This window comes from Pleurodeles waltl, chromosome 5 (assembly GCF_031143425.1).
Source record: "Pleurodeles waltl isolate 20211129_DDA chromosome 5, aPleWal1.hap1.20221129, whole genome shotgun sequence".
In the NCBI taxonomy this organism is placed as follows: Eukaryota; Metazoa; Chordata; class Amphibia; order Caudata; family Salamandridae; genus Pleurodeles; species Pleurodeles waltl.
In genome coordinates, this window is record NC_090444.1 from 1105559257 (window position 1) to 1105631345 (window position 72089).

At 49.4% G+C, this 72089-nt stretch overlaps 1 long non-coding RNA gene across 2 annotated transcripts; it reads left to right on the forward strand.

Annotated features, from left to right (window-relative positions):
- Positions 1–6544: 6544 nt before the first annotated feature.
- LOC138297357 (uncharacterized) lies at positions 6545–47078 on the forward strand. 2 transcript variants are annotated; one of them, XR_011204049.1, is made up of 3 exons: positions 6545–6641; positions 30707–30759; positions 46912–47078. It is a non-coding gene; the product is annotated as an uncharacterized lncRNA (long non-coding RNA). The 2 variants fall into 2 exon arrangements; XR_011204048.1 differs by lacking the exon at positions 30707–30759 and having other exon boundaries at positions 6552–6641.
- The last annotated feature ends 25011 nt before the right edge of the window (positions 47079–72089 follow it).

A 72089-nucleotide genomic window follows, 5' to 3' on the forward strand; every position in this document is an offset into this window, starting at 1 on the left:
GCAACAGAAATTGATATAACACCTAAGTAACCCTTCACTCTCTAGGTAAGGGTTGAAAATAGTCCAAGGCTTAAATCTTGAGGGAGTTGTGTGGGGCAAGTTTAGCTATAGTTGAGAGCAGCTACCACACTTACAAAAAGATATTTATATCCAGCCGCAGTAGTGTGTTAAAACATTATAATGTTATGTCAGATTTTTTAAATAGTTTTATAGTATTTTTCAAATACATTTATCATATAAACAGTAGCCAAAAAAAATTGATAATTGAAAACACACACACAATACAAAACACAATATACCTATGCAATATACGAATAGCTCAAATAAGTATTAACCTCGCATTGTGAAAAGACATGTGGCTTGATTTGAGTATCTGGAAGCAATTTTACAATTCATGTTAGGCACCGTGTCATAATGACAGGGTCTACACACATTATATAGGCCTTGATTCCGAGTTTGTCGAAATGCAAGTAAACCAGATAATTAACAATCCATGAAGTACGTGATTTATTGGATGTGATAAATGCTACCTAGTACTAGTGTCCGGAGGATAACATGCAGATTGTGGTGCTTACTGCACCAAAATCGATGGTCCAGTAAATACCGTACACTTTTTCCCTGGGTCATTCCCGTAGGTTTGACCCATAAAGTTGGGTGAGTGATTCCCTCATCAGAGAGGAGTCTGGTACGCCTGTATGCAGAGTATAACATCAACCTTCTAGGTCTGACAGGAAGCCATTTGTTTTCCACCTCGAAAGGCAAATATAAAGAAGAGCAGGGAGAACAGGTTGGGGCTGGGTTGTCGTTTATGGTCATACCATGCGTGCAATAAAGTACAGGTTTGCGGTTATTCATGGATAACACTATAACAAGCTGCGACTGAAAGTTTGACTCACTGACTGGTCATGATATTAGCAGTTATATTTATTTTTAAAAAAATAAACACAAAATGGGCACCATTGGCACGGGGCTTAAAATCTTACAACTTGAACCTGTACTCTAGATGGTTTCTCTGAATGCCCTTGAGTCAGAGAAAGGGAGGTTAAGGGGTTTTCCTCTCCAAGAGTTCTCCAAAGAGATATTAAAACACACGATTAGCAATTTGGGGGGTCCCTGGGGTTTAGGATTGCCTCAAGTTTTTCTCAGAAAGAAAAATAGAGAAAAAACTTAAGTTTCACATAAAAATGGCAATATAGCACCATTCTGTTTTACACTGTAGTATTCAACTGTTTTCACTTAACTTTTTTCGTTAACAGGTATTTCAAGTTTCGAACTCCAAAACATTTATCACAGCAGTTTACAATAACCACAAATCCAGAGATTGTACAATTTTTCAGCAATAGTTTGTCCCCGCATTAGAGTTCGCACTCTGCTTTAAAAATGTAATTCAGAAGGTGGAGATCCGCACTGCCTTTCAAAGTCCCTCGTGACAGAGGTGGAATAAATTAATCTCTGGCACTATCAAATTTGACACGGTAACAACGACTGCAGGTTTTTTGTTCATACGCCTTCAGGGCCAGCTTTAATAGGTGCGACTAGTGCTGGCTGCACTAGGCGCTGACCCGGGCGGGAGGTCGGGGGTGGGGAGGAGGGGGCCTTCACATCTCAGGGAGTCGCTGTGTTTACCTTAATTTATGATTTAAAAGCACCCGCTGCAGAACTCCTGGTGCGTCCAGCTTTCAGGCAGTACTAACAATGGCAAGATAACTCTTGTGATTAAGATTCCTGCTAGAGAAAGGGATCTGAGTTTTGTCTAGTGGCTGATTTGTCTCCACATTAAAGTAGCGCAGAGGGTTAAAATGCCTGCTGCAAAGAACAGACCTGTATTTTATGTGGATAGCTGCTTGGACTAGTAAAGACAGCCTTTGCCAGCACTTTAAAGCAAATAAAATGTGTGTGAGAGGGGCTATAAAGAGACAAGGGGCACTCTTGCCAAGTGATCCGAAGAGGAGGTCATGGTAGGGGGGAGGGGCTGGAGGCTAAACACTTTTGTCGCACCGGCACCATCAGCGCTAAAGCCGGCTCTGTACACCATTTTGTAAGTCATCTTAGGTAAACAGGGCACACTCAAGAAGAGTCTGCAGTAAAAAACCACAGCTGAATGTATTTATAACCGCTGCCGAGAAGGGAATGTTCCTCAGGTAATGCTTGTTGCAGTGTCTTCATACAGATCAATAAGAAACAATTAAAGGTGAGGACAGTTGTTAGATAAGGAGATGCCGAGAGACATTTTAGCAAATAAAACGAAATGAAACAAAATGAAGTTTGACAGCCATGTGTTTCATCTTCTCCGTTCAGGAACAATGCAATGTGGCAGGGCGGCTAAGAAGCAATAGTTGTTTAGCCCGAGCCAGCTGGTAGTACCAATACAGTCAAGCTGGTGAATTACTTAACCTTTCAAAACATATAATTAAACCGTTCAAAGTGATTGCACGTGGGCGAGAGTTGTGACAGAACACACCAGAAAACACGAGTGTCATCAGTGGCGTTACGAAACGTAAGGGGCTCTTGCATGATATGCTGAACGGGTCCCCAACACTCATGTCAGTAGCGGCTGAGAGGGCCCCTCCAATATGGGTAAGCCTGAGTCTCCCCCGCCATCCCCATTACAGCTGCTGCGGCGGGTGTGGGGTGAGGAGGTGGGGGCGGGGGTGGCAGTAACGCCTCTGGTGTCACAGAGTAACACGCAATGAAAATACTCCTGGGCATATAATATTTTTTTAATATACACAGCCCGTAGTCTGAGTGGTAGCTCCTTTGTGCATATGGGTAAATAATTGCTGACTAAAGGTTTGGATTTTTGGCCTAAATGCAGTTGACTGTCAATGCTCTACAAAAAGGTGACAATCCTAGGATGTGTGTTTTCTTGTCTATGCACAATTTGCCTTACATAATACACAAGTTGCTGCACTTAACATATATTGTACATTTTAACCCAGAAGGCTAACTGCGAACAGGCCTGTCACGTTTTTGCCAGGTGGACGCCAAAAATCACGTGGGACCACCTCTACCGCTGTTCCCCCCGCCCCCCCCCCCAAGAGGTAGTCATGGCCACAGTATCAGTAACTCCGGGTCAGAATTATGTCCAATTTAGAACTGAGCCCTAAGGCATCAACTCACAGTTAAGCTAAGCGCATATTGCTGCATGGAAGCTCTTTACATCTGCATTTGTGACAGCATGCAATAGAATACTCTTTATTTCCTAGCCTCACTTCTGCGCTGCACTTGAGCGGAGAGGATAATGTTCATCATAACAAATATATTTGTTTGTTAAATACTGTCATCCGTTGTTGGCTTTTTCGTCTGTAGTAACTGGCGCCATTGTGGTGGTGTTTGCAATGGATTGTCTTCCATTGGTGTGTTTGTCAAAAACGTATTACTCCAAATGACTGCAAATCACACCGATATTCATAAGGTCTCAGGATCCCTTTCAAAAGTGTGTGGTTGAAAGAAAGATGGATGTATTATGGCTTATGTGCGAGATGTTGGTTGAGGTGCTTAAGGTTTAAAAACATAATCCAAACATGGTGCAGCTTGTAATGTGGGGCCCTAGGCCCTCATGCTCGTAAATGAGGTGACGCAGACACGGTGGTACGGTAGTACTGAACTGGCCTCAGGCACGTGCGCCTGGCCTCTTTAATTGGCAGGGTCACCTGACTGGTGACGCCTGTGTTGGGTGGGTGTGGGTTACATCTGTAAGACCAGCCCTCAGCAGAGTGGCTGGCAGAAAGACTAGAATGAGTCCAGCTGGACTCTACATCCCTCCCAAACTTTATTGAGGAACCAAACAAAAGTCCAACCTGTAAAAGAAACAATAACAAAGCACCACAATCAGTCTCTCGGCCTCGAAAAGGCAGACTGCAGACTTGCAGTGGACATGGTGCAGCTGGGAGCACCCGGACACCTCCGCACGAGTACATAATTTAACCAGGTACAGCTGGGCACGAACACTGTGTGGATGAAGTCCAGATACTTCAGTCGCTTGTCCATGACCTCACAGTTCGCTGGATATTGTCGATCCGGTCCTGCCTGGGCTCATGTGGTCAAAGTCTATTTACAGTTTCTGATGCGGGTGCATCTGGAGCAGTGGGGAGTCCACTGTAAACAGTTCTGGACGGCATTCTGACTCTGGAGATTGTCTACCTCCTAAGACTGCAGATGACGTGACGGCCTGGGGCACCTGGGAGTCCAGCGGCAGAGAAGCGGCAGTCTTCCCTCTCGTGCCAGATCTCCATCAAGCAGGAGTCTCCTCGAGGCCCTTTCACGGGCTTCCACGGAACTGTGTGGACTGTGCTTGCCTATCTCAGGCCCAGCAAAGACGTCTCAGAGGAACAGCCTACAGGACCACATCCTAGTCTCGCATGGAGCCACAAGGGTTGTTGACGCAGGGTCCGATTGCTCGAGCCATCCGGATTCAGGTGCTCTGGCCACGGTGCAAAGTCTTCAGGTGACCAGTCTCTCGATATGAGACCTCCGTGCTTCCGGATGCCTGACGTGGAGCTGTCTCAGATGCATTCTTTCAGCGATATTCCGCTCTCACAGGAATTTGTTGGAGGCCCTTGTCCCTGGATTGCGGCGAGACTGCGTGGGCTGTGCGGGCCAACGTCGGCCACGCCAAAGGAGTCTCTCTGAACTCCCAATAGGGCCACGTCCTAGTCTTGTGCAACCCCAAGGGTGGATGGTCCAAATGATCTGGTCTGCTCTCACCGGCAGGCGTCTGGTTCACAGTGCTCATGGCAAGTGTTCAGATGATAAGTTTCTACGTTGCCAGACATGCCTTGTCAGCATCGGTTCTTGTTGCTGACTGTCTCCACTCAGGTGGTGCTGTGCTCCTCCTTCGATGATTGGGCGATGCACCACATCATGATGATGATGTTTTTTTTCATCCTGTTGCAGATCAAACAGGTGGCGGCGGCTTCGTCAGCGGAAGGACCACTTGATGGACATAGGGGCCACGGCGGGTCTTGTGTGGCCTGTGCAGTCGGCGTCAGGGATGCCATCACAGCCAAGCAGCCGGTGACAGGTGACAGGACGGTCGTACTGGGAAGCGTGGGGGACCACCCGCATCGCTGTCTTCAGTGACGTCTGCTCACCCCGGTGACTGTCTTGTACTGATGGGTACCTCCTCATCTGCTCGCACGAGTCCTTAGTTGTGTCACTCTACTTCCTTCCACTTTCACACCTGCGATGGAGTTGATCTGTGGTGTGACCGGTCTGTCACACTCCTCTCATCATTTCTTGTTGGCATCGTGCCACTCTCTCTTCTCCTTGGTGTGGTGTCGTGCCACAGGTCACATGTTGCGGCACATGGACCTTGCGCTGCACCTCTGCTGGTACATCTTCCTCTTTGTCCTCGACGTGGCGTTGTGCCATGGGTCGCATGCTGCTTCACACGGACCTCTCACTGCACCTTCGCTGGTGCATCTTCCTCTTCGTCCTCAATGTGGCGTTGTGCCACAGGTCGCATGCTGCGTCACATGGACCTATCACTGCACCTCCTCTGGTGCATCTTGCTCGGTCGCAGCCTCTCACAGGCTGAGTCCTGCGGGTAGGACATGATCTGCTCTTCAGGCAGACCTCACCCGGTCTGGTCCGTTCCCGGATCCTCTTGGTGGACCTTTCTCTTCTCCTTCTCTTCACTCGATGGCGCCATTCTTGCGCCTTGAGGCTGCGCTGTTACGGCGCTCACTCCTGCCATCTGCTCTGGCAGGGTCGGTCAGTTCAGATGACCTGCTCACAGATGGGCCAACAGTGGCCATGTTCCGTCGCTGCGCGGCCAGCTGACATGGCCTCTTTTCCCGTGCGTTACGTCACGCTCTCGGGTACTCTCTCCATCTTCACGGACTTTACCCATGTCGTCACATTCTCGGGCGCAGCTCTCTGTGCACGCTGCGCACGTGTCAGTCTCTTTTTTTTTCTGGGCGTCCTGTGGCAACGCCTGGCATGTCCCTTTCTTGTCCTGCGGTGATGTCCATCACTGCTGGGGCATGTGGCGTTCTTTCGGCGGTGGCGGCGGACACCTGCCAGGGGCTGCGCAGACCATGCGCGCTCTCTTCGTACCTCACGTGGCACTTGCATCCATTTCTCACCGTTGCAGCTTGGCTGGGACAGCTGCAATCTTCTCCTTCCCTTTTGCAGCGTCGCTCGTGTCGTTTCCTTCTTCCTCGCCGTTTCCGTCTTCTGCGCCGTTTCTGTCTACGGGCGCACTCTTGGTTTGGAGCAGTCACTTTCTGAAGGTGCTGCTGTAAACTTGCCTTCATCCAAGCTTGTTTTCCCTTTAAAACAGAAATAGGGTGCAATACCAACTCTGGCCACTGGATGCCAGTAGTGCACTTTTTTTTCTAGCTTCAAGACAGTCTTTCCTGTTACCGGTGTTCTGCATTTAGCCGCACCCCGTCCGAATCGGGTCGGCTGTGTTATGTGCGCATGCGCACCGGCGATTTTGACAATTTCGCCGTCTGGAACTGCTCCCCTCAATGGGCAGTTCTGTAGCGCATGCGCGCTTTGAATTTTTAACGAGGATGACGCGCATGTGCGTTTTGCATTTTAACGCTCGGCATTGCCAGGGGCACAACGGATTGCGGTCGGAGCAGCAGTACCGCGTTACAGACTCGTCGGAGCGGCGCTACCCCTTCTTTAAGGTCAGTACTCATGCCGATTATATATTCTATATATATAATCTCAGCTTTCCTCTTTCAGTGACTTTCTTTTGTGTCACTGCTCTTCTACTAGTTACCTGTTCCCGAGCTGCGTCACAGCACCTCATTGGGCCGTTATTTGTGAGCACTAAATAAATGTCAGTTACCGCGATTAGCATTATGAAATGCGAGCCTCTGTTTAGGTGGGGCCAGGCGCGCAGGCATGAATGTTACTATGAATAGGGTGACCACCTGTTGGTTATTTCCACGGACTGCCTGTAATTTGGCCTTGCCGCCCGTTGTCCGCAATGAAAGGGTTAAGGGACGGTATTTGTCCATAATTTTAGCCTTTCACCAAAAGGACAACGGAGGCAGGGCCAAATTACAGGCAGATTAGTTTCCCCAACTGGACTGAAAGGCAGGGGGTCTCTTGTGCTCCGAAGGGAGGGGCAGATAGATAAGACACTGCCTTCTTGCCAGGGGGTCTCCTTCCCTGAAGAAATGCAAACGTGGGCACCTGGTAAATCTGCAAACATAAAGGGGCTTGAAAACCTGCATTGACTTTAACCAAAGGAGTCACTTGAAGTTTTCTAATAGCAAAGATATTTTCTTTCAGAGAGATACTGTAATGGTGTTCCAAGGTGAGCTGCGGAGTGGGTGGTTTTATTAGACTGTTATAAATAATGTTAGTACTAGGTTTAAACTATATATTAATCAAATCTGTATTTGAAAAACACTTTTTTTAAAATTTAACTGGAATGTATTTGCACATTTTGTAGCAGCCTATATTATGATGTAATTGTATTTATATAACGTTTACTACCCCCGACGAGGCATCAGTTGCATGTTTAAAACAAGGACTTACACATTCACAGTTCTTTCAGGGACATCCGACCTCATAGTACTAACAGGCATTGGCAAAGCCAATAGGTCTTGTCTACGCAAGAGTTATTGGTTTTGCCAATGTGTTTTGACCAGAGTGGCTGCTGTTTAGCATGGCTATAAGTTAGTGGCATAGTGGCGTGAAGTTCATTTAGAGTACAGTGCAGTGGGGTACTGTGCAGTTGTTTATAGTGCATTTGCGTAGAGTGCAGTGGCATGGGACAAAGTAGAGTGGAGTAGAGTGGTATACAATAGAGTGGCAGAGTGCAGTAGTGTAGAGTGGTGCAGTGGCATAGAGTGCAGAGTAGACTTGTGTGGCAGAGAGTGCAGTGGTAGTGTTGAGTGGTGCAGTGCAGAGTTGATTATAGTGCTGTAGAGTGCAGTTGCGTAGAGTGGATTGATGTAGAGTGGCATAGAGTGCAGTAGCGTAGAATGCAGTAGTACAGAGTAAATTGCTGTACAGTGGCGGAGAGTGCAATGTTGCAGGGTAGAAGGTAGTGGTGTACAGTGTAGTTTAGAGTGCAGTGGCCTTTGTTAGAGTGGCATACAATAGAGTGGCAGAGAGTGCAGTAATGCAGAGTGGTGCAGTGTCATAGAGTGCAGAGTAGACTCGTTGCAGAGTGCAGTGGCGTAGGGTGGTGCAGAGTATAGTGCCTAGAGTGCAGTGGCATAGGGTGCAGTGATGCAGTGTAGTGGCATAGAGTGCAGTAGTAAAGAATAGTGTGGTGTAGACCTCTGACCTGCTTTAGGTCTAGAGCTCACCCCCCACGTCCGCAGCACCACCCTGCTGTCTCGTGCCCCTGGCCCCCGCCCATGCTGCTGCTAGCGTGTTCGAGGCCCTCCTCCACCCGCAGGCATCCTCCTGCGCCTCATCCCTGGTGTCTAGTGGGCTCTGTTTAAGCTTCACTGGACCCGTGTGCCGCTTTTCGCCGCCCTGTAAGTGTTTTTTCCTTTTGTTTCAGCGCCTTGCCTCCTTGAGCTTCTGCCCCCGATGTGCCCCTTCTGATTGCTGTACCCTGATTGTAATTTTTGCCAGAATTGTATTTTGTGACTGTTTTTGAACTTTTCCTTACTGTTTGTGCCTTGCTTTTTTCCCTGTTTTTTTTGCCCCTTGGGTGCTCCCCCTTGCCGATCCACCCTTGCCGCTGCCTCCCTGCAGCCCCGCCCCCCTCGCGCCCCCATTCGCCGCTCCCTCCCGCCCCCCAGCTGCTCCTCCCTCCCGCCTCCCTTCTTAATGGCTGGCGCAGCACGTCGCGAGTGAGCGACCTCTGACCTGCTTTAGGTCTAGAGCTCGCCCCCCACATCCGCAGCACCACCCTGCTGTCTCGTGCCCCTGACCCTCGCCCACGCTGCTGCTAGCGTGTTCGAGGCCCTCCTCCACCCGCAGGCATCCTCCTGCGCCTCATCCCTGGTGTCTAGTGGGCTCTGTTTAAGCTTCACTTGACCCGTGTGCCGCTTTTCGCCGTCCTGTAAGTGTTTTTTCCTTTTTTTCAGCGCCTTGCCTCCTTGTGCTTCTGCCCCCGTTGTGCCCCTTCTGATTGCTGTACCCCGATTGTAATTTGTGCCAGAATTGTATTTTGTGACTGTTTGAACTTTTCCTTACTGTTTGTGCCTTGCTTTTTTCCCTGGTTTTTTCGCCCCTTGGGCGCTCCCCCTTGCCGATCTACCCTTGCCGCTGCCTCCCTGCGGCCCCGCCCCCATTCGCCGCTCCCTCTTGCCTCCCAGCTGCTCCTCCCTCCCCCCTCCCTTCTTAATGGCTGGCGCTGCGCGTCGCGAGTGAGCGACCTCTGACCTGCTTTAGGTCTAGAGCTCGCCCCCCACGTCCGCAGCACCACCCTGCTGTCTCGTGCCCCTGACCCCCACCCACGCTGCTACTAGCGTGTTCGAGGCCCTCCTCCACCCGCAGGCATCCTCCTGCGTCTCATCCCTGGTGTCTAGTGGGCTCTGTTTAAGCTTCACTTGACCCGTGTGCCGCTTTTCGCCGTCCTGTAAGTGTTTTTTTCTTTTTTCAGCGCCTTGCCTCCTTGCGCTTCTGCCCCCATTGTGCCCCTTCTGATTGCTGTACCCCGATTGTAATTTGTGCCAGAATTGTATTTTGTGACTGTTTTTGAACTTATCCTTACTGTTTGTGCCTTGCTTTTTTCCCTGTTTTTTTCGCCCCTTGCCGATCTACCCTTGCCGCTGCCTCCCGCCCCCACGCTGCTCCTCCCTCCCTCCCCCCTCCCTTCCTAATGGCTGGCGCTGCGCGTCCGCGCCTGGATTGCGCCCAGTGCCCCCCCCGGTCCTCACGCCCCCGCATCCCCAGCCTTCGCTACTCGGCCAGCGAACTCCTCGCCCTCAACCCTGGCCCATCCACAGCCTACTTCCAGGCCACCCCGAAGCACACCAAAGGACCCTTCTCCTGCCGCACCGGCAAGTTCACCTGCAACAGAACAACGGAGCCTACAACAACCAACACCAACCACCTGAACTGCATCCTCCTCAACACACGCTCCGCACGAAAGCACGCCATCCAGCTCTGGGACCTGCTCGACACCACCGCCCCAGACGTAGCCTTCCTAACCGAAACCTGGTGGAACGACTCCTCGGCCCCAGACATCGCCATCGCCATCCCTGACGGTTACAAGAGCACCAGAAGAGACCGCACCAACGGAATCGGTAGAGGGATAGCCATCGCCCACAAATCTACCCTCAAGATCCACACCCACATGGAAGACACCCTCAAGACAGCCAAACACCTTCATTTCCAGATCCACACGGACCCCAACACTACTCTCAGAGGAACCCTCATATACCGTCCTCCAGGACCAAGAGCCCCCTTCAGTGACACCATCTCCGACCTCGCAAGCACCCACGCCCTCGCCTCAACAGACTACATCCTCCTGGGAGACCTCAATTTCCACCTGGAGAACAACAATGACGCCAACACCGCATCTCTGACCACCAACCTCTCCAACCTCGGACTCAGACAACTGGTCAACACACCCACCCACATCGCCGGTCACACCCTTGACCCACTCTTCTCTGCAAGCAACCACATCTCTTTCAGCCACACCTCCGAACTCCACTGGACCGACCACCACTGCGTCCATTTCACCTTCAAGAAAAACACCGAACACCACCGCACCCCACTACCGCCTCACCGCCGCTGGGGAAAAGTCACCATAGAAGAACAACTAACCAGCACCCTCGCCAAAAACCCACCACCCGACCCCACCGACCCGGACTCCGCCGCCATCAACCTCCAACAATGGATCCTCAACTGCGCCAACATCCTAGCACCACTCAAGAGACCCACCGTCAACCAAGAAAAAAAAAAACCAGCCTGGTTCAGACGAACTGATCACCTCCAAACGCAACTGCCAGAAACTCAAGAAAAAATGGATCCTCGAGCGCACACCCGACAGCCTTGCAACCCTCAAGGAAGCCAACCGCGAACACCACCAACTGATCCGACTCGCCAAACGCTCCCACTTCACAGAAAGCCTTAACAACAACGCACACGACTGCAAGGAACTTTTCTGCATCGTGAAGGAGCTCTCCAACCCCAACGTCAACGACGTCCCACCATCCCAGAAACTCTGCGACGATCTCTCCACCTTCTTCTATCAGAAAATCGCAGCCCTCCACAACAGCTTCAACACCTCGCCTCCCCTGACCCCCACCCCCAACAACTCCTCCCACGCCGACCGCCTCACCACCTGGACCCACGTAGATGTCGCCAAAACCCTAAAGACTATGAAGTCCATCCACTCAGGATCTCCCTCTGACCCCTGCCCACATCACGTCTTCAACAAAGCCGACGTCACCATCGCCCCCCAACTCCGCAAGATCATCAACCTTTCCTTCAACACCGCTACCTTCCCGGACAGCTGGAAGCACGCAGAAATCCAACCCCTCCTCAAGAAACCTAAGGCTGACCTCAACGATCTCAAAAACTTCCGCCCGATCTCCCTCCTCCCCTTCCCAGCGAAGGTCATCGAGAAGATCGTCAACGCCCAGCTTCACCCACTACCTCGAAGACAACTGCATCCTAGACACCTCCCAATCCGGCTTCAGACGCAACCACAGCACAGAGACTGCACTCCTCGCCGCCACAGATGACATCAGACAACAAATGGACAACGGCGAACTTCAGCCCTCATCCTCCTAGACCTCTCCGCTGCCTTCGACACGGTATGCCACCGCACCCTACTAAATCGTCTCCACGAAGCCGGTATCCAAGACAAAGCCCTCAACTGGATCTCCTTGTTTCTCTCCGGCAGAACACAGAGTCCGACTCTCACCCTTCCGCTCCGAAGCCACCAACCTCATCTGCGGCGTCCCCCAAGGCTCCTCGCTAAGCCCAACGCTGTTCAATGTCTACATGTCCCCCCTCGCACAACTGGCCTGTCAGCACAACCTCAGCATCCTCTCCTACGCCGACGACACCTAGCTCGTCCTCTCCCTGACCAAAGATCCTCACATCGCCAAAGCCAACCTCCACGAGGGACTGAAATCCATCGCCGAGTGGATGAGCAACAGCCGCCTGAAACTAAACTCCGACAAGACGGAAGTCCTCATCCTCGGTCGCTCTCCCTCGGCCTGGAACGAATCTTGGTGGCCCACCGCCCTGGGCCCCCCACCCACCCCAGCCAGCCACGCACAAAACCTCGGCTTCATCCTCGACTCCGCTCTCACCATGTCCAAACAGGTCAACGCAGTCTCCTCCTCCTGTTTCAACACCCTCCGCATGCTCCGCAGAATCTTCAAGTGTATTCCAACAGAAACAAGAAAGACGGTGACCCAAGACCTCGTCAGTAGCAGACTCTACTACGGCAACGCACTCTACACAGGCATCCCAACTAAAGACATCCAACGACTCAAACGCATCCAGAACGCATTCGCCCGCCTGATCCTCGACATACCCCGCCGATGTCACATCTCCCACCACCTGAAGGACCTCCACTGGCTCCCCGTGGACAAGAGGATCACCTTTAAACTCCTCACCCACGCACACAAGGCACTACACGACACTGGACCCACCTACCTGAACACCAGACTCAACTTCTACGTTCCCTCACGCCAACTCCGCTGTGTCAACCTTGCCCTCGCCATCGTCCCCCGAATCCAGCGCAAGACCTCTGGCGGCAGATCCTTCTCCTACCTCGCCGCCAAGACCTGGAACTCACTCCCGACCTCACTACGCCAGACCCAGGACCTCCTCACCTTCAGGAGACTCCTCAAGACATGGCTCTTCGAACGATAGCAGTCTCCCCCCGCCCCCCCCCCACCCCCACCCCTCCAGCGCCTCGAAACCCTAACGGGTACATAGCACACTTTATAAATCGAATGATTGATTGATTGATAGAGTGCAGTTTTGTAGTGTCAGTGGAGTGGCACAGAGAACAGTGGCATAGAGTACAGTGGTGCAGAGTAAAGGGCAGCGGCATACAGTGCAGTTGTTTAGAGCGCACTGGCGTAGAGTACAGTGGCATGGGACAGAGCAGTGTCATAGAATACAGTGGAATAGAGTGTATTGGTGCAGAATGTATTAGTACAGAGTAGAGTGGTGTAGAGTATGGTGGCGACCAGTGCAGTGTTTCTCAAAGATTCCAAAATTAAATGGCCATTTTTCAGAGGATCTATACAATCTTGTATTGTCTGACATCTGCCCCATTACTGTTTCTTTCATGGCAAGAAGAGTGACCTTCATTTGTATTACAGACATTTGAGATAAGTAGGTGAGGTACTGGTTAGTTGAGGTACATCATCATACTTAGTATAACTCACATATAGTATAGCTTCCCTGTTAATATAGTTGATGTACAGTTAGCAGCTGAACTTAATTGTGTATGGGCAGTCAATTTCTTCTTTCAGTTAATTGGTTAGTCCAGTCTACTTGTATTTTGTACGAGCATCTATCTTTTCTGCTCAGTTTATATTTTTTTCTGCAGGACATATTGTTACAGTGGTTCAAAAATGAGAATCAAATACAATATCTGTATGTATTTTGCGTTTTGCTTATTGTCAAATGTCCTTCTCTTAAGGTTCACCCCCAAATGTTGGCCTTCCTACTCTTTCTCAGACTTTTTCTTGTTGTCGGGCCTCTGAGCACTTTACCACTACTAACCAGTGCTGAAGTGCATGCGCTCTTGCCTTAAAATATGGTGATGTATGCTTAACACAGTTGGCATATTTCATTTACTTATGAGTCCCTAATAAATTGTACTTACCTATGCCCTTGATTTGTAAATTAAAGGCTACTAGTGCGCCCACAGTAATGATTGCGCATCCCAAGTAGTAGGTCAACATAACTTGCTTATCATTCCAGAGTCTGTGTGTGCAGTTCTAAACTTCCATTTTGATCTGTCAAGTTAAATCTTTCCAGGTTCAAACCTTTATTTTTAAAACATATGTAACCCCTTTAGTGGGCCTGGGACAGATCAAAGGGCAGGGGCAAGTTGGACGTGTATTTTTAATTTTAACCTATTGTGGTAATACAAAAACTATTGCACTTGTCTTTCACCACCGCAAGGCCTAACTTTCACTTAAGCTAACATCAGGGTTACCTTGAAGCAGCCTGTCTAATTTCGAATTGAAAAAAAAAAAATTTGGACTTTGGTGTCTATGGACTCGCAATTCAAAATCACAACTTATGGTCAAGTCTAACATTAATTTGTGTGGCTGAAAATGTCACATTAATAAATTTGCCGTTTTATTTTCTTAAATATTTACTGCCTACTGGCATGTCTACCTGTTTGGGTGGGTGACGCATCATCTCTTGTGCATTCCCTCCAGACAGGCACACGCCAAGGGAGCTCAGGTGTGACTGGATCATAAATATCCTGATGGCCCACCCTGGGCAGGATGAAATGGTGCAGCTGGCACATCTAAATGGGCTGGCTATTCTTTCCACACATGGATGCATAATCCCCCTTAGCGAGTCTGCAACTAGTCACTGCACTTCCTGTCCTATTTGCACTTTCTTCAAAGGCCTCCTTTTTTAAGTCTCCCCCATTTCAGAGGCACCACTGGGCATAATAATTGGACCTTTTTTTTTCCCTTTCACTTGCTGCTTTTCTGTCCTTTTTTCGTTTTTTCCCTCTTGTGTTTACCCGGCAATGCTGGTGTCCCAGCATCCCCACCCGCCCCATGCAAAGCGCTTCTCCCACCTCCTTATCGCTGGACCACCGCCTCCATACCTCTCTTCCTTACCGACGGCCGCCACGCTAGTGCGCCACAGGGAAGCATGTTTGTGCATGGAGGCCACACAGCACCAGGGACCCTGGTTCTCACCCCTTCTGCTGGTTTAACGCAAGCACTCTACGTGCCCTCAACCCCATAAGATCATCAGCATGCCACCAAGCTGACCACATGTACAAACATGGATCATTTTCTTGCTGCGCCTGCTCCAGCATACTCCCAAGTACCACCTCATGATTCCTCACTGCTTCTTAACACATGCTCCCTCGTCAAGCATGCACTACAAGTCTGAGACCTCGACTCAACAGCTCTGGACGTCACTATCTCGCTATGAGTTGGATCACCCCTGCAGCTACCACGGACATTGCCACGCCCATTACTCACAACTACAAAATCATACACAAGGACAGAGCCAACCTTCCTGGAGGTGTCTGCCATAATCTACTAGAACAACCTCCGCCTTTCATCATCTAGTCACATTCTGTCAACGCATGAGCATCTACATTTCCACATCCTGACCAACCGAAACACCTTCCTACGTGGCACCCTCATCTACAGGCCACCTGCACCTCAACCCCAGTCTTTACAGGACCTTGTCAACCTCATTGCCTCTCCAAGCACTCACTTCCTCCTGTTACATCCCACTCTGTGATCTCGATTTACAGCTTGATACCCTCAATGACCCCCAATACATCAAACATCCTGTACGACCCCACAATTCTCGGCGTCAAACAACTAGTCATCGGCCCTACCCACAAACCCCTTCACATCCTCTACGCCATTCTCTCAGCAGGGGACAACCTCACCTTCATCCACACCTCCAAACACTGTTGGCTTGACAAAGTGCATCTACTTAACCTACTCAAACACTGCATGCCACCACATTCCCTAACCCCCTGGCAAACATTGGGGTATAGTCACGGAAGCACAGATCACCAAACGCTGTCAACCACTCCAATGAATCCGCAGGCAAACTAAAGCGCTGACTCTGAATGTGCAGCCAATGTAGCCCCCCTAAGGAAATTGGCATGGAATCTACATAGCAAAACTCCCAAGTGGTTTACGCAAGACCTACATCAATCCAAGCGCGCCTGCAGACGATTGTAATGCAAATGGAGCCTCCGCAAATCCACCAAACCGCACCGCCTGCAAAAATACTGACACAACGTACCACCAGAACATACGAGCCACCCAAAAAGCTGCATTTCAAGCATGCCTCAACACCAGCACTCGCAATATCAAAGAGCTCTTCATCCTTGTCAAAGAGTTCACGAACCGCAGGGCAGAAACCTCATCCATCCCTCCCTCCCAAGACCTCCGCAACGATCTTCCCCACCTTCTTTCACTGTAAGATCTGGGACATCTACAAAGGCTTCAGCATACAGAGCCCGCCTTCACCGCTCAGCACCATGGACCTTGCTCCCCCACCAGATACGAACTGCTGAACCACAATTACTGTAGAGGACTCCCAAAGAATAATGAACTCCATCCACTTGGGAGCACCCTCAGATCCATGCCCTCATCACATCCTCAAGCTTGTCATTCCCATCATTTCACCAGAGCTTTGCTGAACCATCAACCTATCGTTTAAGACTGCCACATTCCCCTCAGACTGTAAACACGCAGAAATCCGCCCGCTACTCAAGAAACCCAAAGCCGGCCCTAGGGAGCTGAAGAATTACTGACCCATGTCTCTGCTCACTTTCCCAGCCAAGGTAACGGAAAAAGCCATCAACTAGGAACTCGTAGAGTTCCTCGAGAGACACCGTATCCTAGAACTTTCCCATTTCTGATCTGGAAGCAATCACAGCACCGAAACTGTACTTTTGGCCACCACCAACAACATACGCATCATACTGCACAGCGTAGGCACTGCCGCACTCAACCTTCTAGACCTCTCTACTGCATTCTAGACAGTCTCCCACTTCAGCCTCTGTGACAGGCTGCTCGACGCTGGCATCTGAGACAAAGCCCTGAGCTGGATCTGGTCCTTCCTCACCAGAGGGTCAGACTACCACCATTCACATCAGAACTTATACACTTGCTGCAGAGTAGCCCAAGGATCCACACACTGCCTGAAGCTTTTTAACCTCTACATGGCTCGCTCGCTAAGATCATCAAACACGAGGTAAAGATAGTCTCCTACGACAATGACACCCAACTGATCCTCTCCATGTCGGACGACTCTGCTCAAGCCAAGATGCATTTTCCCAATGGGAGGAGAGCAGTCTGCCCTTGGATGGACGTCAGCTGCCTCAAGCTCAACTCAGACAAGAAATGCTTGTGATTGCCTACACCCCATTCTGCCTGGAAGGACTCCTGGTGGCCCCCCCACTCATGTTAATGCCCCCGCCCACATTAACCAATTGCGTAACCTGGCCTTTACCCTTGGCTTCTCTATCAATAACACAACAAATTAACGCTGTGTCCTCCACAAGCTTACACACCCTCTGTAGGAAAATGCCTCCTTTTTGCAGTCCACAACCCCCACCTACCCCAAACACTTTTATCCTGCTATTGATGCTGACTCTACTGAGTACTGAAGTGTGTTGAGATCCTGCTAACCAGGCCCCACCACCACCAGTGTTCTTTCAGTTAAAATGTACCATTATTTCCCCAAATTGGGACACCCCTCGCACACAGATAAGTCCCTGGTACCGACCTCCAGGACCAAGAGCCCCCTTCAGTGACACCATTTCCGACCTCGCAAGCACCCACGCCCTCGCCTCAATGGGCTACATCCTCCTGGGAGATCTCAGCTTCCACCTGGAGAACAACGACGACGCCAACACCGCATCACTGACCACCAACCTCAGACTCAGACAACTGGTCAACACACCCACCACATCGCCGGTCACACCCTAGACCCACTCTTCACTGCAAGCAACCACATCTCATTCAGCCACACCTCCGAACTCCACTGGACCGACCACCACTGCGTCCACTTCACATTCAAGAAAAACACCGAACACCACCGCACCCCACTACCGGCACACCGCCGCTGGTGAAAAGTCACGAAGACCAACTAACCAGCACCCTCGCCAAGAACCCACCGTCCGACGCCACCGACCCGGACTCTGCCGCCATCAACCTCCAACAGTGGATCCTCAACTGTGCCAACACCCTCGCACCACTCAAGAGGCCCACCGTCAACCAAGAAAAGAAAAAAGCAGCCCGGTTCACAGACTAACTGATCATCTCCAAACGCACCTGCCAGAAACTCAAGAAAAAATGGCTTCTCGGGCGCACACCCGACAGCCTCGCAACCCACAAGGAAGCCACCCGCAAGCACCACCAACTTATCCGACTCACCAAACGCTCCCACTTCACAGAACGCCGAAACAACAACGCACACGACAGCAAGGAACTCTTCTGCATCGTGAAGGAGCTCTCCAAACCCAACGACGTCCCACCATCCCAGAAACTCTGCGACGCACTCTCCACCTTTTTCTACCAGAAAATCGCCGCCATCCACGACAGCCTCAACACCACACCTCCGCCAGACCCCACCCCCAACAACTCCTCCCACGCCGACCGCATCACCACCTGGACCCACGTAGATGACACCGAAACCCGAAAGACCATGACCTCCATCCACTCAGGATCCCCCTCAGACCCCTGCCCACACCACGTCTACAACAAAGCCGACTCCACCATCGCCCCCCAACTTCGTAAGATCATCAACCTATCCTTCAACACCGCAACCTTTCCGGACAGCTGGAAGCACGCCGATATCCAAGCCTTCCTCAAGAAACCCAAGGCCGACCTCAAAAACTTCCGCCCGATCTCCCTTCTCCCCTTCCCAGCGAAGGTCATCGAGAAGATCGTCAACGCACAGCTCACCCACTACCTCGAAGGCAACTCCACCCTAGACCCCTCTAAATCCGGATTCAGACGCAATCACAGCATCGAGACTGCACTCCTTGCCGCCACAGACGACATCAGACAGCAAATGGACAACGGCGAAACTTCAGCCCTCATCCTCCTAGACCTATCCGCCGCCTTCGATACGGTCTGCCACCGCACCCTACTAACTCGTCTCCACGAAGCCGGAATTCAAGACAAAGCCCTCAACTGGATCTCCTCTTTTCTCTCCGGCAGAACCCAGAGAGTCCGACTCTCACCCTTCCGCTCCGAAGCCACCAACCTCATCTGCGGCGTCCCCCAAGGCTCCTCGCTAAGCCCAACGCTGTTCAACGTATACATGGCACCCCTCGCACAGCTGGCCCGTCAGCATAACCTCACCATCCTCTCCTACGCCGACGACACCCAGCTCATCCTTTCCCTTACTAAAGATCCACACACCGCCAAAGCCAACCTCCACGAGGGACTGAAATCCATTGCCGAATGGATGAGAAACAGCCGCCTGAAATTAAACTCCGATAAGACGGAAGTCCTCATCCTCGGACGCTCACCCTCGGCCTGGGACGACTCCTGGTGGCCCACCGTACTGGGTCCCCCACCTACTCCTGCCAACCACGCACGCAACCTCGGCTTCATCCTCTACTCCGCTCTCACCAAGTCCAAACAGGTCAACGCAGTCTCCTCCTCCTGCTTCAACACCCTCCGCATGCTCTGCAGAATCTACAAGTGGATCCCGACGGAAACCAGAAAAACAGTGACTCAGGCCCTTGTCAGTAGCAGACTTGACTACGGCAACACACTCTAAACAGGCATCCCAGCAAAAGACATCAAACGACTCCAACGCATCCGCCCGCTTGATCCTCGACATACCCCGCCGATGCCACATCTCCCACCACCTGAAGGACCTCCACTGGCTCCCCGTGGACAAGAGGATCACCTTTAGACTCCTCACCCACGTGCACAAAGCACTACACGACGCCGGACCCGCCTACCTGAACAACAGACTCAACTTCTACGTCCCCCTCCTGCCAACTCCGCTCTGCCAACCTCTCCCTCGCTCCCCGAATTCAACGCAAGACCTCCGGCGGCAGATCCTTCTCCTACCTCGCCGCCAAGACCTGGAACTCACTGCCGACCTCCCTGCGCCAGACCCAGGACCTCCTCACCTTCAGGAAACTCCTCAAGACATGGCTCTTCGACCGATAGCACTCAGGGCATCTTAGAAATGCCCCCTGTATTTTACCCAATCCTTCAATGCAAGACTGACTGGTCTGTGCCAGCCTGCCACAGAGGGACTAGTTTCTGACCTCCTGGCGTGAGAGCCTTTGTGCTCTCTGAGGCCAGAAACCAAGCCTGCACTGGGTGGAGGTGCTTCACACCTCCCCCTGCAGGAACAGTAACACCTAGCAGTGAGCCACAAAGGCTCAGGCTTCGTGTTACACTGCCACAGGGCACTCTGGCTAGTGGAGATGCCCGCCCCCTGGACACAGCCCCAACTTTGGGCGGAAAGTCCGGCGGAGATAATGAGAAAAACAAGTATGTGTCACCCCCTCAGCCAGTTCCACCCCTAAGTTGACCAGAGCTGTAGTGACCCCCTCCCCCTCCTTGGAAAATCCTCCATCTTGTTTTGGAGGATTTACCCAATAAGGATAGGGATGTGCCCCCCTCCCCAAAGAGAGGCACAAGGAGGGTGTAGCCATCCTCAAGGTCAGTAGCCATTGGCTACTGCCCTCCAGCCCTAACACCCTCCTACACTCAGTATTTATGGGCGACCTTGAACCCAGGATTTCAGATTTCCTGAAAACCTAAAGGACTGCTGACCTCAAAACACCAGTGCCAACTCGGGGTACTGCCCTTCAACCCAAAGGACCAAAAAACTCTAGTGGATATGGGCTCTGTCAAACAACAAGGAAGAAACCATCTTTAAAGTGACACCCACCTCACTCCTGAAGCGTGAGTCCCCACCACTCTACACCAACGCCCCCAGCTTGTGTCCAGAGAAACCAACACTGCAGCGTGGACCCCCAGGTGACTCCAACGACGTGGCCACCCTGAGACAATCTCCCTGCATCCCCACGTGAAGCCTGCAAAGAGAATCCAGAGGCTCCCCCTCACCGCAACTTCCTGGTAACAGAGATCCCAACGCCTGGAAGAAGCACTGCCCCTGCAGCCCCCAGTCCCAAGAGGAACCAACTACCGCTCCAGAAGTGACCAGCAGGCGTCCCTCATCCTAGCCCAGTCGGTGGCTGGCCCAAGAAGAACCCCATGCCCTGCCTGCATCACCAGAGTGGCCCCTGGGTCCCTCCATTGATTTCTATTCAAAACCTGACACCTACTTTGCACACTGCACCTGGCTGGCCCTGTGCGCCTGTTTGGGACACCGCCCAACCCAGTGCTATACAAAACTCCCCGGGTCTGCTCCCAGAGGACGCAGGTAGTTACCTGCTAGCAGAGTGGAACCGGAGCACCCCTTTTCTCCATAAGCGCCTATGCTACTTTGACCTCTGCACTTGACCACCCCTGTGTTGCTGGTACTGGGTGTTTGTGGTTGACTTGAACCCCCAACAGTCGTCTGTCTATGCCCTGGAGACTGAACTTGTAAGTGCTTTACTTACCTGCTAAATTAACTTCTACTTACCTCCTACAGGAACTGTTGAATTTTGCAGTGTCCTCTTTTAAAATAGGTTATTTGCATATTTGCCAGAACTGTGTACCTTACTTTTTTCATTCCAAGTTCTATATTTGCTTATGCCAAGTACCTTACAATTTATGTACTTACTTGAATTCAGAATCTTGTGGTTCTAAAGTAAATTAAGAGAAGAATATTTTTCTATATAAAAAACCTATTGGTCTGGGGTTAAGTCATTGAGTGTGTGTTCATATTTACTGCCCGTGTGTGTACAACAAATGTTCCATTTAATACTTGTCTTTTAATTAAACATCACACGCAAGATAGAACATAGTGTGGCAAAATAATAGTCTTTCTTAGAACTGTGGTCTACAACTGTTTGTGTGGGTTCTTTGTCTCTTACCCACTATTATTCCTCAGTCTAGTGTGGTGACATACAGCCTGCTAGTCAATATGAGTCTTTAAAGTCACAACACAATCTGGCTGAGGTCTATGCGTTTTTGTGCCCTCTGTTATAAAGTTTCAGTTTTAGACACCCACAGGCTCTGCACCAGAAAGTTCAAGCTTGTACACACCATGGAAGATCCACAGGCAGCTATCAAAATGTTCTGCGCTTGTGTGACTAACGCCTCAACATTTGGTGCTGGCAAGGAAGATCAGGCTATGTGGGATCGGCATTGGATGTGGATCTTCGCAGACTTGACGGTAAAGTGCCTTTGGCTTGGTATTTTTTATTTTTTCAGTGCCAAGGTTTGTGCTGACTAACAGAAATGGGAGGGAGTCATTGGGAGGAATGGAGATGGCAAAAGCAACAGCAGTGGTCATCTACGTTAAGAAACCTGCGAAGCTCATGACCTGTTGCTATGTTCATTCAGTGTCTAATGGAGAGCTAATCTTCCTTGCTCCAGCGGGTGTTTCCATCTCTCTTCTGCACAAGCGCAGAGTAGGTTGTCCTACCTCCAGAGATAGGTTGTGGTTCTTTTTCTTTTTCATTTCTTTGTGCACAAAAAAAACTAAAAGGTCCTTTTGGGTGGTCAGTCAACAGCTACCTCCACAAAGACAATTTCTAAATGCACACCCTGGCTGAGGTGTTGTCAGTGCTCAAACAGGATACTTTATAGTAGTGCTGGACCTTCACAATGCTTATTCACACACCTGCATCCTGAATTTTTCACACATGTTAACTGTGTTTCAAAGTCAGCAAGTAGCTTTTTAAGTTTACTGTGATCCTCTTTCGTGTCTTCACAAAACTGATGATGGTGGTGTCAGCTCATTGGCGTGGGACTATCGTCATCTTTGAGCACAAACAAAGGTTATCTTTCAGTGTTTCCAGCCTGTTTGCGGGTGCCTGACCGATCTTCCATGTTAGTCACCAGCTGTCAATAGTATTTCAAGCAGCTTGTTTCACTAGCAGCCTAAAAATGTTTTTTTAGAGCACACTGAAATCTTACATTTGTTTTTTGAGATTTTCTCGTGAACGCCATTTGAGCATAATCACTATGGCCCTCATTACAACATTGGCGGTAACACCAAAGGTCAGTGATAAACTTGCGATAACACACCGCCACGCTCAAAATACTCTTACAAAACACAACCACATTGGACAATTCCAAATACACGCACCTTATACACATACACACACCACTCCCACGTCACCCACAAACCCTTACTACCTGATATATTGACGGAGGCCAGAGAGACAGCACAGCAAAGATGACACCATACAGAGGCACAAAACACCATCACACACACACACATCCACGCACAAAACACCACACACCCCTAAACATCACCTCAGACATCACCCACACCACCCCATGTTCACCGCAAAGACACCCCAGGTTTTCTGAGGAGGAGCTCAGGCTCATGGTGGATGAAATCATCCGGGTAGAGCCACAGCTATTCGGATCACAAGTGCAGCACACCACCATAGCTAGGAAGATGGAGCTATGGCGCAGAATCGTGGACAGGGTCAGCGCAGTGGGACAGCACCCAAGAACACGGGATAACATCAGTAAGGTGGAACGGCCCATGGGGGAAGGTGTGTTCCGTGGTCTCAAGACACCACATCGCGGTTCAGAGGACTGGCGGCGGACCCCCACCTCCTCCCCACAACTAACATGGGAGGAGCAGGTCTTGGCTATACTGCATCCTGAGGGCCTCACAGGAGTAGCTGGAGGAATTGGTAAGTCAAAGCTTTCACTACTTCATCCCCCACCCTACTTGCATGCAATCACATACCCTCACCCCCCATCACTCCAACTCCTCACAGATGTCCCACCATCTCAAACCACACATCCCAACACCAGGCCCTTCATGCAACAACAAAGCATGGATACACATCATAAATGCATGTCCACTGCACATACCCACACAGACCCCTAAACATCAAGCGCACAAGCTCCTACACAGGAATGCAACCACTGGGGTACAGGGTCACCCACCCATTGCACACCATGGAACACACAGATAAACTATGCCTTTAAACCCCCTGCAGGACCCCTAACCAACGTCACCGGACAGGATGTTCCAGACATGTCCACTCCACCCACAGAAGAGGCCCACATTGATGATAGCAGCTCTGTCCAACTGGATCTAGATGACCAGCCCGGCCCATCTGGGACCTCAGGACAGTCGGTTCCCCTCACACAGGCAGAAGCCACAACAGAGCCTCCCCCCTCTGGAAACACCAGCACCCACCGGGCCCATACCTCTGTCCCCATGACACGTCAAGCAGCAGTGTGTCCACCACTTCAGGGAACTCAGGCTAACCCACCACCCCAAGAACAGCAGGGACTTGGGGGCATTGGCAGTGGGCACACGGTTCATGGGACAGAGGCCCAGGAACACAGGGGAACTGGGAGGGCTGCTGGGCAACAGGGGAGGACAGGCCTATGGAACCCACTCTCTATGAGGCCCTCCAACGTCATGGGAACCTACCACTATTCCCAGGAGACGATGGCAACAGTACTGTCCAAGTTTCAGGAGATCCAGCGGCTGCAAGAGGAACAGTATTTGGGGTTCAGGGAAGAACTCGGATCCATCAATACCACCCTGGGCACCATTGTAGGGGGTGCTGAAGGAACTCGTGAACACCAGGAGGGACACTGTGGCACAACAAGGGGCCCCTGACACTTTCCTGGACGATGAACTGCCCACCGCCGGCGCTAGTAGACAGGAGGCACCGCCACAGGACCTCGACACCAGCACCCCACCCCCTGCAGATGGAGAACCACCCCGCAAGCGGTCCCTGAGATCTAGGACAAAGACAGAGCACGATGCCAAGACCCCCGTCAAGAAATAAGACCACCCTGATTGTCATCCTTCTGTCCCACTTTGTCACCCTGTTCAACCACCAACTGCCCCAGCTCCACTTCCTGTGTCCCTTTGGACAATGCACCTGTGAAACAAATAGACTGGACTCTGCCATGGACATTCCTCCATCATCACCCCTGACCATTTTACACCCCCCTCCACTATTTAGCACTTAAATAAACACACTTAAATTACAAAACAATCTGGAGTCAGTCTGTGCTTTCACAAATGTGTATTTGCAATAACTGAGGAAAATAGCAATATTCATTGTATTGTCAGCATACCTATGTCACACCGCTCTAGTCCATGAGGAAACATAGCAGAGGTCACACAGTGGGACCCACATCCATGAAATCGAAAGGGAAAGTGACAAATCAGGGTCCATACACTGGGTGAAAGTGACAGACAGATGAGAGGTAGAACAAGTGTATCAGATGTAGCAGGCAGTGATGTCGTCTTACCTGTGTCTCACTGGAAGTATTGATGAATCACCTTGTTTCTGTTGTCGATTTCCTGTTCTGCTTCCTCGTCTTCACTATCCACAGGCTCCACAGCTGCCACAAGACCTCCTTCAGGACCATCCTGCAGAAAAGACAGCTGTCGTCGCAAAGCCAAGTTGTGCAGCATACAGCAGGCCACGATGATCTGGCACACCTTCTTTGGTGCGTAGAATAGGGAAACACTTGTCATGTAGGCACCTAAACCTGGCCTTCAGGAGGCCGAAGGTCTTTCTCTATAACCCTCCTAGTTCGCCCATGTGCCTCATTGTAGCGTTCCTCTGCCCTTGTCCTAGGATTCCTCACTGGGGTCAGTAGCCATGACAGGTTGGGGTAGCCAGAGTCATCTGCAAATGTTGTTACAACTGTTAGACACACACTTACCCTTAGGGGCAACCCCATTCCCAGACACCTAGTCACACTATATAGGGTCCATGTCCTCACCTAATAGCCACACACAGTGCCTCTGGAGTTGCCCCATCACATAAGGGATGCTGCTATTCCTCAGAATGTAAGCGTCATGCACTGATCCAGGAAACTTGGCATTCACATGGGAGATGTACTGGTCGGCCAAACACACCATCTGCACATTCATTGAATGGTAGCTCTTCCGGTTTCCGTACACCTGTTCACTCCTGCGGGGGTGGGCCAAGGCCACATGTGTCCCATCAATGGCACCTATGATGTTGGGGATATGTCCCAGGGCATAGAAGTCACCTTTAACTGTAGGCAAATCCTCCATCTGAGGGAGCATGATGTAGCTGTGCATGTGTTTCAGCAGGGCAGACAACACTCTGGACAACACGTTGGAGAACATAGGCTGGGACATCCCAGAGGCTATGGCCACTGTCGTCTGAAAAGACCCACTTGCCAGGAAATGGAGTACTAACAGCACCTGCACTATAGGGGGGGATACCTGTGGGATGGCGGATAGCTGACATCAGGTCTGGCTCCAACTGGGCACACAGTTCATGGATTGTGGCACGGTCCAGTCTGTAGGTGACAATTACATGTCGCTCTTCCATTGTCAACAGGTCCACCAGCGGTCTGTACACCGGAGGATGCCGCCATCTCCTCACCTGCCCCAGCGGACGTACTCTGTGGAGGAGAACAGCGAGCAGAGGGTCAGCCAACACTGATGTACGAAAACACAACTTTATTGCACATATTTTTCAGTCCGATATGTGCCTGTCTTAGTGTGTACGCAAGGCCTAGGTATGTGTGACGCATTTAAACATAATGCCATGTGGCCCCCTGAAATGGCGGCTGCCTGTCCTGTAAGGTGGGACAATGGGATATGAGGTAACTGCGCTGGCGTTGTACACCGTCGCAGTAGGCGGTCGAAGACCGCGGCGCAATCCTGCATTGGTTAACATTGGGCCCTATGGGTCCCAGGAGCCAATGACTATGTACGCTGGCGGTGACGGTACGCACCGCAGCGGACATGACCGCCATTTTCTATCTGTTCACTCACTTGATACCTGATGTTCAACAGGAGATGACCTACACTGCAAGTGCTGTTGTGACCTCAGTCTGGAAGAGACAATAGCTCATGTGTCTGGGGAAAGGGCCCCTGCCTTCACCACGGAGGAGTTTGAGAAACTAGTGGATGGGGTCCTCCCCCCCCGTACACGGTGCTCTACGTTCCTCCAGACAAACAGGTAAGTACACTGTGAGCATGCTGTATGGGCAATGCCTGTGTGGATGGAACATGGAAGGGGAGAATTAGGTGTGAATGAAACGACGGTGAGTGTATGTGTGTCATGGCAAGGGTAGGAATGCGGGCCAATGACTGTGACGGTGCGGACGGTTATATCTTCTCCTTTTCCCCTGTCCTATTCCTGTAGGTCAGCGCCCACCAGAAGAAGGATATTTGGCGTGTCATCGCCAAGGAAGTCAGGACCCTGGGTGTCCACCACAGACGTAGCACCCACTGCCGGAAAAGATGGGAGGACATTCGCCGCTTGAGCAAGAAGACAGCGGAGGCCCAGCTGTGGATGGCCTCCCAACGGGGGGGGGGGGGGGTGCCCGTCGCACCATGACACCCCTGATGTTCCAGATCCTGGTGGTGGCTTCCCCGGAGTTGGATGGGCGCTTGAGAGCACCACATCAGCCACAAGGGTGTGAGTACGCTCTCATTCAGCTGATTCAGCGCACATTGGAGGTGTCTGGTTGGGGGAGGTGGGCTGTGGGTACCCCTTGGCCAGGACGAGTTTTGTAGGCATGTTCCCTCCGTAAGGCAGGCTATGTGGCACCCCACCAGTGTTAAGAGCCATCTACACCTAGTCAGGCTCCTGTGACTCATGTGTGCAGCAGTCGGGCATAGGCCTTGTACCCCATGTCCCTGTGATTAATTAGGGAACTCAAAGTGCATGGTGTAGTGCAGAGGGCTGCTGTATCTGTAGCGGTATTGCATGCACTGAACCTTTCTTCTGTCTTCCCCACCTTTTTGTGGTCTACCTGTTCTTGTGTGCATTAGCATCATCAGGCAGAGGAGCAGTGGCACCGGAGCAGGAGGGAGCTGCATCCCACATGGCCCTGGAGGGCGAAACAGCGGACGGCGGGCGAGGGGAGTTCCACAGTGGGGACAGGAGCTGAGACCAGTGACACGGACTCCTCAGCACTGATGGCAGCCATTGTCCCGGTGTCCAGCCTCCCCCCTCCAACTTCCTCCACCCAGACCTAATTCCCTGTACCTCAGCCTATCCCAAGCACACCATCAGACCAGCATGCACACACCTCAACACACAAGGGTAGCTCTGGCAAACATAAGCACCACACATTCCACAGGCACTCACATAAGCATCATACCCATGCAGACATACCAACATCCACTGTGTCCCCCTCCTCCTCGTCTCCCTCATCCCTCCCTGTCACGTCTCCACTCACACCTGCATGCACTACATCTTCAGCCACTACGTCCATCACCACACACCGCTCATGTGCACTCACCACACCACTACCAGTCACACATCCCCAGTTTCCTCTCCCAGTGTGTCTGTGATCCCTCCTCCCAAAGTACACAAACGCAGACACCCACCCACCCAACACCCATCCACCTCAACAGCCTCCAGCCCATGCACCTTCACCCAAATTCAGCAGATGTACACCTCCTACAACCACTACCTCTTCCTCCACTCCCAAACCCCCTCCATCTACCCTTCCCAGTGTGTCTAAAACTTTTCCTGTCAAACCTTGACCTCTTCCCCCTCACCTCCCCCACCCCTTCCGTCCCCTATGGCACGGCTTTCCAGGTCACAACCCAGCACCTCAGCCACCACATCAACGGGAAAAGTGGTGCCAGCAGTAACCGGCTTCTGGAGTGCACCAAGCAGCAGGGCAGCCTGTGTGCCAAGGAGCCAGACCACAGACAGTCCCCCACCTCAGAAACATAAGAAGTTGGCCACAGCCCGGAGGGAGAAGGGCAAAACACCTGCCACCAAGGGCTCTCCCAGGACTACAGTTGGGAGTGTGAAGACAGCTGCGCCACCATCCAAGGTGGGGAAGGGGCACATGAAGAAAGGGAAGTCACCGCCAACCTGCACGGCGGACAAGACCGCTTCCCAGGACACCGCCACCACCAGCACTTCTTCCCAGGACACCGCCAGCACCGCTTCCCAGAACACCGGCGCTACCATCACCGCGTCCCAGGACACCGCCGCCACCAGCACGCTCACTGAGCCACCCACCAGCACTGCAGGCCAATGGGCGCCGCAAGCACCGCCGCTACTGAGGCTGCCACAATCACTGACAGTGGACACGCCACATATGCCAGTGGCACCACCGCAGATATGGCTGCCATCCTCCGTGGTCAGTCGTACGGAGCTGGTGGTCATTTTCAGGGGCCTGGACAGCTTCCATGGCCCACCGTGAGTGGAGATTCACATCCACTACCTCTGTCCTTGGCAGGATGAAGCACTCTCGGCACCAAGCCCCCTCCAGAACCAGTGGAGATTCACATCCACTACCTCAGTCCTTGGCAGGATGAAGCACGCTGGGCACAAAGCACCCTCCAGAACCAGTGGAGAAAAGCATCCACTACCTCAGTCCTTGGCAGGATGAAGCACTCTGGGCACAAACCCCCCTCCAGAACCAGTGGAGACTGTTATTCACTTGTGAGACTGTGGCTTTGCACTCCCCAGGATGCAGCAGTGGGCATGGAGCCCCCTCATAGATCTGGCGTTGTGCACTCATCCGGCTGAGGTGCCCCCCTTCCCTTCCCCTGAGGTGCCTGTTGTATTTCGATCTAATGACCCTGCAGTGTTCGCTCCGTTTTGATTGGATATCTTGTGTGGGCCTCGCCCATGCATTTTGGGCCCAGTGGTCCACGGACTATCTATGTGCAGCACATGGACTTTAATTCTTGGTGTATATATTTGTTAATGGTGTGTATATATATTTATGAGTACTGGATTTTTATTGATCAGAATCGTTACAATCATTTCCATTGTCCTTGCATTCTTCCAGGGGCCTTGGGGGGGTGTAACTGTAATGTATCAACATGTATTTGTGTGTGTGTGTGTGTATGTGTGCTGTAGTGGGTGGGGGTGTTGCGTGTGTGTGTCACTCTTTTCCCTCCCCCCTCCCCTGTGTCGTAGGTGCAATACTCACTGTGGTCTTCGCTGCTGGCGTTCGTGCTCCTGGTAGAGGAGCAGGAAGACAATGGCTGGTAGAATATGGAGTTCCGGCTCCATGGCATCCTGGTTCCTCGTATGGTGTGTAGAGGTGAGCATTTTTCCTTCCAAGTTCTTTTTCCGCCGTGTTTTTGTTCGCATTGAATCCGCTCCTGAAAGAGTGGCGGATTGGCCTCTCATGATTCTGTGGGCGATACATTGTCTTCCGCCTGTCTGTTGGTGGTGACCACCATGCTGTTTGTTTGTACCACTGTGGCAGTCAGAGTGTTAAAGTGGCTGTCTATGTTGGCGGTTTCCGCCACGGTTGTGATTACATTTTTTTTACCGCCGGCCTGTTGGCTGTTTTACCGCCGCTTTAACACCGACCGCCAGGGTTGTAATGAGGACCTATAGGTTTGTTGACGATACAATATTCTTTTTTTCCCGTAATTACTTCTTACATAAGGGTTAACGAGCATCTAACCCTCTCTGTAGCCACACATTTAACTACCATCTATTGAGGCAAGCTGGTTCTCCTTTTCCAAAAGTGTTCACTCTTTCACGTTGGTCTAAATATTGTCCTGACGACTTTTTCTCTACCTCCTCATTCTTACATATATTTGACCCACAGCAGTCATTCATTGTAATAAACAATGCTAAATGGATGATCAGCTTTTTATTTGCTTAATTGCTGTGAAAATTAGGCATGCTGATGAGAGAAGAGGACCATCTCCAACTATCTTTTTCTTCCTATTAAAAGGTGCAATGCCTTGGCGAAGAAGCAGACTTCTGATGGCTTATGTGCTTCTCCCACCAGAGCGGAGGCAGCTACTGTGGAGAGATATATTCTTATGGTATCCATTTTCAAAAAACGAATGTGTGGGTGCAAATTGTCAATCAGAGGAACACATTATTTACCTTTAACGTATATTCATCCATGTGATTTTATTTTTTTACTATTACGATGTTTAGATTTTCTTCAGTTTATATTTATTTTGTTATTGTAAAGAACAATGGATGCTACAAAGTACAACCAGATTCTGAATTTTATATACGCAGTAATGTGTACCCTGATTATTTCAGTAAAATAATGAAGCATGGATTACGGAGACTTTCCAAAAAAATCACCATTGATGGTAAGTTATTTTTCAAATTACTTTGGAATTAGAAAATTGTTATACATTCATACAATTTACTGTACTTGTTTGAATGAAGCTTCATGAATTGGTGATCCTTTCAATTATATTTATCTACCTACTTATGTGTTAACAAATATTGTTTAGACTGATTCATTTCATTATATTTTATTTTTTTAAATGATTGTTAGCGTGTGTGTGTGTGTGTGTGTGTGTGTATATATATATATATATATATTACGTGCTTTTAATGTATCTCTCGTGCAACATCTGCAGTAAATAGAAATCGCCCTTTAAACGTTCTCATGTTTCTTTGGCTAATTAGGTGAAAAGGTGTTCTTTGTAGGAAAGGGGAAGAAGGCACAATTTATCGTTGGTGAAGAATTGGCAAAACACATTTTTAATAAGTTACATTCTTCACTAATTGGAGGTCACTCTGGAACTAACAAAACTAAAAAGAGTATTGGCAGCCATTTCTAGTAGCCAAACATGACTGATTGAACAGTGGGTGAGTTATGTGTTGCTAATCTTTCAAAATAAATTCTAGGTAAAACATTTCTTTTCTTTTATGTTTTTATTGAGACATACTTGTAAAGCTATTGTTAGGCAAGTTTTTCATTCCTAATAAAGGTATTTTTGCACACATCAGTCATTTGAGCAATCAGACGCTTTTAAAGGGCGGCTTATCACCCATGGAGGCTCAAATAGCTGTTGCGGACGTGCTGCACACTCTGCGATTTATGTCTTTAGATCCTTTGTGAGCTGGTTCAGTGAGTCTGCATGTCTGAGTTTGAGTGGAAGCGTGTTTGACTGGGCTACAAGGTAAGAAAAGCATCTGCCTTCAGATGTGCTCTTCCTGATTCTGTGGCTGGCAGCAAGGGTGGGTTTGGAGGATAAGATCTGCCTGGTGTTCTTTCCCTAACCGGTACCCACAATTGGCACGGCCCTGGCACACAGTTATGTCCATTGTAAATGGTACACCTGGTACCAAGGGCCTGTTGCCAAGGAAGGTCTCTAAGGGCTGCAGCATGCCATATGACACCCTGGATACCCCTCACTCAGCACAGACAGCCAGCTTGTGTGTGCTGGTTGGGAGAAAACGACTAAGTCGACATGGCACTCCCCTCAGGGTGCCATGCCAACCTCACACTGCCTATGGCATAGATAAGTCACCCCTCTAGCAGGCCTTATAGCCCTAAGGCAGGGTGTACTATGCCACAGGTGAGGGAATAGATGCATGAGCACTATGCCCCTACGGTGTCTTAGCAAAACCTTGGACATTGTAATTGCAGGTTAGCCATAAGAGTATAAGGTCTGGGGGTTTAACAAGCACAAACTCCACAGTTCCATAATGGCTAAACTGAAATATGAGAAGTTTGGTATCCAACTTCTCAGCACAATAAATGCACACTGATGCCAGTGTGGTATTTGTTTTAAAATACACCCAGAGGGCATCTTAGAGAGGGACCCGGAATACCAGTCCGACTACTAGTGCTAGGCTGACCAGTTTCTGCCAGTCTGACACAACCAGATGAGTTTCTGGCAACATGGGGAGAGTACCTTTGTCAATCTGTGGCCAGGAACAAAGACTGTACTGGGTGGATATGCTTCTCACCTCCCCCTGCAGGAACTGTAACACCTGGCGGGGAGCCTCAAAGGCTCATGCCTTTTGTTACAACACCCGGACCCCACGACACACTAACTACCGTCCCGGATGTGACCTACAAGTGTGCCAAGATTGGTGGCACTGTGCCCTCCAGTGGCCCCCCCCCACTTTAGGCAGCAAGGCTGGAGGAGATGATGAGGGAAACAAGGAGGAGCCACCCACCAGTCAGGACAGCCCCTAAGGTGCCCTGAGGTGACTCTTAACTTTTATAATTCCTCCATCTTGAGATTGGAAGATGCCCCCATCACCTCAGGGTGGAGGCACCAAGAGGGTGTAGCCACCCGCAAGGGCAGTAGCCATTTGCTACTGCCCCAAGACCTAAACACACCCCTAAATTGAGTATTTAGGGGCGACCCTGAACCCAGGAAATCAGATTCCTGCAACCTGCACAAATAAGTTCTGCTGACCTGAAAGCCCCGCAGAGATGACGGAAACACCAACTGACTTGGCTCCAGCCCTACCGGCCTGTCCCCAGACTCAAACTGCACAGCGACGCATCTGTCGGGGAACAGCGACCTCTGAGGACACTGCAACATTTTTGCAAGTTTTGAAAGAACTCTCCCTTCCCGCCGGAAGCGTGAGACTTCTCACTCTGCATCCAATGCCCCCACCTCGAGCTCCAGAAAACAAATACCGCAGAGGGGACTCCCAGGCGACTGCGATAACGTGAGTAACCTGAGTTGAATCTTGTGGTTCTAAAATAAATTTAAATATATTTCTGATGGATACAACTACCTGTGGATTCCTCACCTTGTAAAGCCTGCTTGAGTGTTGACTTGCGTATACCATCGGCAGTGGTTTGTGGTGTGGCACACTGAGAGGTGCAATGTCAAATTTGCCTTTTTCTCAGCACCAGCGCACACAATCTGCAATGGCAATGTGCATGTGCTAGGTGAGTGGTCCCCAGGGTGGCATAAGTCATGCTGCAGCACTTGGGGACTTTCCAGTTGACAGGGCCCTTGGTACCGTGGGTACTTTTTACAAGGGACTTAACTGTGTACTAAGGGTGTGCTGTTGTGTGGACACAATGCTACAGTTTTGGGAAAGCACACTAGTGCTGGGGCCTGGTTAGCAGGATCCCATCACGCTCTGTCAAGTTATCACCAATATCAGACAAAAAGTGGGGGGCAACCATGCCAACAAGGGCACTTTCCTACACAGATTCTCTGACTTTCTTCCATGACACAAAAGGAGTGTGCAACAAGACTGCAAAACCATAGACCTAAGAAGCACGACTGACGTGGTGCCAAGCCTGCTGCGCCTGGCCCTTGAGGAGCATCTGACCTGTCCTTCCACTGCAGGTTCCAAAAATCAGGGAGCGCTGTCCGTGCTTCACAAATCACCAAGAAGAACTCTTTTGGATTACATGAGCTGCTGCCCTGCATCTGCAGGCACCCAAGGAAGAACCATGAGGACCTTGACTGCCAAAAACCCAACACTGGGCAACATCACTGCAGCTGAGCTGCCTAGCCCGAGTTGAAGTGGGCCAGTGGTGTCACCATGGTCCCCAGGCATTTCAGACACAGCCTACCCAGGGCTTGCCCTATGTGGACTTCCTGACAGCGTTTGCAGCCTGATTCTGCAGACCCCTAGCAACAGTGAGTGACAAAGACCCCATGTCTCAGGACACCTCTGCACCCGTCTGCCCTGGGCCTAGGAGAAGAGGACCAAGGCTGTCCCCACATCTCTCTGCCTCGTGAGACCTGAGGCCACTTGTTGGCTTGTTCGCACTAAACCCCAAGTCGATGCCTATATACTGTTTCTGCGTGGCTCCTTACAACCACAAGGAACTCCAGCACCAGACCTGATGCGATAAAACACCACTGCACCTGCACCCCACAGCCTGAGGTGAAGTGGATCGGTGGTGTCCCTACGTGCCTAAGGGTCTCAAGGTTCGAAACCCACGTGGGTTCCTCTGATGTGGACTCCCAATCCATCCCTCAAGCAACTTTGTGACCAAACCGGTCCCCATAGACTAACATGGGGCACTTGACGCTGAGCTGTACCCATGCACCCTGCTGCCTGAGGTGAATGGTCCGTGTGGCCGAAGTCCAGGAGATTGATCACGTAAGTCGCTTTACTATACCTGTATGCAGTGCTAGTTCTTCCTTCATAGGATAACTTTACCACATCTGAAAAATGCACTGTATCAAGTTTTGCAAGCTGTAAAAATTAATAAATCAAAATATCAGACTTTATATAAAAGTACATGTTATTACTATAAATTGGTGTGATTTCTTTCAGTGTGTGTCTCACTTACCGTAGGAGTCGCTTGACCACACTACCGAAAAAGGAGCATTTTGGATGTAATTTGTTCCTCTGATTGCTTTGACTTTTTGCGCAGTGTACCTCGTTTTGGTTCACTATATATGCTGCTTCCTACAATACTCACATACTCATGCACCCAGTAATACACCCACAGAGGCACTTGTGAACTCACACAGACCTGCTCAGATAATCCCCAAGCACTCACACTCACTGAGGTACTCATGCGCACACTCACAGAGCCACTCAGACTCAGCGACTCGTGCACCAACTGAGTCTCTCAGACCCAAACAGAGACCGGTAACACCGCTCTGCACAAGTTGCCCTTGCTGCCACCCCTAGAATTGGTAACAATGCAGCCAGAGGGAGATCCTTTTCCTACATCGCAGCACAGACCTGGAACATGCTACCTCGCCAACTCAGTCAGTCCCCCTCACTCTTTATATACTATATCAAAATGACATGCACAGACTCCAGGTGTTCCACAGAGGCTAAAGTAGATACTACAAATGCATTTGTTCTACACACAGACACAATAGAAGAAGCACACACTTAATGACTAAACTACAGACCAGTAGGTTTTTATATAGAAAAATACATTTTGTTTATTTCTAGAATCACAAGATTCTCTTTGCATGTAATTACATCAATAGATATTATTTCACATATATATCAATAATAATACTTTGAATGGAATTCATATAGCATACAGTTTTTGAATAAATGCCAATAAAGCTATTTTAAATGTTGACACTGCAATTTTCAGGACACATCCTTGGGGAAGAAACTAAAGCACAGTTTTAGAGGTAAGTACTTGACTTAACAGTTTCAGTCTCTGGGGCTTAGGAAGTCCACAGCTGGGGGTTCAAGTGAACCCCAAGCTCCCAGCAACACTGGGCCGTTCGGGTGCAGAGGTCAAATTTGAGCCATTTTAAAGTGGGCTCCTACGGAGACAGGGTGCACTCTGAATCAGATCTCCCAGCAGAAAAGTACCTGTTCTTTGGTGGGCAGACCTGGGGGTAGGAGGGGGAGGGTTAGAGGGGCACTGTTGGGGCCACAAGGAGGCATCAAACGCACACCCTCAGTGGCACTATGGCAGCTGGGTGAAGGATGCAATCAAGGCATTGGGTTTCCAATGGATCTCTGTGAGGAGACCCTGGGGTCACTCAGATGCTGCATGTGAGGACCAGGGGGTCCCCTGGAGCAAACCCTAAGCTAGACAGGGAGGAATGTACCTTTGCTGGAGGTCGGGTTCTCTGGGGGCTGCGGGTGCAGTGGTCTTTTAGGCATCTGTAGGAGGCTGGCCCCTCTATGCAGTGTGCAAAACTAGGCACACTATGCAGTGGGTCCAGGCGAGCACACTTTGGTTTCCAGGAGCAAAAATTAGACCACTTAATGCTACAATTGTTAAGGTAGCTGGTCGAGCAGTTAGGCTAATCCAGGAGATGTACTAAGCATTTGTTGTGCTCACAAAACCAATCATGCAGCACATGCACTCAATAAATAACTCGAGACCAGAGTTTATAAAAATACTTCAGTTTTATTTAATTTTTAAGACCAAGATCTTTCAAATACTTTTTTATATATTAGTTTTAAAAGTTGTAATAAAGTTAGTCTTTCTGCCCGTAATTACGCATCATTGGAATCAATGTAGAGTTACCATGCAAAATCGTACAAATGAGTTACCAGTCTCTTTTGTGTTTTTTTTCTTTTTTTTTTTTCTTTTTTTTTTTTTTTTTTGCAGGGTGGTCGCAGCAGTCAGTAGGCACCTTGCACCAGCCGGAGAGCCTCTTGCGGCTCCCGTTTCCGGCGGGAGCAGTGTAGGAAACGCTTTTGGCACAGGGCCACCTGTAGGGGCCACTTGGAAAAGATGGTTTCTGGGGGTCCCCTTGGGCTGTCGAGGTCGCAAGGGTTTGGGGATCAGTGGAGCACAGCTGGTTCCTTGTTGCGGGCGCAGAGCGGCCGGATGCGGGGTGAGATCCAGAGCTGTGCGCAACTGAGTCCTTTTGGAGGTGAGTCTCTCTGGCTGCTTACAGGACACTGTGAGCATTCTGGTGGTAGGTCCCAGGGTGTTATTAAAGTCCCTCTACAGGAGCTTCCTCCTGATCCTTTCAGCTCCTGGGGAGCTGGTTTGAGGTTGTCCCAGGGAATTGGCGTAACTCGGCCACTGGAGGGCACAGTGCCACCAATCTTGGCACACTTGTAGGTCACATCCGGGACGGTAGTTAGTGTGTCGTGGGGTCCGGCTGCAAATTCCGGTTGTGGACATATCGGCCAGCCAGTGAAGCGACCTTCACTGGCTTATTGGATCTTGCTTGGTTTTTGAGTGGTGCCTCCACTCAAAAGGGATATCTGGGGTGATTCTTTAAGCCTGGATATTACCTGGGTTTCTTGGGCTCGGTCCAGTGTCCAGCTCCTCCACAGCAGCAATTTGCAGGTCCTGGGTGCAGCAGGCAGGGTTTGGCGCCTTTTCTTGTGCAACAGGTCTGTAGTTCTTTTGCTTTGGATCTTCTTTGGTGCAGGTCTTCTTTCTATTTTGAAATCTGATTTCTTGTTCTAGGGATGTCCAATAAATACAGAATTTAGTGGGCGTTCTAGGGGAAACCTGGTAATGTCCAATGGGACACTTACCTATGGGTGGCTCCACCCACTTTAGTGTCCACTTCCTTTGGGAAGGGTGACTTCCCTAAACTTGATTGGCTAGTTTCCTTCATTTCAAGATGGAGGAAACTGAATTTGAGGGTCCACTTCGCAGACAACACCTTAGAGGTGGTGCATGCTAGGCCGCCACTCCTAATCTTTGTGTGGTTTCCCACCTTTGCTCACTCAAAAAGTGGGTGTTTTGCAAAGTGGCAACCCCTCAGATGCTATCAGCAGGCCTGGAGGCTCGAGTTTCAGGGGCTGTAGCCCTTTGAAGCTCACTACCGGGGTTTTGCACGTTCCTGGGGGAGTGGGTGGTTAGCTCCTCCACCAAGGGAGGGCATTGATTTACGAACCAGGGAGACTGGGCTCCCCACCAAGGTTTGAATATAGACTGTGTGGGTGTGGCAGGCTGTATGAAACCAGTCAGAAAATATGCCAGGATAGTTGGCTTTTGCAGGGGACACCTCTAAGGTGATCCCTGGGTACGTTTTATTATAAATCCAGTACTGGTACCAGTTTGAGTTGTTTGGTATCAAACCACTTATTCGGAGTGGTTTGATACCAAACAACCCAGGGTTCAGAGTAGCCATTATTTTGCTGGGAATCTCGTGTTGGCCAGTGTCCAGCACATACATTAAAATGGCAGCTCTATTCACTCACTATATCCCAGGTTTGCCAGGGACACGGTGGGAACATACTGCTCATTCAGCTGTGCCCTCACATATAGTATGGAGTATCCTGCCTTAGGTCTGTAAGGCCTGCTATAGGGGTGTCTTACCCATAGTTAATGCAGTGTACGGTGGACCGGGCACACAGGTAGTGTGCCAAGTAGAGTTTGTATTTTAGGTTTGCAGCAGGAGACTGTCTGCTATGGCAGTGCTGTGCACATCTTGATGCAAGTCCCTTGAGGTTGTCACAATCAGTGCCACTGCCACCAGGGGCTTATCCAAAGTACTGCATGCCCTGGGTACCTAAGTACCTTTTTACTAGGGACTTGTAGTGATAGCTAAACATGTATCCAATCACTTTTAAAATGTTTTATGTAAAGAACACTGGTACCGGGAACCTAGTTAGCAGGATCCCAGTGCACTCCAGTCCAAGTTGCATTCGGAAACCAGGCAAAAATGTGGAGGTGTACTGCAATAAGGTGCCAGTCTCTCACAGTGCGGGTATATTCATCCAGTGCTTTCGCGTTCAGGGGTCGGGGTCCTCTGTCTTCCCTCTGCAGGCATCTTTGTGGGGGGGTCGAAAGGTCAACCCAGGGTGGGCACTTGATCACAATCGCCTGATGATTCTTTAGCTGGTTGGGCCACGTGGTCACCGGCCGTAGGGTGTCTGGTGCAGGGTGGTCAGGACTCGCGTGTCTGAAGGTGGGCCAGAGTCCCTGGATGTTTCCTTCTTGGACAGGGCCACTGTCCACTGCAGTTCTTGGTCCTTTTGGGTGCAGGACAGACTTCTATAACTTGGTCGAGGTGGCTGGCCCCGCTGAATGCCTCACTGTTTTTGTGCAGGTTTTTTGAGGCAGTCAGTTGTCGTTGTCTTCTCTGCTGGGGGTTCAGCTCAGCAGTCCTTCTTCTTTCTTGTCAGGTCAGCCTGAATCTCATGAGCTGGGTTCAGGTAAGCCCTTAAATCCTGGATTTAGGGGGGTTACAGGGGTCAGAGGGCAGTAGCCAATGGCTACTGTCCCAGAGGGTGGCTACACCCCGTTCTTGTGTCCACTCCCTTTGGGGAGGGGGACGCAAACCTAACCCTATTGGTTTCTGTTCTCCAAACTAAGATGGATGATTCTGCAGGAAGGGGGGGGGGGGCAACCTCCGCTCTGGACACCCTAGGGATGGCCATAGCTTTAGATGGCAGGGGGAGGGGTGAGTTTTGGGGGGGGTCACTCCTCCCTGCTTTCCATAATTTTCCTGATCACCTTGCTGCCAAAAGTGGGGCTTTGTCCGTGTGCAGACAACTCCACTAGCTGGAGTGCCCCATGGCACTGTAACAAGAGGCTTCAGCCTTTGAGGCTCACCATCAGCTCCTGCAGGTGTGATATTGGAAATGGCCCTTTTTGCAGGGTTATCCCCAAACGTTTTGCTGCCTTCCTACAATATTTTTCTGGTCCGTTTTTGATGGTTTATTATCTGTGCACTTCACCACTTCTAATCAGTGCGCAAGTGCTCCCTATAGAGCTTGTACCGTTTGGTTTATCCATGAGTGTCATATTTGATTTACTGGTAAGTCCCTAGTAAAGTGCACTAGAGTTGCCCAGGGACTGTAAATCAAATGATACTAGTGGGCCTGCAGCACATTAGTAGCCCTGTAACCATGGCTCGGACCTGCCACTACAGTGTTAGTGTGTGCAGTTTTTAACTGCCAATTCGACTTGGCAAGCTTACCCACTTGCCAGGCCTAAACCTTCCCTTTTTACTACTTGTCAGGCACCCCGAAGGTAGGCCCTTGGTAGCCTCATGGGCAGGTTGCAGTGTATGTTCAAGGGAGTACATATATGTAGGACCTTGACTCTGTATATACTATTTCAAATTGAGAAGTAGTGTGCACAGAGTGCAAGGGTTCCCCTTAGAGGTAAGATAGTGGCAAAAAGAGATCATTCTAATGCTCTATTTTGTAGTAGTGTGGTTGAGCAGTAGGCTTATCAGAGGGTAGTGTTAAGCATTTGTTGTACACACACAGGCAATAAATGAGGAACACACATTCAGACTTACTCCAGGCCAATAGGTTTTTATATTGAAAAATAGCTTTTCTTTGTTTATTTTAAGAACCACAGGTTCAAGATTTACATCAAACACTTTAAATGCAAGGTACTTCACATAGATACTTTAGGAACTTTGAATAAACACAATATCATGTACAGTCTTTGTAGAAATGGCAATAAGCTATTTTAAGTGGACACAGTGCAAAAATCAACAGTTCCTGGGGGAGGTAAGTAAAGGTTAGTTTTGGAGATAAGACAGACACTTACAAGTCTCAAGTTTGGGGCATAGGCAGCCCACCATTGGGGTTTCAAGGCAGCCCCAAAGTTACCACACCAGCAGCTCAGGGCTGGTCACGTGCACAGGAAATAGGTATCCAAAACACATAGGCGTCTATGGGGAACAGGGGTGCTCCGGTTCCAGTCTGCCAGCAGGTAAGTACCTGCGTCCTCTGGGGGGGCAGACCACGGGGGTTTTGTAGAGCACCGGGGGGGGGGGGGACACGAGAAGGCACACAAGGTACACCCTCAGCGGCACAGGGGCGGCCAGGTGCAGTGAGTAAAGCAGGCATCGGGTTTTAGGTTGAAAACAATGGAGGAACTGGGGGGTGGGGGGGGTCACTCTAGCATTGCAGGCAGGCACAGCGGGGGCTTCTCGGGACAGCCACCACCTGGGTGGGCTCGGCAGAGGGTCACCTGGGAGGCGCTCCTGCATTGAGGTTCGATTCCTTCAGGTCCTGGGGGCTGCGCGTGCAGTGTTGGTGCCAGGGGTCTGGTCCCTTGTTACATGCAGTCGCGGTCAGAGGGAGCCTCTGTATTCTCTCTGCAGGGGTCACTGTGGGGGCCCAGGGGGGTCGTCTCTGGCTACTCACAGGCTTGCAGTCGCCGGGGAGTCCTCTCTGTGGTGTTGGTTCTCTGCATCTCGAGCAGGGGACGTCTGGTGCAGAGTGTAGTGTCTCACGCTTCCGGCAGGAAATGTGCAATCTTTGGAAGTTGTTTCTTTGTTGCAAATAAGTAGCTGGTTTTGAACAGGGCTCCTGTTCACAGGTGGTTCTTGGTCCTTAGGTTCAGGGCAGTCCTCTGAGGCTTCAGAGGTTGCTGGTCCCTGTCGGATGCGTCGCTGTTGCAGTTTTCTTTGAGTCAGGCGACAGGCCGGTAGGGCTGGGTCGAACGCAGTTGTCGTCTCTGTCTTGTCTGCAGGGCTTCAGGTCAGCAGTCTTTCTTGGTTTAGGTTGCCGGATTCTAGTTTCCTAGGTTCTGGGGAGCCCCTAAATACTGAATTTAGGGGTGTGTTTAGGTCTGGGAGGGCAGTAGCCAATGGCTACTGTCCTGGAGGGTGGCTACACCCTCTTTGTGCCTCCTCGCAGTGGGGAGGAGGGCACATCCCTAATCCTATTGGGGAATCCTCCAAACTCAAGATGGAGGATTTCTAAAGGCAGGGATCACCTCAGCTCAGGACACCTTAGGGGCTGTCCTGACTGGTGGGTGGCTCCTCCTTGTTTTCCTCATTATCTCCTCCAGCCTTGCCGCCAAAAGTAGGGGCAGTGGCCGGAGGGGCGGGCATCTCCACTAGTTGGGATGCCCTGTGGTGCTGTAACAAAAGGGGTGAGCCTTTGAGGCTCACCTCCAGGTGTTAACAGTTCCTGCAGGGGGAGGTGAGAAGCACTTCCACCCATACAGGCTTTGTTCCTGGCCAGCAACATGTCTGGTCTGTGGCAGGCTGGCAAAAACTAGTCCGCCTACACTAGAATTCTGGTTGGCATTCAGGGGGCATCTCTAAGATGCCCTCTGGGTGTATGTTACAATAAATTGCACACTGGCATCAGTGTGCATTTATTGTGCTGATAAGTTTGATACCAAACTTCCCAGATTTCAGTGTAACCATTATGGAACTGTGGAGTTCATGTTTGACCAACTCCCAGACCATATACTCTTATGGCTACCCTGCACTTACAATGTCTAAGGTTTTGCTTGGCCACTGTATGGGCATAATACTTATGCCCTCACCTGTGGTAGAGTGCACCCTGCCTTAGGGCTGTAAGGCCTGCTAGAGGGGTGACTTACCTATGCCACAGGCAGTGGGATGTAGGCATGGCACTCTGAGGGGAGTGCCATGTCGACTTAGTCATTTTCTCCCCACCAGCACACAAGCTGTGAAGCAATGGGCATTAGGGGCAATAGGATTAGGGATGTGCCCTCCTCCCCACAGGGAGGAGGCACAAAGAGGGTGTAGCCACCCTCCAGGACAGTAGCCATCGGCTACTGCCCTCCCAGACCTAAACACACCCCTAAATTCAGTATTTAGGGGCACTCCAGATCCCAGGAATCAGATTCCTGCAACCTGAAGAAACGAGGAGGACTGCTGACCTACAGGCCTGCAGAGAAGACTGGCGACCACAACTGCTTTATCCCCAGCCCTACCGGCCTGTCTCCAACTTCGAAAACCTACAACCAGCGGCGCATCCATCAGGGACCAGCGACCTCTGAAGCCTCAAAGGACTGCCCTGGACTAAAGGACCAAGAAACTCCCTTGAACAACGGCCCTGTTCAAAACTAGCTACTTCTTTGCAACAAAGAAGCAACTTTCAAAGACTTCACATTTCCCGCCGGAAGTGTGAGACTTCACACTCTGCACCGGACACCCCCGGCTCAAGATCCAGAGAACAAACACTACAGGGAGGACTACCCGGTGTCTGAGAGCCAGTGAGTGACAAGAGACGACCCCTCCCTGAGCCCCCACAGCGATGCCTGCAGAGAATCCAGAAGGGCCCCCTGAACGCGACCTCCAACAAGGGTCCGGCGCCTGGAACCAACACTGCACCCTCAGCCCCCAGGACCTGAAGGAACCAAACTTCAGCGCAGGAGTGACCCCCAGGTGAGCCTCTGCCTTGTCCAGGTGGTGGCTGTCCCAAGAACCACCCCCTGTGCCTGCCTGCACCACTAGAGTGACCCCCAGGTCCCTCCATTGAAACCAGACGCCTGCTTTGCACACTGCACCCGGCTGGCCCTGTGCTGCAGAGAATGTATTTTGTATGCCTACTTGTGCGCCCAATCCTCCCTCCGTGCCCTCCCCTCCATTTCCTCCCCCCCCCCCATAAGTCTGCCCCTAAGGACGCAGGTACTAAATTGCTGGCAGACTGGAACCGGAGCACCCCTGTTCTCCATAGGCACCTATGTGTTTTGGGCACCACTTTGACCTCTGCACCTGACTGGCCCTGAGCTGCTGGTGTGGTAACTTTGGGGTTGCCTTGAACCCCCAACGGTGGGCTGCCTATGCCCCAGAACTGAGACTTGAAAGTGTTTTACTTACCTCCTAATCTAACCTTTACTTACCTCCCCCAGGAACTGTTGATTTTTGCACTGTCCATTTTGAAAATAGCTTATTGCCATTTTTACAAACACTGTATATGATAGTGCTTTTATTCAAAGTTCCTAAAGTATCTAAGTGAAGTACCTTACATTTAAAGTGTTAACTGTAAATCTTGAACCTGTGGTTCTTAAAATAAAATAAGAAAATATTTTTCAATATAAAAACCTATTGTACTGGAGTAAGTCTTTGTTCCTCATTTATTGCCTGTGTGTGTACAACAAATGCTTAACACTACTCTCTGATAAGCCTACTGCTCCACCACACTACCACAAATAGTGCATTAGTATTATCAGATTTTGCCACCATCTTACCTGTAAGGGGAAACCTTGGAATTTGTGCAGACTATTTCATACTTTGAAATAGTATACACAGAGCCAACTTCCTACACATGGCCCCAGAGGTTCACACTCCTACTAAAGTCTTCTGCCCACCTCAAGGACCGATAGGTTTTGTGAATCCTAAGGACTTGCGGTTCTTACTCCCTATCAGTTGGTGGATACTGCTCAGAACTCCGAGGCTACAGCTCACTGTTAGGTGCCTTTGGATTCCAGCTCATCTTCTGATCACCTGATTTCATTGGGCTGACTGGATAAGAACCAGTTTTTGCATACTGTTGGTCATGCATGCTCGCTGGCACATGAGGGCTCTTCAGTGGTGCCTCCGAAGGCAGTGATCTCAACACAAAGGGGATCTCGAAGGCTCGGTGAGAATCTCCAGAGATGCTGCCATGGATTTGAAATGGTGGATTGCGGACGGCAATCTTTCCAGAGGAAGGCCGTTCTCGCAAGCTACGCCTGTGGCCACAGTAATAACGGATGCTTCCACTCTAGGGTGGGGAGCTCATCTGTGGGACCTGGAGATCAAGGGACTTTGGTCTCCAGTAGAACAGGTGTTTCATATCAATCTGTTGGAGTTACGGGCTGTACGTCTGGCTCTCAAGGCCTTCCTCCCGTCCCTTCTTGGTCAGTCGGTTCAGGTCCTGACGGACAACACTACTGCGATGTGGTATATAAACAAACAGGGAGGGGTAGGGTCGTACCTTCTCTGCAGCGAAGCTCTACGGCTATGGTCCTGGGCAAAGGACCATCAGATTTGCTTGGTAGCAAATCATCTGGCCGGAATCTTGAACGTACGTGCGGACAATCTGTCGCCATTTCTCGGCCGATCACGAGTGGCGTCTCCATCCAGATCAAGTTCGGTTAATCTTCCAGATGTGGGGGTTTCTTCGGATAGATCTGTTTGCCATCCGGGAGAACTCGCAGTACCCGTTATTCTGCAGCCTCCAGTATCCGGTACAAGGAGCTTTGGGGGATGCGTTTCAGATGACCTGGTGCGACCAGTTGCTTTTCGCGTTTCCCCCCATACCCTTGATTCCTTGTGTGTTGAATAAAATTCGCCAAGACCGGGCTCAAGTCATCTTAATTGCTCCGGATTGGCCAAGGAGGGTGTGGTACTCGGACCTTCTCCAACTCTCACTGTGCCCTCCGCTCCGTCTCCCTCTCAGGGCAGACCTCCTCTCGCAGTCGCATGGGCAGGTTTTACACCCCCACCTCCAGAGCCTGCACCTTTATGCCTGGAGATTGAACGGGGCAACCTGAGTTCTTTCTCTCTCCTGCCTGATGTAGTGGATGTTATCTTATCGGCCAGGCGACACTCCACTAAATCTATCTACGCTAATAGGTGGTCTAAATTTGTGGTTTGGTGTGGAGAGAGGCAGATTGATCCCTTACGTGCTCATTTGTCAGATGTTTTATCTTTTGCTTTGTCTTTAGCACAGAGGGGTTGTGCAGTGGCTACTGTTAAGGGTTACTTGTCTGCCTTGTCAGCCTTTCTCTGTCTCCCAGACCAGCCTTCTTTATTTAAATCACCAATAGTACTTAGATTCTTGAAGGGCCTTATGAATAAAATCCCTCCAACTCCTTTCGTTATGGCTCAATGGGATTTGACTGTAGTTCTAACTTTCCTTATGGGGGTCCCCTTTTGAGCCTATGCATTCTTGCCCCATAAGATTATTGGTTCTTAAAACGGTTTTCCTGGTTGCAATTACCTCTACAAGGAGAGTGAGTGAGTTGCAGGCTCTATCGGTAAAACCCCCTTATACATCTTTTTATGGGGATAAGGTGGTGTTGAGGACGAAGGCTGCTTTCCTTCCGAAGGTTGTTTCACCCTTTCATTTGGCCCAGACAATTACTCTATCCACGTTTTATCCTCCGCCTCATCCGTCAAAGGAAGAAGAGAGACTACACCGCTTGGACCCAAAGAGGGCGCTAAGCTTTTATATAGACAGGACAAAGGATTTCAGGCTGGAGGATCAGCTTTTCATCGGATACGTGGGAAAGAGGAGAGGAAAGGCAGTCCACAAGAGAACACTCTCCAGGTGGGTTGCTCTTTGCATTAAAATGTGTTGCTCTTTAGCAAAGAAGGATCCTCCTGATGGTATAAGAGCTCATTCCACCAGAGCTAAGTCGGCCTCTTCGACCTTGGCTAGGGGTGTTCCTGTGGTCGACATCTGCAAGGCCGCAACTTGGTCATCCCTTCATACTTTTCCGAAGCATTACTGCTTGGACTCTGAGGTCAGAAGGGATGGCCATTTTGCACGGTCAGTGCTGCAGGATTTCTTGGTTTGACCATTCAGGCAACCACCACCGAGTGCGGTACTGCTTTGGGACTCTATTCATTAGTTGAGGAATCCACAGGTAGTTGTATCCATCAGAAGAATGAGTTACTTACCTTCGGTAGCGACTTTTCTGGTGGATACATTAGCTACCTGTGGATTCCTCACGGTCCCACCCGCCTCCCCGTTGCCTGTTTGGTCTAACCAAGTAATTCTTGAGTGTGCTCCTCTTGGTTTTGAGGATTTGTATATATTATGTATATATGTTTATATCTATATATATAGTTAATATATTTATTTACTTGTTTAAAAAAAATAAATGGTAGGTTGAATTCTCAGAATGATGTGTTTGTTTGGAATATCATTAAATATTACAATTGTTCTTTCATCTCAATGGCCTATTATTCTCAGGCACGTAAAAAATGTTGGTACTGACGTCGGCGAGGACCTCTTATTGCCTGTATGACGTCAGACGGCATCGCGTGGGCAACTGCTCGTCGACGTGCAGAAGCTAGGAAGAAGATTTCCGTTGAATGCTGGCGCAATGGGAGTATTCATTAGGTGAGGAATCCACAGGAAGCTAATGTATCCACCAGAAAAGTCGCTACCGAAGGTAAGTAACTGGTTCTTTAATAGCATTATGTCCATGGCAGTGAAGGGCTTAAGGACATGAAGACAACACCCGCTTTAGCAAGAGGTTTCTGTTGACCCAGTGACAAAGTTGATGCAGGATACATTTGGGACTTTCCTATGGTAGTAGTATGACTGTTTTGCCATTATCATGCTTTTGAATACTGTATTTGAGATTTAAGGTGACATTGCTATTTGCGTGCCCTCCACTTGAACGTCATATTGGTTCTGCATGGAATAGTTACAAGGTGTATTTTCTCTTCTAGGGAATGACGGCTCCAAACGGGAATGAACAAGAAGGAACTGACCATTTTTATCTCACGAAGAAAGAGGGGACATAAACATGGACTATGTTATGAATTTAGAGTTTGATAGGTTATGTGGAATACCCCTTCCCTAAGATTTCTGTGAAATAAAGGTTTTTTTTTTCTAATTGTAAAGGCTGCTGATTAATAAAATGGACAAAGGAAATGCATAATCCATGGCTCCGGTCTTGAGATTGAATCATAGTTCATAATTTCAATAATTATCAAAAGTAAATGTGCTTTGCTAATGTGTCCCTCATTAGTGCTGACCTACCATTAGTATTTTTTAGTGAAAGCTAACTACCCAACTGCATCTCCAATAACTTTTTTTTTAACCAGTTTTAAATTGCATTTTCAATATCACAATCTTGAATAAATTACATCTATGAAAGTTACATTATCATTAGTAAAATCCGCAATCCAGCTACATCGTCATTAATAAAATAGTTTCACATCAGTATCAGCAGGAGTCCTTGGTTCAGTCCTTAAACAGCAACATTGGAAAAAACAAGTCATGTGTTGATGTTAACTCACATTCTGCCATTACCATAAGTGCTATTCAATCTTCCTATCTCAAGCAGGTACTGCAAACATTGAAAATCAACAGTGACATCCATGAAGCTATAATGGCCACTGGGAAGCTATTCGGGGACATCAAAGGGTGTAACAGAAGGGTGTTGTCACTCACCCATGGACAGGCTGGAAGGGGTTATGATGGAGGTGTGGGAATGTGGATAAAAGGGGATGGGGGAGGAGGGGGTTATGTCCCCGCCAGGGTAGGTTTAAGTACGGGCCACCAACTCTTGAATGTGTGCAAGTCAAGTAATAGTGCTTCCCATTCCACATTTCTGGGGTATTTGCGTAGTCCTCATATTTCTTGCCTCCTGAGCTCCTCTCCCTGTCCCCACTTCAGTATTGCCGCACACCAGTGGGCTATATCTAACAATACCTGGGCTTTCCAGTGCATGGCAATTAGTCTGCATGCTATCAGCAATGCTTGGTTTATAAACCGTTTCGCTGCTTTATCTGTTTTTGAGCACCTGAACAATCCCAACAATCCCAACAGTGCAACTTCCATTGTGAACACATCCAGTCACCTCTCAGCAAGTTGAACACTGACACCCATAAGGTTACAGACTGAGCAACTCCAGAATACGTGCATCGTGTCAGCACCTGCATGTTGGCATCTCGGGCAAACAGAGGAGGACCCAAACATTTAGGACAGAGTTGCAGGAGTGAGGTAAGCTATATGAAATATATTATGCAGGATCTACTGAACTTGGTATTCTGCATCATCCTGGGGTATGTAAGTACTGTTTCCAGTATTTCCTTGTCTACTCGCCACCTAAGCCCCACTCACCTAAGGACTACATTTAACAGGTTGTGTGCGGTGTATGCTAGTGCACAAACAAACCAGGTGACAAGTCTACAGCCTCAACCCATTATATACAGTGTGTGTATGAGAGGGTGTTTATGGGGTTGCCATGGAGCCAAAGATGGCAGCCGTGGAGTAACTTTGCTCCAGGACCTGAATGCCGCAATCAACATTAATCCTGTCATTACACACACACACACACAAACACAGACAGACACAGTGCTGCATCAGACTGTCAACTGGCCAGAACCAACCTTGCATACCATACCGGGCATGCCCGGCATAGGGGGAGGGTGTAGGGAGCTGGCTACTACAAAGACCACAGCTGACACTAGCAGACTTTTACCCCACGGAACATGATTTTAGTCATCCTGCATACAGTGATCCAGCAACGTATTGGCGCGGTAGACTGGGAACACACCATGGGTAAACTGAAATCACCAAAACCTCACCCCCGTCCACCCTATCCCACACTCCATCATGGGGAGGAGCCTTGACACGGGCAAAGACCTCCAGCTCTCCACAGGACTTGGGTAAAAAACAGGCCACCATCCTACTTACCAATAAATCCTCTTGCTCATCAGTAGAAGCGCACATAAAGGAGATGTGCGGAATTTGGTCTCCTTCAGAAGGACCTGCGAAAATTGACTTCCCGGTTCACCAACACAGAACGTAATATCACAGAGATGGTACCACAGCTGAAGACCCAAAAACAGACCACCCAAGACCTTCTGGACAAAGTGCACTTGTTAGGTACATGCTGAGTCATGCCAGGCTAACGCCAAGTGAAGCATGCCAATGAAACTCATGACCAGGTTGTGACCCTGCCATTAGCAGACTACCTGTAAAAACCAAAGACCACGGGCCAGCCCATCCACTTCTTTCTTCAACACTGTAGGCGGCTTTTTAATCAGTCTGCTCCACACTATTAACGAGGGCTTCCTGAGGCACCGTACTGCAGTATCACTCGGATTGCCAGCCTAACTCTAGCAAATACACAGCTCAAATCCACTCATAAGGGGACAAACCTTGATAACTGGTGGTGTGGTGGTCCCCTACAAGAACAGAAATGACCCTGCCTACAGGCTGGATATTACAATTGCAATCTGCCATTCTTCAGTATGTATCACTCTGACCTACATAGCTAACTGGCCACCCCTACAATATCCGTCGCCTATTCAGTGTAATAGACCAGGCATCCACACTATATACTAGATCAGCCTAATAGTCTGTATTGATTGACTCTTATGGAGCACCTGTTTGCGACCCTATCATCCTTCGTTCTAGGTCCATGCCTCCTAGCTTACATCAAACTACTAAACATAAACCTCTCTTCAAGGGTCCAAGAGGGCTGCCTAATATTGCCCCCCTTTCCTGTTGGTCGTGGTTAAACAGGGTTGTCCCATCTCCCCAATCCTGTTCTCCATATCCATGTAGCCAATGGCGCACTGCCTCAGTTGGAAGAGCCCCGTTTGTGGGGGGGGGGTGAATACAGCTGCACGGAGGAACTTAGGGGGTCATTCTGACCCTGGCGGTCAAAGACCGCCAGGGCGGAGGACCGCGGGAGCACCGCCGACAGGCCGGCGGTGCTCCAATGGGGATTCCGACCGCGGCGGTAAAGCCGCGGTCGGACCGGCACCACTGGCGGGCTCCCGCCAGTGTACCGCCGCCCCATTGAATCCTCCACGGCGGCGCAGCTTGCTGCACCGCCGCGGGGATTCCGACCCCCCCTACCGCCATCCAGATCCCGGCGGTCCGACCGCCGGGATCCGGATGGCGGTAGGGGGGGTCGCGGGGCCCCTGGGGGCCCCTGCAGTGCCCATGCCACTGGCATGGGCATTGCAGGGGCCCCCGTAAGAGGGCCCCTACATGTATTTCACTGTCTGCTGCGCAGACAGTGAAATACGCGACGGGTGCAACTGCACCCGTCGCACAGCTTCCACTCCGCCGGCTCGATTCCGAGCCGGCTTCATCGTGGAAGCCTCTTTCCCGCTGGGCTGGGGGGCGGTCTGAAGGCGACCGCCCGCCAGCCCAGCGGGAAAGTCAGAATTACCGCCGCGGTCTTTCGACCGCGGAACGGTAACCTGACGGCGGGACTTTGGCGGGCGGCCTCCGCCGCCCGCCAAGGTCAGAATGACCGCCTTAGTGTTCCTTTACGCAAATTATGTTCTACTTTACATCTGAGATATGAAAATCGACACCACCTGTTTGACATCTGCCTTTCAGGACTTCGAAGCGGTGACTGGGCTCCAAGTTAACTAGGGAAAATTCTATACTTGTTCCGAGGTGAAAACCCACACCGCCAACATTGCCCCTACACTCTTAGCTTGGAAGTCCACAGCCTTCCGTTACCTGGGGTTCCACTTCACCACTTGCAGGAAGACAAATTTGAGGGCAACTCTGTCAGCAGCTCCCCAGAGCCCTCACCGGCAAGATTGCATTCTCAAAGATGATAATCCTTCCCCAATTGCAGTATTTTGTCAACGTACCAGCCTTTCCACCATACCACTTCTGTGATCTAGATCATTTGATGGGGGATACAATTTGGAATGATGGGTTGATAGTGGTTCAGGGAGGTTTGAGGGGACCCATGTTTCGAGTCTTACTACCTGGTGGCACAGCTTGATTGGGTGGCTCGATGGCTGGTGGGCAAAAACACATTTAAGATCACCACTGATGATGCCCTGCTCCTTTCCTGGATGGTTGTCGTGGAAATGTCTAACCAGAAACTTTCGCCTAACAAACAAACCAGATTGTTCCATATGCCCCTAACATTGCAATACAGGGCCTCACCAGCGTGACAAGAGAGCAGCTACCAGACTGGCAGGCACACTCATTTGACACAGTGGAAGACCTCTTCCGGGACGGCCAGCTTTTGACCAGGACTATGCCATCTCCCAGGACAATTCATCACATACTGATGCCTGCTACCTCAATGGACTCCCTATGGTAAATCCTTACAGAAAAAACTAGACACAAAGTTGTTTGTATAATATATCAAATGGTACACGGGTGACATCTTATCATTTGGCTTTGTAAAGCCATTGGAACACTTCGACATACCCCTGATGCAACTTAGGCAGTTCTGTACGGAGAACCACAGGAGGCATTTTCATGATCATCAATATGCCAGGGCCCTGGAATCACATAAGATGGTAAGACATAAAGCATGCTACAAGAATAACCAATAAGTGCTTCTACATAAGGGCTACCTCAACCCCTCCCCCCGCCCCTTAACAGAATATTCCTAGTGGCACACCTCACCTGCCTGAGATGCTCTTTCCCAGTGGTGCACCTTCAACACATGCTCTAGTCCTGCTCCACATTGGCACACTTTTGGGACAAGCTGCATAGCACTTTGGCCACAGTCCCATAACTTAATGCCACCGCACTAGGATTATTCCCATTGATGGAACCAACACAAAGTACAAGCCAAATTTGCTAAGCTGGCCCTCTTATTGGCCAAATGCCTCCTCTCTTTGTATTGAAAGGCCCCGCAACCGCGTCGCAGGCCCATGGCAATTGGCAGTGTCCTGCTAGGATGAGGCAGATAGGCTTGCACTACACTGGTAGGAGGCAGGCTGTATCAGACGGTGCCCCATCGCAGCAGCATGGGATGTGATGTTGCTACAATATAAGGCCCTTACAGCAGGTGCTTCCCCTTGGAAAACCCATAACTCACTAAACCACAGCCTTACCCAATGACAAAGTGGAACCTTACCCATGCCAACGGAAGGCCCCATATTGATGAAGGCATCACGATTTCATCAGTTTACCCACACAACACCTCTCAATTCCCCAGTCAGATGAGAACTTCTCTTGCAATGCCCCTATGCAGGTGTACACATCACAAAGGAGAACCGCCACCTTTCTCCTCAATCCACCCATCCCCTCCTGTTAAAGCAACCTCTCATGTAACTACCCTTTATGTGCTGACTGTCACCAGGAACTTCATACAATTAAGAGGCCCGAAGGACAACCGACACATGGCCAAAGTTTGCCTTTCTGCTCCCAATTAGAGAGTTCAGCTCTTTTCAAAATAATTATTTGTTTATTTCCCAACACAGCACTTATTACATACAGCGTAACTCTGAGTGCTCCTGAATTCCTTGACCAGCAGCCTTCCACCATAGTTAGCCGCCCTCAAATTGCAAATAGTACCAGGCAATTTCCAGTGCCCCAACCAGACAGCCCTCACAATGCAGTGCACATGATACCCCAAGCTGGAGTACGGCCACCCTCGAGTGACGTTCCCATGCACACGAGATTGCAAGGTACCTACATAGCTGATAGCTATGTATTGCATGATGTAATTCACTGCCAAATTTCCTTTTCCACTGTATAAACTATGTGTAATGTGTTGTTTGTCGCTGTACTGGCATATTGTCTGTGATGGCCCAGAGTATTTCTACGGTGGCCCAGCAAGCGCCCGTATGCCAAGAAATGACCTGCTGGAAGGGCATGTTCCTCCTGTAAGCATTTATAAGAAAATAATGTACCCCCCTGATACAAAGCAACTAGTGTACTTATGCCTGCCTCTACCCAGGCCCTTGTGCCCACGCTACCAAACATTTTGCTGAATGAGGTTATGTAGCTCAGTGGTATCTCAAGCAAAGAATCTGCGTGATATATCGCAAGCTCTGATTAAAACTCTCATGTGATCAGCAATAATCCATTAGCATCCTGTGAAACCTTGTCCTGGGGGAGGAAGATCCGCTAGACCACAAAGTGTGCTCGGGCTGCTGTGGGAGATTCAAGTTCTTCTGTGTGATGACCTGACAAACAACTTGCCGACCAATGCACCTGTGCCGCCAACTAGTAATGTTCAAAATCTGGAGCCCCAAATACCCCTTAGTCTAGGGACAACTGTAGTTTACGGAGTGCAATGTGGCAACTCCCCTTGTTTTGAATGAAACTCCTTATGGCCAAGTGTAATGGATGGGATGTGCCTCTGGGTGACAGACCAGGAGGTTATAGGAAAAGTAAAGTAGCAGATGGAGCATTACCATCTTAGATAGGGACACTCTACCTTGCAAAGTGCTCCAAAAAGCCATGTGGGGATGCGGGTTGCTATGCTTCTTATAAGGTTGTCATCTATTAGATACTTTGTCTCGTGATAGATGTTTATGCCAAGGTATCAAAACGTGCGGGGCTCCTAACACAAAGGATTGGAATCCACAATGAAATGCTGCTGGGGACAGTTCAGGTGCAGCATAAACAGGCATGATTTGGCACAGGTCACCCCCAGGCCAGAAGCAACATGAAACTCCAGGGGTATGTCTTGGATATCAGCTATGCCCTCCTGTATGTTTCGGATGTAGAATAATGCATCATCTGCATAAAACAAGACTACATGGATCTCCCCAGACAATGGGATACTCCAGGAACGCCCCTGCTGTTGGAGCCTCAGGGATAAGGGCTCCATTGCGAGGCCAAAGAGCAGAGGGGACAGCGGACAGACTTGCCACATTCCTCTGCTCACTCAGAAACAGGGGAAGATACACTGGCCAATATTCACCCGCACTGTGCGTTCAATGTATATGAGTAAAATTAACGCATCTAGTCATCCCTTGATGCCAAAAGTAGTCATGGTCAAAAACGGGCAATTTCAATCCACTATATCGAATGCTTCATGCAAGTCCAGCACCAAGCATGCAGCAAATGGCAACTGGACCAGAGGAAGCTTCATTACCCTGTGCAGAAGGTGTGTATTTAAAGTGGTGGTGGACCTACCTGTGTGCACCAGATGTGGCATGTGTTCACACAGCCTGCCCGCTATAACCTTGTTCAGGATTTTATAATCAGACCTCAACATAGAATGCAGGTATTAAGAGGCAAGCTCCATGGTGTCTTTCACAGGCTTGGAAAAGGATACTAAGATTTGCGGAGGGTGGGCAGAAGTCAACCGTCCGTTTGGAACTCTTGTTAAGGTTTGAGGAGTTTCAGGGCTACAAGGTGCTTGTAGGCTTTGTAGAATTAGATTTGGAATTCATACCCAGTGTTTTATGAGTTGCTGTGCCCCGCCTGACACCGTCTCTTTCTCTCATGAAAGGGGTGCGTTAAGATTTTCCCTATCTAGTGGACGACGGACTACTAAGTTGACAGACGCAAGAAAGTGACATATTGCAACCTGACTGTCCATAATAGAGGGTCATATGCGGTCTGATAATGCATAGTAAATGCCTTGTGAATCTGACTGATTTGTGACAATTGCTGGTGAATCCCTGATTATCGTGATCTGTGTGGGCAGGTTCATGCTGCGCAGGAGCCAGGACAATAAACATCTGCATACTGCTTCGCATGGTACGCACGGATGTCGAGGTGTTGTAGTTGCTCACTCATTTGAGCATGTCTATGCAGTGCCTTAATCATTGCACCCAGCATTGTACAGTCAGCTTGGGCCGTAGTTTGCAGTGCACCCAGGGATGTCTAAATACAGGACATGTCACTGTGTGGGCCTGCCTTCACCCCTACAACCGCATGGATGCAGTGACCTCTGTGGATAACTTTCATCGCTTCCCAGTCAATTACCTTGGACACAGATGTTCCCCAGTTGTCGAATAGGCTATGGGAGAGTGTCTCTGCTGTTGTGTCACAGAATACCTTATCTCCAAGCATGGTGGGCTGTAAATGCCTAGTGGGAACCTGTGACTATGACACACCCCACTAAAACTGTACCTGGAGGGGATTAAGGTTGGAATAGGTCTTCCCCCAGATATTCTGCCCTTGATGCCAATAGCCTAGTAGCTGTGACACAGAGTATCCAATCGAATCAGATACGCAAAGCATGTGGTGGGGGGGGGGGGGCGGGAGAATTAAAGGAACATTCCCTAGAGTCTGAGTTCAGCAATCTCCTTCAGTCCAACAAAGTCCAGTGTTGAAGCCTACACCGGGGAGTATGGGAGTTGTAGGTGGGATCAATCACGCTGTGGGTCAACTAAACACCTAGAGTCAATGATACAGGGGATGTGGGCCCATTTAGTGAATATGGAGAACAAACGTGAGAAGTAGGCCTGCTATGTTGAATGGAGGGCCCTAAAAACAAGACCGTCCTCCCATCTAGTTGCCCCTCGACCAGCATGGGACCGCCCTTCAGGTCAATTTTGATTACTGTGAGCCTGAAGAGAACACCTGGTCTAAGCAAGATTATGGCTCTGCAAGCAAAGCCAGACTATGTGGTACAAAACATTTCCTTAAAGCATTTTTTAAAACGGGAACCCTCCCCTCCCATGATATGAGTCTCTTATAGCAGTGCAATTTGAACACCCCATCACCTAAGATACTGCTGAACCGCATGTCTGTTACGTGTGGAGCCCATACCATGGACATTCTACCAGATTATGCTAAATTTAGACATGTCAGTATCCTAAGTGGGGAGAGTGTGGGCTCTGTAGCGGATCATAAGCCACATCATCACAGTTATACCAAACTGTAAAAAAAAAAATTCCTACCGTGGACATCCCTCTAACATTATGATCACCTAAACAGTAAAAAAAAAAAAAAAAAGGCCCATGGCTGAAAAGGTCCTGCATGTTACCAGCATGCATCATGTTTGCTAGGCAAGGGGGGTAGCCAGGCTGTCAGTTTCCACATTGTGTAAGCAGTCTGCAGTTCTACTCTCTCTGGGTCAGTTGGGACGACCTGTTACTACAATCTGATGAATACAGATTACTTCACCTGAGGTTCTTGTTGTGATATAAGCTCCTCTGCTGTTTCCCTTGTCAGCTCCTGCAGGGTTGCTGAGACCATGCTTTGACATCGGCTATGCCATCGTCTGAACAGTAAACAAGGGGTGAATGCAGTCTGCCCACAATGTAACCTCCAACCTCAAGTCTGGGTTTGTCCCTCCTTTCCCTGTTCTGGGGTAGATGCTCCTTTGAATCCAGCACCACCATGTTTGCGTGCCCAGTGCTTCTGGCGATGCGATGTTTGTGCCTCATGTTGTCGGCATGGCAGTGAAGGGAAAGCGGATGTCTCAACCCAGTCCCAGGCATCCATGGGCTTGGTAAAGCAGTAACTTTTAATTCAAACCATGGCCTTCAGTTTAACTTGAAAAAGGAGGGAATAGTGGAGGTCAGCCTGCCTCAATCTGCACGTCAGCCCCAAAAAGGGAGCCCTGCGGCACTGCACTGATATAATCCGGGAAGAGGAATACTGGCATTTTTGTAACGGAATGGCTTTGCTGTTCTAGCTGAGAGCCTGTGCACACCACTTGACCAGCAGCAATGTCAGCCCCTGCTGCACTCTACACCCAGTAATATATGTTGTAAGACCCGAATTACCCCACGTAGCAGAGGGGGACAGGCAGTCCCAGTGCTGCACTGGCAAATACTCAAGTGTGGTCACTATAGGCCCTGGGGAAAAAATGGGTGGTAGCCCACACCCACTTTCAGTCTGCACTCCTTCGTGAAGCCCGCAGTGGGGTTGTTGGTCGAAGTTCAGGCCCACTGGGTCGCCGGGATTCTCAGTAACTGGTATCAACCAAAGTCTGTTCACTGATTTGTGGTGCAAGCTCCTATGCTACGGCAGTTCAATGTAAGATGCTATCTAAGGTCGCCTATGCCCTGAACTCCCCCGGTATCAGGCCTTTCTGTGGCCAAGAGTTTTGTGGTGGAGGGTGGGTCGCAAAAGGGAAGCGGCCTGCTTGGTCAGTTAGCATGACACCAGCACACTCTGATCCCCAAACATTCCAATTCCTGCTTGGGGGTCAACAGCGGATTTGTCAATAATCTCCCACAACTAGTCTTCTTTACCAGCAGAAAAAATATGTGGAGGGGTATATGGTGGAGAGGTAAGCCAGTGTATAATACCATTGAAAAATGCTATTTTACAGTGGGATAAGCTTTCTTAAGTTTTAGGTATGTCTCGCCAAAGGGGTTCCAATTGCTTAGACAAAATGCCATCTGCAGCGGTAGTCTGCCTGAAAGTTTGAAATGTGTGGGTTTGAAGAGATGTAGAGTGTTGAATGGTCCGGTATGTATTGGAGATTAGTCCTTTAGACCCATCATATGCGCTCACTAATTTTTCAAGTCAGTATAGGATATGGTAGCCCCAGAATAATTGGAGGGGTGCAATGCCCAATGATGCAGCTTGCAGTACTGTAGCCTTGTTGTTTCAGGGAGAGAGTAATAAGCCTTACACTGTTCAAATGACTTAATGGAGGCTCCCGCAAAGAGGTCTGTTAATTTCCTAAACTCCTCTGCCTCCAAGCTAGTAAATAATGGAGGCAGTAGCACAAGAGTGAAATCCGGGTTGCGTGCAATTGGAGTGTTGGAGGAGGGGAAGGTAGTAAGCCCTCACCTGATTCCCAATCTGTCTCATATGTCAAGTGCCGTCCTAATGGGGGGTAGCTATGTAGGTGCTGAACAATGAAACGTGCTTGGGTAGCCAGCCTAGAACCAAGAGGGGCTAGCAGTCCACTGACAGATCCATGTGGAACCAGTGTTGCGGCCAACTGGCCTGCGTCCAAGGTGGCAGTGTGGGAGTTAGGTTAATACCCCAATATCTTATTGTGTTAAGAGCCCATTGGATCTACTAGGGCTTGCATATCAGGGAGGTCCTTGGGTATAGTTAAATTGAGCAGTATTCCATGTAGGGGCGTGTGCATGGATCCAGCCCCCCTCCATATACGCAAGACTCCATGTTCTCATAATTTACTCAATGATGGGTTGGCCACTAATTAAACCGGGCCCTTAGTTGAGTGAAACAAGTCCAGTGCAGAGTTTCTTAGCAACATAAAAAACTCCAGTTGTCTGCACATAGGATTCATTCTGCAATCTCATTTTGCACTTATCAGATACAATCTGTGACAGATGACTAGCCCTATAATAAAAACACATTTTAGGAGACGCAGGCCTTCAGCCTCTGTGTGAGCCTACAGTTTAGTCCTCCGGGTCCTAGGTTTAGTTGACCCCCAATACGAATTGTTTTATCATTCTTTCAACACTCGTCAATAAAGATTTAGCAATTGTAAGCCACAGCATACCATGGACATAACTGAACCTTGATGAAAAGGTAATTTTTATAATCCTTCCATGAGTTATTCTTTCCGGGGGGAGGGGGGCGGTCTTGATTTCTCTTTGCCATGTTCTAGCAACAGGGCATCAAAAACTCAACCTAGACCTTTTCTGCCAGAGCGTCCATGTAATGTTAGGTAATAGGACGTTTGAGTATTGCAGATTTAGAATTTCAGAGGGCTCACGCAATAAGGCTCTGTAATGTACCCTGGCAGTCAGACTCACCGAAGAACAAAATAGCCATCTGACATGACATCATCATGTCGGAAATATTTTACAGATTGCCCGAAAAAGTGAGGCCTATTAATATAGGATGGACATAATATGTATATCTCCATGGACTTTCAAATTGGTTAACTTCTACTGTAACCTGGCAATATCTGTACCCCAATCAGGCGGTTGACCATAGACATGATATATTTCATCTATACTTTTATTAGTGTTATCTACATGTTGATGAATAAAAATCAGTTCTAATATGAAATATTTTACATTGGGTGCCATGTCTAGTAGAGTAGTGTTAAAGGTTGAGATCTTCATATATAATTAACTTCCTTAAGAATCGTGGCAAGTGTGTCTGTTTCTGCCCTTGAAAACACTAGACCACCTTCAGCCATATTTCCAACACCTGTATTGACGTATGAAAGTTTACGGTTAGCCTCTAATCTGACATGTATATTTTGCTCCACAAGAAGTTAAACTCTGGTTTAACTTAAAAAGAGAACAAATAAAAACATTTAAAATGATATGACGCAAACACATGTTCACCAATAAATGAAAATTAACACACAGTCTCAGCATCAGTTGCTGCGAATACAGTTATCAATAATATTGGAGGATTACCCACAGTCCAACCGTCATGATCTCTGGAGGTGGGGGCATGAGGGGTGGTTAAAAACCCATTGCACTCAAAGATGTATCTAAAAATATGAAAGTAAAATATGTTTGGAGACCGCCCGCCTCAGACCAGAATTCCAGCCCCTTGGACTCTAATGGTCCTTCTCACTCACCCGTGGGAAAGACTGGAAGATCTGCCCTCATTATACCTCCAGGGAACACAAAGATTACGGAACGCCAAAGGTGTTGCAAAACAAGCATTTGCAAAATCAATAGATCTCACATATGCAGGGGTGGAACCTCCGTTAGGTCGGAGGAGCATCGCCCCCGCCAGCAGCGGCAGCTGCCAAACCTCTACAATACAGCAATAATGAACTATGTTTATTATTGTTGTATTGTAGAAGGGGTGGGGCCACGGGCCCTGACGACCACAGAGGGGGAATACTCAGTACTCCCCCTCAGTACGCTTGTATGTTAGCCGGCCGTCTCAGGCTGGGCAAACATACATGCGCACTAAGCTCTGTCCAATCCAGCAATGCAGTGCTGGGTTGGAGAGAACAGGCAGACTCTCACAGTCTGCCTAGGAGCACCCTGGCTTGGCACTCCCCCAAATCTGAACACTTGTGTCATGATGGTAACATTTAGATTGGCCACAGGGCAGGCTGGGAGCCTGTGCCTGTTGCCAAGGAAAGAGGTGATGCTTGGTGGTGGTGATGGCGACAGCGCATTCAGGTAAGTTTTTTTTCTTCAGTTATTAATTTTTCTTCACCCCCGCACCAGCCGCCCCCACCACGCACTGCTCCCGCACATATGTAAACTATATTGATTTAGAAGGAGTGGAGTGGCATTGTGTTGCATGGCACTGTGTGGAGTGGAGTGTAGAGGAGTGAAATTTTATTAAGTGGACTTATGTTATGTTGCAATAAGTATAGTGCACTGACTGAAGTGGAGTGCCTTGGCTTGGGGGAAGTGTCATTTTGTGGCCTGGAGTGTAGTGTATTGTCATTTAGTGGAGTGGCATGGTTTGAAGTAGCATTGTGCAACATGTAAAAGAGTAGCATTGTGTGGATTAGAGTAGTGTGGTACATTGTGGGATGGAGTGGCACTGTGTGGCTTGGAGTGTACTGGAGTGGCATTAAGTAGTGTGGAGTTGCACTTAGAGGAGTGAAGTACGGTGCCATTGTGTAGAACAGGGGGCCTTTAAACTGGGAGGTGGGTTCCCCTGAGGGGGCCTCAAATGATCCCAGGGAGGTGAGGCACCAGGCTATGGCCAAGAGAAGCATTATGGTGAGAACCGTGCTGTGTCTTAAGCTGAAGAAAATGAGCAGTTCATGCCTGACCAGAATAGTATGGTTGGCATCATGTATTTGATTGCATTTTTTATAACAGTAACACAAGTTATCTGCAATATTTAAAAAAGTTTAAACATTGCACATTTAATAGAATAATTGTGAAAAAGTTGGTGTGGGTGTGTGTGTCTGTGTGGGTGTATGTGTCTGTGTGGGTGTATGTGTCTGTGTGGGCCTGGGGTTAAAAAGTTTGAAGATCAGTGGTGTAGGGTGGAGTGGCTTAGTGCTGGTGGAATGGAGTTGGTATTGTGTGGTGTGGTATTAAGAGCGGTGTAATTGTGTGGTGTAGGGTGGCATTGTGTGGCTTGGAGTATAGCGGCATGGAGTGTAGTCATTATGTGGTGTGAGGTGTGAAGTGGTGAGGCACTGAGTATAGTGAAGTGGCACTGTGTGGCTTGCAGTTGCATTGAGTGGAGTGGAGCCATACTGGAACCCACAGATATACATGGACTTATGAGAAAAAGAGGAATAGCAATATTCCGGCCATAGACACAGAGGAGTACACCAAGTACAAAAGAGGACTACATGTTGGAATTTGAATAAGACACTATTAAGTCAATGCAGTAGCAGTAGGACAACAATAAAAGGGCAAAATAAAATGCAAAGAGTACAAAAGAAACACACAGACCCACCAGCCAAGACATAACCGACAACAAGCATCGAGTAACAGTGCCTAGGGGCTGAGCTGAGCAATGAAAAGAGCAACTGCAGACCAAAAACGGTGCTAGGAGATGGTGGGGCAGAGAAGGAGCCCTGCTAAACAAGAAATAACAAGGCATCAACTGGACTAGCAAGAACAGCTAAGGTCACACAACCAAGGGCAAAAAGAGGCCTACCTCTCTATGTCAAGAAAGTTACATAAACACAAACCAGGCTTGGCTACTATTGAGTCTCCAACAAGGTAAGTGCAAGAAATGCATCCCTGCAAGAGTGAGCTACACACTAATGAAATATACTATCATGAGGTGTGAATAAACTGTCATACAGCATGAGCATTGATACATTAAGACAACAGCTCAGCTATATAAGTAAAGATAGATGCAAATGAAGCACCTTGCAGCTGATGCACGTCTCAAAGGAATAAGTCTGTGTTGATTGCGGTAGATAGGATTGAGGTAGATAGGATTGAAGTATATCCGGGTAGGCTGCAGTAGAGTGGACTGAGATACACTGGAATGGGGTAAATTGGGGAATAGTGGATTGGGGTATACTGGAGTAGATTGGAGTGGAGTAGTTTGAAGTGGGTTAGATTATAGTGGAATAGTGTAGGTTGGAGTGGAGAAGAATAGGGTATAGTGGAGTAGATTGAGGTGAAGTAGATTGTAGTGGAGTATACTGCACTAGACTGTAATGCCGTAGATTGGGGTGGAGTGGGTAAGATTGCAGTGGTGTGTGGTACATTTTTAGTGGGATTGATTGGAGTGAAGTGGGGTAGATTGGGGTTAAATACAGAGTGGTAAAGGGGATTAGAGTGGAGTGGGCTAAACTGTAGTGGAGTACAGTGGGGTGGATTGGACTGAAGTAGAGTGGGGGTAGGTTAACATGGAGTGTGATACACTGGAGCAGAGTAGATTGGGTAATTTAGAGTATGATAGATTGAAATGGAAGGTTTGAGTGGAGTGGCATAGATTGTAGTGCAGTGGAGTGGGGTAGATTGGGTTGTATTGAATTGGAGTGGAGTGGGGTAGAATGGAGTATAGCGGTGTGGAGTGGAGTGGCGAGCCGTGTCATAGAAAGTCTTACAGTGGAGTGTCTTGGAGTGGAGTAGCACGGTATGAAGTGAGGCTTGCATGGAGTAGAAGGGCATAGAGTGGAGCAGAGTGTTGCAGAGTGAAGTGATGTAGAGTGTTGTAGGGAGGAGTAGTGTAAAGTGGAGTGGTGTGGTGTTGCCCTACGTAGGAAGCTTATGCCCAGATGTTTATCCTGTGGTCACTGTGCCACTGAATTCAAGCTAGCCTGGCCCATAGGTGGTGATACCCTAAAAACGGTCCCAGAATGCTTGTTTATGGCCCAGGGAGGATCTGGCCTGGCATTTCAGGCTGGACTGTTCCTTGTGCAGTAGGGTAAAAACTGCTTTGCATATGGCAGGTTCCAAACTGGGGTGATATGGTGGCATGGTGGGCAAAAGAAATGTTGTAATGGGATGCTGCCCGAGCAATTTCCATGGGCCGGGATTAATTCAAGCATTCCATCCATCACCTTGTCGTTTTTGCGTCCGGTCCAACAGCAAGCAATAAATAGGCTACAAACTCCAAAAGGTATGCTGTATATATTGCAGAGGCAGTAAATGCACTGTGGGTAGTGCAGACCTAAGAATGGAGAGGAGGTGACCCCTAAGACATCAGACGTACGTACACTCCTAAATCCCATACATTCTTCCAGGCACCTGTGGAATTCAGCTTCCCAGAGTCCCAATAAAAACATAAAAAGAAAATGTAACGGGATATGTATAGTCTAACACACTAGCTTTGGTCCAGGGGTCCCCCTGGGACCCCACCAGGGCTTAAAGGTATTTTGTTTTTAAATATCTGCAAATTCTGCGGCTGGATCTGTAGATTTTGCAGAGGTTTAAAAAAATGGTCTCCCAAGTTTCACAGTTATTTTTCCCCAGGGTTGGCCAGGTCCTCAGGGCATTATGGCTTAATATTAGGATGGGGGCACACAGGATCCCCCCTACTAGTGCTTTTAGAAGCCCCAGAGACCACCACCTCCCCAGGGCTAAGCTTAGTAACTATGCAAGGGCTGCGCCTAGCCCCCACACCCTGGAGACCACCACTTCCGCAGGGCTAAAAGTAAAATAATATGATAGAGGTTAAATATAACTTGTGCACTCGCCGTGCGCTGATAATTAACCCATATATTACAGCACTCATTACATCTGTTATAACAAAATTGATGTGTGGCCATAACATTTGTAGGAAAATGTTCGATGACATAACTGCATGGCGGGGCGGAGGTTCTAGTTACTGTAGCACGGCTGGGTGTGTCGCACTGACTGTGGACTGTACGGCCTAATGGGGGAACAAAACCTCGTTGCAGCAAGCTGTACAGTTAACTAGTGCGCCAATACCGCACAGGCCGGGCACCTCTTTATTTTATAACCTCCGCCCCGGACAACGTATGGTGTCACAGAGCAGGCAACAATGTAGGGGAGAGCCCGGGTGATTGTCTACTTCCCCCACATGTTTTAGTGAACTACTACAAAAACATTCACCCTCGAACAAGGCATATGAATAACAATAACAACCAGAGATACAAAAGAAAAGAGAGAGAAAGGAAAAGAAGATAACAGCAGGAGTTATTGGCTGTACATGCACACCAGTCCCTTTTCTTTTAAACACATGAAGTCTCTTATGACTTTGGCTGGGTTCAGGGTTGGGCAGCAGGTCGTACCTTTCACTTCTCCCGCTCTGCTTCAGCCCTCGTGCGGGTCCCCGATATGGGGAACAGGACCCTTCGAGATCTCTGCTGGGACCTCCGTCACTTCCTGGTCAGCATTCATCTGGAGAACTTGGCTGTGAAACGTAGCCTCCTTCAAGCTCTTCGCCACTCTCCTCCAGCGGGTCAGCTCCTGAATCGCCATCCCGAGGCTCCACCCTCAAGAACCAAGACACATTCCGGGTCACCTGACGCCCCACTTTTGTGGCAGCAGCGATGGTCCCAGCGTTCTTCTCGACTATCTAGATGTCAGGTTCAAAAGGGGTACGGAACTTCCAACCTGGGTGGCGATCCTTCAGAATGACGGATTCCCCCACTTTTAGGTCAGAATGTTTCGCCCTTCTCCTCTTGCTGGCCTAGACTTTGGTCTGTTTTCGCTTCTCCTGCGTCTTGAGTATATCCAATTCAGTAGGTTTCCACTGCTCATCAGCGTATCTGCAGTCCTGTGGTGGCGAAAGAAACATCAACGCTGCGGGGGCACACCCCGTCGTGCTATGGGGTGTCTGCCGGTATGCCCTCAGGAACACATGCAGGCATATCTTGGCGTTCTCTTGTTGACTTACTCCAGTTCGTAAAGCAGGGTTCAAGGTCCACATGAAGTGCTCAACATCCCCGTTTGCCAGGGGATATTGAGGGGTAATTCACCAGTGTGATATGGCGAACAAAACCTGAAACTCCTGGCCGTGAAATGGAGGACCATTGTCCATTGTTATGTCCTCCAGCAGACCCAGGAGAGCGAAAACCTTCTCCAAGACAGGATGGACATGCTCAAATGCCGTGGACGTCACCAGTTCCACCATCGGGAACCGGGCGCACAAGTCAGTCATGACAGCCGTCAGCCATCCATCAGGAAAACTACCAAAATCCAGGCTTACCCGGGGCCATGGTCGAGTGCTGGGAGGTTTGGTCATCACTGGAGCAAGGACGGGATCTCGAGCGGTGATCGCACAGGGATCACCTGTTGGTATCAGGTCATCTACCATGGCGTTCATCCTGGGGAACCACACCTTCTCACCCAAACAAGTCTTCGCTGTCCCCTGATGACCCTGGTAAGCTAATTCTACAACTCTAAGGTGTAGACTGCGGGGTATTGCTAAGCGCTGGCCCTGGAGAGGAAGACCTTCTGGACTCACAGAGAGCTCCAGCCCTCACATTCCAAATCCACTGCATCGTCTTGCGCTCCTCAGAGTCAAAATCGTACTTCTTGTCAAGGAAACATTTCCATGACCGATTGGCTCAGCCGATGACTGCATCTCGGATTGAGGCATCAATGATCTCCGTCACCATCAGTGCTGTGGGACATGCTAGGTTCACAATCATGTTTACGAAACTCTCTGTCTGTCCATCCTCCTCCTCTTCTTCTACCTGCGAGCGTGGCCGCAACGGATGGCGTGATAAGTAATCTGCAGGATTGTTGACTACAGGCCAGTAGACAATGTAAAACCGGTAGGGCTGGAGGAGCACCGCCCACCTTTCAATTCTTGGCGGGGCAATTCGGGCCGTGCCCGCAAAGAGGGATACCAGTGGTTTGTGGTTGGTAACCATCATAAATTTGTGCCCTCAAAAATACAAGTTGAAATGCTGACAGGCCCGTCGTATGGCCAGCGCTTCCAGCTCAATTTGCGCATACCGGGCATCCGTTGCCGAGAGGGCCATGTTGGCATAGGCCACTGGCGTCCACTGCTGTTGGCTCTGTCCTGCAGCAATACGGCTCCGAGTCCAATGGGGCTGTAGTCCACCATGACTTCCGTTTTCTTGTGCGGGTGGAAGTATGCCATGACCACAGAGTCCAACAGTGAACTTTTGACTGCTTGGAACGCCTTGTCCACTTCTATGCCCCACTCCCACGGGGTGTTGGCCTTCGTGAGCTGTCGAAGAGGTTCGGAAAGTGTGGCCAGATTGGGGATGAACCTCCCATAGTACGTTGCCATACCGAGGAAGCTCCTGACTTCAGTGGCGTTGCGAGGTAAGGCTGCTTCTTGGATGGCCTCTACTTTCTTGGGGTCAACCTTCAGAAGTTCCCTTGAAAAGATGTAACCAAAAAAATTCTATGGAGTTGTGGTACAAGGCGCATTTCTTCCGGTGCAACGTTAGTCCTGCTTCTGCTAACCTCTGGAGAGTGGCTCTCAGCTGTTTTTGATGTTCCTCTAACGTGTTGGAGAAAATTAAGATGTTGATTAATGACGCCGGTCAAACCGGACAGTGTCTCCCGTATGGCATTGTGGAAGATATGCAGAGCCCCCAAAGCTAAGGCACTTGTAACGTCGCTTCACCACCTGGTTTGAGAATGTGGTGACGTTACGGCTTTCTGGGGTTAGCTCCCACTGATGGTATCCCGAGTATAGGTCCAACTTAGAGAACCACTGGGCCCTGTTAAGATCCACAACAATATCATCCATGGTGGGTGTGATGTGGCGTTCTCAATTTATGGGAATGTTGGGAAGGCGCATGTCCACACACAGGCGAATGGTGTCAGGCTGCTTAGGCTTTGGGGCGATGACGAGTGGCGACACCCAGGGCGTCGGGCCGGTCACCTTCTCTATGACCCCCACTCCTCAATTGTCTGTAGTTCACTCTCCACCTGGGGTCGTAAGTGGAAAGTCACCCGCCGGTGCTTTAGGGCAATGGGTCGTACTGCAGGATCAACATGTAACTGGAACTACTTTCCTTTCAGTTTTCCTAGCCCCTGAAACAACTCTGGGAAATGGGCCACTACCGCCTCAGCCAGGGAGTCGTGGACTTGCCAGGCGAAAAACACTAGCTCCAGGTCTTCCACCGTGTGGCATTAGAGAAGGGTTACTTTCTTGCCTTCCAACACATGGCATTTGGCATGTGCCCAACGGCGCTCACTACCAACAGTAACCTCTATCGCCCCTCGCCGGGGTAAAGGGTCCACACCCCTATGGGCATATATCTTGGTCCAGCATGGTGTGAGCTCTGGTGGGGGAGATATCTTGCTGTATTGTTCCACATCCATAACGTTTACTGACGCCCCAGTGTCTATGAGCACTGTTGTGCCATTTACAGTTATGGTACACATGGGTGGTGGTCTCCACCTCTGGTCCAACCTGTCAGCAAACGAAACAACAAATATCTCCTTATCTTCATCATCCTCGTAGGGTTTGTTGCCTGGGTATGCGTCAACCGCCACCATCCCAGTGCCATCGTCTGGCGTAACTTGCTTTATTGCCGCCTTCCGGGCCAACATGGTCACGGATCTGGGCCACCTCCCTCGGAAAACTTTGGCAAAATCGTTGGGCTTATCACATTTGGAGAAGTTCTTTCCCTTGGCAGGGCATATTCCTGGTATCCTGTGCTCTAGACCACAGCTACCGTACCTCTTTTCCTCCAGTCTCGGTGGTCGAGCCACATGCGGCTGATTGTAGCATCCTTGGACGGCGTCAACCCGTTCTTCCTTTACTGGGCCCAATTTGGCCTGGCCTGGTGCCGGAGCAGATCGCGCTAGGGCAGCATGCATGTCCTCTGCGACTATTGGACAGATTGTGTGACCTTGCAAGGATAAGTATTTCATCCAGCGATATGCCTGTATAACATCACGTTTGGGGAGGCACCGACAGACGTGCAAGCTCAAACATACAGGCAGCAGCGGTATTCCTGAGCACCCTCTGACATCAGGGGGAGCGAAGACAGACGGGGATGCGCAGACAGACGGGAATGCGCAGACAGCTAGAACACCGGAAGAGAAATGCTTTTGCATTTCTCTTCCGACCGGGACGTGGGGCGGGAGGGACAAGAAAGGAAAGGAAAGACCTTACCTTTCTTGTCTCTCACAGCATTTCTGCTGTTTGATCGCAATGCGATTGGGCAGCCGAAATGACCACTAGACACCAGGGAATTTTTATTTTAGGTACTGTCAATAAGGGGAGCAGCCCTTTGGGAAAGGATCGCTCCCTAGGGGTCCATATTATTTTTAGGCCATTTCTGCCGCCCCTGGTGGCAGACAGATCTAATATAATTAGGCCGATCTGCCCCCGGGGGCAGAAAGCCCCTAGACACCAGGGATAATTTTTTGGTTTATTTTTTTTTTTATGTGTGGGGAGCAACCCCTTAGGCAAGGGTCACTCCCCGGGAGCCAAATTATTTTTAGGCCAATTCTGCCCCACCTGGGGGCAGAAACCACTAGATACCAGGGAATTTTATTTTTTTAGAATGCTGACACATAAGGGGAGCGGCCCCTTGGGCAAGGGTCGCTCCCTAGGGGCCCGTAATATTTTTAGGCCATTTCTGCCCAGTCCCACCAACACATGGGGGCAGATCGGCCTAATATGAGCCCCTAGACACCAGGGATATATATATATTTTTTTTATATGTGGGGAGTGACTCCTTAGGCAAGGGTCACCCCCTGGGGGGGGGCAAATTATTTTTAGGCCATTACTGCCCACAGGGAGGCAGAAACCACTAGACACCAGGGAATTGTTATTGTTTTTATAGTTACTCAGAAGGGGAGTGGCCCCTTGGGCAAGAGCCGCTCCCAAGGAGGGGCAAAACATTTGTAGGCCATTTCTGCCCCCACGGTGGCATAATATAATTAGGACGATCTGCCCCCAGGGAGGGCAGAAAACCCCTAGAGACCAGGGATAACTTATTTTTTTGTTTCTTTTTTATTTTTTATATGTGGGGAGCCACCCCTTAGTCAAGGGTCACAATTATTTTGGGTCTTGGTTTTACGGTTGGGCCATGAGAGCTTGGTAACTCTCAAAAGTGTGCCACTTGGAAAGTTGAGGGCTGCGCTTTTTGGACTTTGGGACGCTGCCATTTAGAAACATTCACATCACCTAGACACATCTGAAAACTTAACATCTAGTTGATTCCAGGATAGTGTGCTTCACATACACCCCACACCATTTTCTTTCCCACAATGCCTTGCAAACCTCCAACTTTGCTGGGAATCACACATTTCTACTACATTTTTGTGATGGAAGCTTCCGGAATCTGCAGGAATACACAAACCTCCTACCTCTCAACATTGTCTCATCTATACCGATAAAAATTATGCTGCATTTGTCAGACAACATTTTTTTTATTTCAATCTGCCTTTTTGGACCCGCTTTGTTTCCCCCTCGATTTCCACATGTTTTTGGCTCTTCCCTATCACAGGTACTTGGCCCACCTACACAAGTGAGGTATCATTTTTAACGAGAGACTGAGGGGAACATTGGGTGGTAGGAAATTTGTCCCGGTGGGGTGATCCCAAACAGAAATGTTGGAAAATTTAGATTTTTTAGCTAAATGTGAGGTTTGCTGAGGATTCTGGATAAGAAAACATTGGAGGATCCACGCAAGTCAAACCACCCTGCACTCCCTCTAGTGTCTATTTTTCAGAAATGTCTGGGTTTGGTAGGTTTTCCTAGATGGCTGCTGAATCCAGGAACAAAAACGCAGGTGCCCCCCTCCCCACCAAAACAGGTAGTTTGCTATTTAATAATTTTGATGTGTCCAGATAGTGTTTTGGGGCTTTTTCTGTCGCAAGACCTAGGAGTACCCACACAAGTGAGGTACCATTTTTATCGGGAGACTTGGGGGAAATGCACAGGTTTGGTAGGTTTCCCTAGGTGCCGGCTGAGCTTGAAGACAAAATCCACAGCTAGGCACTTTGCTAAAAACAGCTCTGTTTGCTTTAGGAAAATGTGAAGTGTCCACGTTGTGTTTTTGGGGCATTTCCTGTTGCAGGTGCTAGGCCTACTCACACAAGTGAAGTACCATTTTTATCAGGACACTTGGGGGAACGCTGGGTGCAAGGAAATTTGTGTCTCCTCTCAGATTACAGAACTTTCTGTCACTGAAATGAGAGGAAATTTTTTTTTTGGGACAAATTGTGAGGTTTGCAAAGGATTCTGGGTAAAGGAACTTGGTGAGTGCCCCACAAGCCAACCCATTCTGTAATCCCATAGGTGTCTAGTTTTAAGAAATGTCCTGGTTTGCTAGGTTTTCTTAGGTGCTGAATGAGCTAGGGGCCCAAATCCACAAGTAGGCACTTTGCAAAAAACAAGTCAAATTTCAATGTAAAAATGTGATGTGTCCATGTTACGTTTCCTGTCGCAGGCACTTGGCCTACCCACGCAAGTGAGGTACCATTTTTATCAGGAGACTTGTGGGAAAACAGAATAGAAGAACAAGTGTTATTGGCCTTTGTCTTATTCAACATTTTTTCTTTCCAAATGTAAGACAGTGTGTAAAAAAGACATCTATTTGAGAAATGACCTGTAATTCACATGCTAGTATGGGACCCTGGAATTCAGAGATGTGCAAATAACCACTGCTTCTCAACACCTTATCTTGTGGCCATTTTGGAAATACAAAGGTTTTCTTGAATCCTATCTTTCAATCTTTATATTTCAGCAAATGAATTGATGTACGACCGGAATAGAATGAAAACCCATTGCAAGGTGCAGCTCATTTATTGGCTCTGGGTACCTAGGGTTATTGATGAACCGACAAGCCCAATATATCCCCGCAACCAGAAGAGTCCAGCAGACGTAACAGTATATTGCTTTAAAAAATCTAACTTCGCAGAAAAAAGTTACAGAGTAAAACGTGGAGAAAAACAGTTGGGTTTTTTTTACGTCAATTTTATTATTTTTTATTTATGTTGTTATTTCAGTAGGAAAACACTGTAGGATCTACACAAATGACCCCTTGGTGAATTATAAATTTTGTCTACATTAAAATGGGGTATGTCCCAGTAAAATGCCAAAATTGGGTTGAAAAACTGCGTTTTCTGATTCAAGTCTGCCCGTTCCTGAAAGCTGGGAAGATGGTTATTTTAGCACCGCGAACCCTTTGTTGATGCCATTTTCAAGGAAAAAACACGAGCCCTCATCTTCAGCCCTTTTTTCCCATGTTTGAAAAAACGAAATTTTTGCTGCATTTTGGCAAATTTCTTTGTCTCCTTCAGGGGAACCGACAAAGTCTGGGTACCTGTAGAATCCCTGGGATGTGGGGAAAAAAGGACTAAAATTTGGTTTGCGTAGCTTATATAGACAAAAAGTTATGAGGGCCTAAAAGCGAAGATCCCCAAATAGACAAAAAAATCCCTGGCGCCCGAGAAGGAAAAGTCCTGGCAGCGAAGGGGTTAAACATTGGCAGCGAAGGGGTTAAACATTGGCAGCGACGGGGTTAAACACTGGCAGCGAAGGGGTTAAACATTGGCAGCGAAGGGGTTAAACATTGGCAGTGACGGGGTTAAACATTGGCAGCGACGGGGTGAAACATTGGCAGCGAAGGGGTTAAACATTGGCAGCGAAGGGGTTAAACATTGGCAGCGACGGGGTGAAACATTGGCAGCGAAGGGGTTAAACATTGGCAGCGACGGGGTTAAACATTGGCAGCGAAGGGGTTAAACATTGGCAGCGACGGGGTGAAACATTGGCAGCGAAGGGGTTAAACACCTCGTTTGAATCTGTGCTGCTGTGAGCGCTCGCGCATGCGCAACATCGCGCTGGGGGAGCGGAGACGGGCACCCGAGCTGAAACATTCAGCAAGCAGCTGAATGAACAAGCACCCTCTGACGTAGGGGGTGCAGATTCGGACGGGGGAGCGTCAAGCGTCAGAACACCGGCCTCGTTTATTTCAACAGATGCCGGTGAGGAGGGCATGTTGCTGGGAGGACTTCGTCATGCTGGTGGGGGCTGCAGGTAAGTGCAGTTTTTATTTATTTTACTTCTTTCTGTCTTCTTTTCTTCTCTTTTAAGAAAATGTTGTACATTTTCCTGCACAGCCTCTTTTAAGAGGCAGGCATACGGCATGAAGTTCAGAGAGGGTGGGGGCGGTGCCTGGCATTTTAATTGTCCTTCTCTAGTGCTTGTTGGCTCCTGCCCCCTTCCTTCCACGCATTTTCTTGTAGTTTGTTTGGGGGGGCTGCCCTTGGCATTTTAGAACTTTGGTGCATGTTTGCACCATCCTGTTTAGTCTGTTTCGGTGCGTGCCTGCACCACTTTACTCGGTCCTAACGTGCACGAAAGTTGGTGGGGGCGGCTCTGGGCATTTTCCGTCTTTTGAGGTGCATACCAGCACCGTCACAGATCTCTCGTTGCGGCCGCAGCAGTCCTCCGTGCTGCGGCCGTTTTACCGGCATTTTTGGGGTTGGGGCGGCCCTGGGCATAT